Source organism: Nematolebias whitei, chromosome 2 (assembly GCF_014905685.2).
Source record: "Nematolebias whitei isolate Nwh7 chromosome 2, NemWhi1, whole genome shotgun sequence".
In the NCBI taxonomy this organism is placed as follows: Eukaryota; Metazoa; Chordata; class Actinopteri; order Cyprinodontiformes; family Rivulidae; genus Nematolebias; species Nematolebias whitei.
This window is the reverse complement of record NC_056499.1, coordinates 9,446-72,400: the sequence shown is the minus strand read 5'-3', so window position 1 is coordinate 72,400 and position 62,955 is coordinate 9,446. Positions and strand designations below refer to the sequence as shown.

Below are 62,955 nucleotides of genomic sequence, written 5' to 3'. Positions count from 1 at the left end.
AAGAGTTGATGTGGTCAGTAAAATGTTGGACTTCCTGAGATTTAATTTTAACCCAGGTGTCATCAACATACCTGAACCAATGACATGGTGGTGTCCCTGAAAAGGATGTCAAGGCTCTCTTTTCTACCTCCTCCATGTACAGGTTGGCAACAATAGGAGCAACTGGAGACCCCATAGCACACCCATGTTTCTGCCTATAATATTGCTCCCCATATGTGAAGTAGGTTGACTACACAGAACAGTGTTTGCAGTTTCACTCCCATCACCCTTTGGAGCACAAGTTAGGAGTCATCAGGACTCTGTATCACAGAGCAGACAGCGTCCCCACTAGCTCAGGAGCCAGGCTGAAGGAGAATCCCACACAAGACAGGCTCTAGAGCAATGTGGATATCCTAACTGGGCCTTCCTGAAAGCAGAGAAGAAACCCAAACAAGACTCCAGTCAGCCATCAGGTGAAAAGGAGGAACCCAGACCCAGACCAGTGGTCATTCCATATGTTGAGGGAGTATCAGAGAAACTGAGACATTTATTTTCTAAACATAACGTCCCAGTGGCTTTTAAACCCCAAAATACATTAAAGACTGGTTCATCCCAAAGATCCAGTCCCCCGGCACAAACAGAGTAATATTGTGTATGTTGTTCAGTGTCAGGAGGGTGATCAGTCTTACATCGGGGAAACTAAACAGCCACTGGCCAAAAGGATGGCCCAGCACAGAAGATCAACATCATCAGGCCAGGACTCTGCGGTCTACACTCATCTCCAGGCCAGCGGTCACTCTTTTAGGGATGAAGATGTTCACATCCTGGATAGAGAGGAACGATGGCTTGAGAGAGGAGTAAAGGAGGCCATCTTTGTGAAAATAAATCGTCCATCATTAAACAGGGGTGGAGGCCTCCGGGTTCAACTGTCCCCCTCTTACAATGCTGTGATTGCTAGTATCACTCAGCCCTCTGTGAATAGTAAACAGCCATCAGTGTGCTAATGATCCATTGTTAGGCTGATGGTCCTTCTTGAGCATGTGATCAGCTGGTTTTGGTTGTCAGCATCAAACTGGTTGATCCACTCTGAGAAGGTGCTATTTAAGAGACTGAGCTGAATACAGCACCTCAGACTGGAAGAAGTCTTTCACAAGAAAGACGAAACATATCTAGATTTTTTTTTGGCTTTGTTTTGTTTTTTTGAATGTCCAGAGGACCAGATTGAACTTTTTTGGATTTTTCTACCTGGATTATTGAGCATGCATCAGGATAGTTAGAAAGATAGATTACCGATGCATGAGTTAAATCGTGTTTTGTGAGTCACCAGCTTCTGTGACCTGTTGCAGTGGAACATGTTTAACCTTCAAATAATAAGTGTAACGCATATCTTTTTTGTTTAGTGGCAAAGCAAAATTCATTGTTTTTCTCTCGAGTTCTTACCTTGCAGCTCAAGGAAAATCAAGTTCAGTGACAATAAATGTAATAAAAGTCCATTGGCTTCCTCATCTTAAGAGTTTTAATGATTAGACTATGAACTATGGGCTCAGGGACCCCTCATGTTTACTCTGCTCATGTATGATTGTGCAGCTACCCATTAAGGCTGTCACATTGTAAAGTTTGCAGATGATACAGCGGTGGTGGGCTGCATCACAAACAATGATGAGTCCAGCTACAGGCAGGAGGTGGAACACCTGGAGAGCTGGTGCAAAGAGAATAACCTTCACATCAATGTGAAGAAGATGAAGGAGACAATTGTGGACTTCAGAAGGAACAAAAATATCTACACCCCCTGAATGTAGGAGGATCTGTGGTGGAGGAAGTGGTCTCCAGCTACAAGTACTTGGGTGTGCACCTGAACAACAACCTCAGCTGGAGCAACAACACCACCAGCCTGATGAAGAAAGATCATCAGAGACTCTACTTCCTCAGGCGGCTGAGGCGAGCTGGTCTGGGAAGCTCAGTCCTCACCTCCTTCTACAGGTGTGCAGTGGAGAGCATCCTGTGCTCCAGCATCAACGTGTGGCATGGAGGCTGCACAGCTGCAGAAAGAAAAGCTTTGCAGAGCGTGGTGAAGGCTGCACAGAAGATGTTGGAGTCAGTCTCCCCACCATCACAGACATCTACACCTCCAGATGCAGAAAGAGGGCCACCTGCATCATGAAGGACCCCACTCACCCAGCACACACACTTTTTGCCCCATTCCCCTCAGGAAGGAGGTTGAGGAGCATTAAGTGTAGAACCACTAGACTGAGGAACAGCTTCTACCCTGAGGCTGTTAGACTCATGAATCTCTAACCAGGATAATCACTGTGAAAAATCACATCATGTTGCTGCTGATCTGTTTCATGTTGCTGCTGATCTGTTTCAATGTTTGTGTTCATGCGTGCTCATCTGCTTACACGGACTCGTGTTCATGTTTGTGCTGACGTTCGACACATTGTTTTTATGCTATTAGTGCTTAGTATATTTAGTTGATGTTTTTCTTAGTTCATATCTTAGATGTGATCATTGTTTTTCTTATACATTTTATTGTTGGATGTAACTGGGACCCTGTGTACATCATTTCGCTCCACCACATGTACCACATGAGGTGCGAATGGCAATAAAGAATCTCAGACTCTGAATTCTGATTTAAATATAAAATATTTCCTAATTTTCTATCAAGAAAGCAAACAAGATTGATAAGCAGATTAATGTGAGTCACTTTATGAAACAGATCTTTTATTATGATGGTCTCCTTTTCACCCATTTCTTTATTTTTATTATCAGGTAAAATTCTCAAGTCTTAAGATCTTTCAGCACATTTTGTTGAGCTCATTCTGCCTCAACTGACGCTCATAAATTCTGCTCAGGTGTTAAAGGAACGTGATGCCCTACAGGGACACAAACCTCCAGTCCTAGTGAAGATCGCTCCTGACCTCACAGACCAGGACAAACAAGACATCGCAGATGTTGTCACTGAGGTTTGGAGGTTACTTGCATTTTATTCAATCTGAAATTTCATCCAGTTATATATAATTTAGATTATTTTGTATTATTTTTTTGTTAAACAAAAAAGTAAAAACAAAATGCATTTAAAATTGTTTGGGTTCATCCTCCTTGGATGCTACAATGCTAATATCCAGAGTCTTTTTACATCACATGTTCTCATGCAAACTGCACACACCCTGTACATAGAGGCAGCTGCCTACATTGTTGATGGAAAGTTTGCAGTTCCTTTGAAGCTTTTTGCGTGTTGTTTCACACTCTTCTTTATCTGGATTTGATTATTTCATCACTAATCGACATGGATTAAATGTGTTTCTGATGTTTTTTGGTTTTAATTTAAGAGTAAAATCCAATAAAACTCATTTACACACGCTTTCAAAATCTTTATGAACCAATGGAGCTCCATTATGAAAGTAAAACTGGGTTTCTTTTTCAGAAACAGACCCTGTCTAACTCTGAATGCTAGGAAACGCCTTGTAACTGTGACTTTCCTTCCCTCCATTGATTACAGTGACATTATTTACAAACCAGATTCCAAAAAAGTTGGGACACTAAGCAAATAGTGAATAAAAACTGAATGCAATGATGTGGAGACGGCAAATGTCAGTATTTTATTCGTAATATAACATAGATGACAGATCAAAAGTTTTAATCTGAGTAAATGTAACATTTTAAAGGAAAAATATGTTGATTCAAAATTTCACAGTGTCAACAAATCCCAAAAAAGTTGGGACAAGTAGCAATAAGTGGCTGGAAAAAGGAAATTGAGCATATAACGAACAGCTGGAAGACCAATTAACACTAATTAGGTCAATTGACAACATGATTGGGTATAAAAAGAGCTTCTCAGAGTGTCAGTGTCTCTACGAAGCCAAGATGGTAAGAGGATCACCAATTCCACCATTGTTGTGCAGAAAGATAGTGCAGCAATACCAGAATGGTGTTACCCAGCGTAAAATATCAAAGACTTTTAAGTTATCATCATCAACCGTGCATAACATCATCAAAAGATTCAGAGAATCTGGAACAATCGCTGTGCGTAAGGGTCAAGGCCGTAAAACTCTACTGGATGCTCGTGATCTCCGGGCCCTTAAACGTCACTGCACCTCAAACAGGAATGCCACTGTAAAGGAAATAACAGAATGGGGTCAGGAATACTTCCAGAAAGCATTGTCAGGGAACACAATCCACCGTGCCATCTGCCGTTGCCAGCTGAAACTCTACAGTGCAAAGAGGAGGTCATTTCTAAGCAAGCTCCACAAGCTCAGATGTTTGCACTGGGCCAGGGGTCATTTAAAATGGAGTGTGGCAAAATGGAAGACTGTTCTGTGGTCAGATGAGTCACGATTTGAAGTTCTTTATGGAACACTGGGACGCCATGTCATCCGGACCAGAGAGGACAAGGATAGCCCAAGTTGTTATCAACGCTCCGTTCAGAAGCCTGCATCACTGATGGTATGGGGTTGCATGAGCGCTTGTGGCATGGGCAGCTTGCATGTCTGGAAAGGCACCATTAATGCAGAGAACTATGTTCAGGTTCTAGAACAACATATGCTCCCATCTAGACGTCATCTCTTTCAGGGAAGACCCTGCATTTTTCAACACGATAATGCCAGACCACATTCTGCAGCAATCACAACATCATGGCTACGTAGGAGAAGGATCCGGGTACTGAAATGGCCAGCCTGCAGTCCACATCTTTCACCTATAGAGAACATTTGGTGCATCATAAAGAGGAAGGTGCGACAAAGAAGGCCCAAGACGTTTGAACAGTTAGAGGCCTGTATTAGACATGAATGGGAGAGCATTCCTATTTCTAAACTGGAGAAACTGGTCTCCTCTGTCCCCAGACGTCTGTTGAGTGTTGGAAGAAGAAGGGGGGATGCCACACAGTGGTAAAAATGGACTTGTCCCAACTTCTTTGGGATTTGTTGACGCCATGAAATTTGGAAACAACAGATTTTTCCCTTAAAATGATACATTCTCTCAGTTTAAACTTTTGATCTGTGATTTGTGTTCTATTCTGAATAAAATATTAGATGTTGGCACCTCCACATCATTGCATTCAGTTTTTATTCACAATTTGTTTAGTGTCCCAACTTTTTTGGAATCCGGTTTGTACATTAACGCTCCTACAAGCACCCTGCAGATGTTGGATGCTGTCTATCACGGTGCACTAAGATTCATTAGTGCACTAAGATTCATGTTTTATGTTATGGGTGCTTAGTGTATATTTGGTTGATGTTTTTCTTAGTTCATATCTTGGATGTTGTTACTGTTTTTCTTGTACATTTTATTGTTGGATGTAACTGGGACCCTGTGTACATAATTTCGCTCCACCACATGTACCACATGAGGTGCGAATGACAATAAAGAAACTCTGACTCTGACTCTGACTGACTCTGACTCTGACTCTGACTCTGATAACTGGCTGTAACTACCGTACCCACCACTGCACCCAGTATTCACTGGTTAACTGGTCACCATTAACTTCACACAGACTCTCCCACTGGTACATTTTCATCTTTAAATCACTTCTTGGTCTGCTGCCTTCATACATCTCCTCCTACATGTCTCTGTGTGAGTGCAGCTACATCGTGCGCTCTCAGGACATTATTACCTGCAGTGTTCCCTCAGTGAGGACTGAACTAGACAAAAGGACCTTCTCCGCTCCTGTTTCCTGGAATATCTTGTAAAAAGATCTGAAGCTTGCTACCTTGACCTCTCTAAGTGGATTCAAACATCTGTTAAGTTCCTACAGACGTGCTCCTGTTTTTAGTTTTCTACACCGCCTTATCATCTAGCTGATTTTGCTACTTTTTTCTTTTTTGCCATCTTACTTTAATTTGAAAAAAAAAAAATCTGTATGCCTCTTTTATGATTGTCTCTTGTTGTCTTTGTTGTCCACTGTTGTCATCATTCTTTGTTAAAATCATGTCTCTCTTGTAAATTAGTCCCCGAGGCTCAATGAGTCTAACCTGTAGAAATAAAGGTTGAATGAATATTCAAGCGTCTAGTATAATACTATGATCAGCTGTATCAATTGCAGCACTGAGGTCTAACAGGACCAGTGCAGACACCTGCCCAGTGTCAGAGGCTAAGAGAATATCATTAATAACTTTTACCAGTGCAGATTTAGTGCTGTGGTGAGCTCTAAACTCTGACTGAAACTCTTCAAACAGATTATTTATTTGCAGATGATCACGTAACTGACCAGCAACTATTTTCTCTAGAATTTATGAGATGAGAGTTAGATTAGATATACGTCTATAATTGTTTAGGATTCCTGAGTCAAGGTTGTGTTTCTTAATTAAAGGTTACAGCAATCTTAAAGCTCTATGGTACATTTATTAGCGACACATTAAGCAGATACAAGACGTGCTTATTAATTAAGGGAAATACCTCTTTAAACAGTCTGGTTGGAATGGGATCTAGCAGACGTTTGGATGGTTTGGATGAAGCTATTTTTGACAGTTCAGAGATCTCATCAGGACAAAACAGATGAGTCACCTTTAGGCACTTTCGGTAAGATTGCGCTTGTGTTTGGCCTCGCTGCTGTCGGTTGTCTCACTGCTGCAAGCTGCCGTTATTTTTCTGCATTTTTTATTTTTTCTTCTGTTTTTATTTTGTATTGGGGATGTTCTACCTACTGTATGCTGGTCTATGATTGGCAAACACTGCTGTCCATTTGGGGGTCCATGCAGAGGAGCTGCGCCCCACCCTCAGGTGCTGGCTTATTCTCACCAGTGTAGTATTTAAAGGACAGCTTTGCTGTGGACACACGAGCCACCATTTATGTTAATTAAAACACGTACGGTCCCACCAAATGTAGTGAAATGTGGGGGACAGCTTACACTCAGTTCACTACTAAAAATTTATTCTTAAAGCTAGTTTAAGCCCAAAGAATACTAATTACTTAAATACAACAGGTTCTTTTTTTTTTAGTTAAATTAATGCCATGTAACGAGATAACTGTGTTCATTGTTTAATCAGTGACACAAGACGTTATTTTGTTTGACCCATCAGAATAAATGCGGTCATTTATTTAACAGAATCAAAATTTAACATCAAAACATGTACACAAGGATTTGTTGATCTGGCACTGATTAATAAAACTTGGCACGCTTTACTAATAAGACAACAGAACATTTCTGAAGGCATCTAGATTGATTTACTGGCAAAAAGATTTACAAGAGGAGAGATTTAGAGGAAGATGGATGAAGGAAAGATGTAGGTTTTTGTTTACCAGAATTAGCATGCTTCTTTCAACACCAGCTCAAACCTCCGGTACACTTAGCGCGCGACGACTCGTTACTTTCGCAGAAGATGAATCAGCTCCGGTACCGGGTCCATTTCAACGCTACCTTTCCAGCATCTTCGGTTAAAGCGGCTTGTCATTGTCAGAAGTCGTGTGGTTTACTCCGGTAAACAGACAAGCTTCCTTAAAAGTTGTAGGGCGTTACGCCCGGGTGAGTTCACAGCGAGGCGCCGTGACTCAGACAGAGATTCCACTCAGAAGTGGAAGACTCCAGAAGGCTTGAGAAGACTCCATCAAAGACTGAGTTCGACTCAGATCAAAGAATGAAGAGTCGAGAAGACTCCATGAAAGACTGGTCCCAGACTCCATAGTTCCAGGAAGTGTTGACTTTTTAAAGAGTCCTCACTTCCGGTCAATTAGTACTTCCTGATTGGTTGAAACAACCAACAGGGGGTGGTTCTAGTGATGTCAGAGGGTTATTAAAAGTCAAGAGAGGGTGCAAGAATGTTTAGGAACGTTTAGTACAGACAAGAGAAATGTTATGGCGAAGTGAGACAAACGCAGATGCCAGTGGAAATTATTTACCGTCTGCTAGGTTTAAAAACAATACAGTTCGTTCTAATAACTTTTCTGACTGTCTCTGACTTTCGACCGACATCACTGACTTCTCATTCAGACAGAAGATCAAAATGCATAATTACTTTGTAAATAGACATTTAACTTGATTTCTAATTTAAATGAGGTTTAAAAAATCATTAATTCTGTTTCACAGTTGATTTAAATGAGTGGTTTACTTTCAACATTAGAAATGATATGAACTAAACACACTTTTGATTATCAAGATATTGTAAAATAGTAATGATAATAAAAAAGAAGAGTGTTCTTTCAATTGATTGATTCAGGATACAATTAGACAGTCTCTGGATGAGCTAATTTGTATTTCTGGATTCAAATCAATAAAATAACAGTTCCTGTCCCATGAAGGTCTTCAGAGACAGGTTTTGATCGGAGGCCTAGTTCACTACACCAGCGAGCAGCTTCCCTTGTGGCATTTTTTGTGATCCTTTGCTAGGTTTTTGCGGATCTCGGAGGAGGAGAGGTAGGAGAGCCAGTGTCCAGGCGAAGCGCAGGCTTTTTTTGGAAGCGTGGAGTTATTGGTAAACAACTCCATAAAACTCTTACCACCTGTTGCTCTGGCTTTGGACCGATTGGGATTTTACTAACACATCCCAACCTGCCTATGTTCTACCTGGACCTCTGTGCTACTGCTACCGCCGGTCTGTTTATCCAGGAGCTCTGGACTCATCGCTGTTTCTTCCTTCCGTTGATGGACTACGTGATGTTTGTGGATCTAACCCTCAGTTTCTCCGTCTTCTGAAACGGGCTGCTGCGGCAAGTACCCCGCCTTCTGCCCCGCTGCATATGACATTGCTCAATGTTTGTTCAATAACTAACAAATCGCTCTTGCTGAATGACTTCATAAAATCCCGAAAACTGGATTTTATATTTTTAACTGAGACCTCGCAGTGAGATTCAGATTTTGTTTCTCTTATTGAACTGTGTCCTAGTGGCTATAGACCTTTTTCACGCTTCTACGTTTTAAAGCGAATCTAGTGTTAGACAACTTCCAGTGGCTACATCGTTAGCATTAGACTGTGACAAAAATGGCTCAGTCTTGGTGCGGTTGCTTTTGTTCAATTCCTGGTTGTTCTTATGGGGCAAGAAAACAACCATATCTGTCCTACCATGCTTTTCATGACGTACCCAGACCAAAAGAGGCAGTGGATCCAAGCGATCAGAAGAGATGAGGGTCACAACTTCTGCATAAAGCCTGGGAGCACTTGTATGTAACCTGCATTTCACTCAGGAGGATTTTGTCTGCGGATCCACCACCATCTGCTTTAAACGTTGAGCTGTTTCTTTCTCTTCACCTGGAATAATTTCATCACACCAGCTAAGAGAGCGTCTGTTTATAGAGAGCTCAGAAACAGCAGCTTGTCCTCTCACAGAAAGCTAGCCAGGCTGAAGCTGCTACTGGAGTCCACGTGAAACTCACTTCACCTGGTGGCACATCCACCCTCAGGTAAATATCACATTAAGATGGTACATTATAAACTTGTCATGTAAGTCATGGAGAGATCAAGTTACATGCACTGACTCACAAAATGTATTGATCTTCACAGAAATAATGTCAACAATAATAATAATGTCAACAATAATAATAATAATAATAATGTCATTTAGCTCAATAATTGAAACAATCTTGTTAATCGTATTTTATTTAGTGGTTTTACTGGTGCACTCCCAGCTGTCCTCATTCTGCTCAGTCCTGTGTTGGTGGACTCTCACTCCTGCTTGAGTCACCATAATTAGGCAGTGTTGTGCTTCCCCGAGTGAAGTAGGCACAGGGCACGTGCCACGCCCTCACCGCAGCCTCTCCTCCAACTGGTCTTAAAACTAATCCTATGGCTCAGGTATTACCCGCAGCCATTTCCTAGGACAGTTCTAATTTTAAGGCTGTGTTGAGATGATTCACCCAGACTGTTAACTACCTCCGATCCTTGCACCACACCCAACTTTCACCTCGTGTCTCGCCCGACCTAGCAGCCGGAGTGGGGACATTTGGCAGACGAGGGAGTGCAAGTTAACGGTAGCTCATCTCCTAATTTAGCGTTGCAATTGTTAACCGATCTGGCGATTTTTAGAGCCTAGGCAAAAGACTCTTGAGTGTTGTTTTATAATCAAAAGCTAATAAAACCGTTTAAAACCTCCCACATGCTTCTGTTGTTTCATTGAACCAAGTTTTCCACTTCCAAGAACAAAAGGTGTGTTTGGAATAAGAATCCAGAATTTTACGTTTTGCTTTGCTTTTAATCAATAACTTTTGCAGGGGAACAGCGGTATAGCACAATAATGATTACACTGGATTACACAGAGATTATATGATGAATGATTCTCACTCCTTAGTTCCTTTTTTAGTTGTTGACCTTCCCTGGGCGACGTAGGTCTCAGTCCCTGTGGATGGGTTTGAAACAGGCGCTTGGACTCCTCTCTGCCCGGCGTCGGACTTCCCTCAGTCCAGCCGGCCACACCCGGTCTCCCTCAGGAACACAAGTACCCACACAGTTTACCTACTCTTTCTACCTGCCCCAACAGATTATTCCTCACCACAAAGAAGAACCTTCTACAACTCTGAGCAACCAGGTTTTTAATATAATTAATTTTTCTGCTTGTCAATTCATACACCACTGCTAAAATTTGGGATAAGGTTTAGTAAGGATCAATTTTGAGGAGCGTCCCCTTACCATGTTTTCTGAATCCGGTAAGGAGCAGATTTCCCAATCCCATTTTGTCGGATTTGGGCCACTCCCTGGTCCTTGTTCTGGTTCAATTTGAAGAAAAAGGGTTTCAGGTTTAATCCGGGCTGTTGAGTTTTGAAGAAATAGTTCCAAAAAAGAAACGTATTCCATCGGATTCCACCCCAGTTCTTCTCCAGCAAAAACCGTTCAAAATTGCCCTATTAATCCACAATTCGTCCAAAGGTTCTTCGGATCTTGTCCTGAGGTCCTTCGCGTTGTGAAGTGGATCCCCAAACAGCAGAGCTTTCTCTGAAACCCTCTTGTTTATAAAGCCTGGAATTTTGACTGACACCTCTCGGCCAGTCACCCCATCAGGCTTAACCCACCCTTTTAGGTGGGACCTTGGTCCGACTTCACTGGCTTCTTATGAGATTTTGCCAGTCATTCATAATACATATTAAATTCTGGGTGTATTTTGTTCAATAATGCAAAGTCATTCTGTGCCGTCTTATGCTGATTGGCTCAGAGCTGTATTTTAGGGTTTTTCCCCTTGCGTAACACTCTTACTCATAACGTTCTTTCCAGAACATTCACGAAGCTACAGGTTTCTTCCATTCAACATTCATCATGAACCAGCTTAAACACAGATTACATTGTAAAATCATAAGATTACATTCTAAAATCACAGAGTTTATAATATTACTTGATTATCTACTTGTTTATTGACTTTATTATAACCACATATCTCTCATTCGTCTGAAACTGGTATTTTTTATTGAAAAGAACATTCTTTGCTCTGCTTTTCTCCCTTCTGCGTGTGTGTGCCTCAGACAGGCCTGTGTGTGTGTGTGAGCTTGCGTGTGTGTGTGTTTCTTCAAGTGGGCCTGTATGTGTGTGTGCTCATGCTGTTTTACACATGGCCCCGACCTTTCAAGGCATTGAGGCCTACAAACCATGACTTAGCAGATTAATAACATAACACATAATAACATGTTCTGACCTGTTCTTTCCCATAAGATCAGTCTGAGCTCCGTACATTTTTGACAGCAGTGTCTTACCCGAGAGAAGATTGGCTGACTGAACTAAAGGCTGGGGCCAATTTCAACTATTTTTATATGTGAATGTGAGGCCCATGTTTGTTTGTTTTGTAATTCTTAAATATTATTCATATTTATTTTTGTTTACTTAATTTCATATTTATGTTCCAGGTTGAAGGTGCAGTCCAGTCTCGTGTAGGTTCTGTTCCACTCGTGTCTCGTGCATCACAGCTTGTGGGTGAATTTCTGCTCATGTGTTACCTTGAACCATCCTTTTGTCTTTTAGTTGACTGAATACTGGAAAGCCTCGGCCTTGGCTCAATATTTATTTTACAAATCACTATTGCCTCCATTAGAATAGGTTTTTAACTTAGTGTTAATAAAATTTATATTGTATCTTGGAACAGTCTCCTGCTTACTTGTAGACAAACCCAAGAGTCTTTTTTGTGTATAAATTATGTCCTTAGATGAAAGTCCTAAGGTCGTGTTGCAGTAAGTTTATAAAATAAAAATAACATCCGTACCCAAGCTTTTACATATTGTTCTAGTGTTATGGAATTAGTTATTCAAAGCTTTTGAATTATTTTAAACTTTCTTCAATTTTTTTTTTCCTTCTATTCTCCGGTGGAACAGACATGCCCCCCCCCCCCCCAACACACTTCCCTGCTGCGCTCTTTTGTCTTGTGAACCCTTAAAAAGCCTCTTTTTTTTCTGCATACCTCTTAATTCAGAGTGTCCGCGGGGTCTTGAAAGTTATTAAAAGTTGATAAATCAAAATTGGGAAAATTAAGGGTCTTGAAAAGTATTAAAAAGTCTTGAAAGCGATTTGATGAGGTATTATTTTTTTTGCTGTTATTCTAGCTTTAAATAATTTGACAGCAAAAAGTATGTATGACTAATATTTGTTTTCCTCACCGCGGAGGATTCGGAAACTGCTTCGCACAAATTTAGAGTGTCAGGTTACAACAGCCTTAACGGCTAGGCCTATCTTGTGCGCATGCGTGGCTGCTTTGAGTCTGTGTGTTCGAGTAAGTTGCCGCGAGACCGTGAGAACAATGGGTAAATGCAAGTTTTTGGACTCCTGGTTGGAGATGCCTGATTTTCAAGAATGGCTGAGGCCTGTCGCCGAGAATAACCGCGAGGCTTATTGTACATTTTGTAAAAAAAAGATGAGCGTAGCCTCGATGGGCATAAACGCCTTGAAGTCCCATATGACTGGAGCTAGCCACAAAAGTGCAGCTAGCCGCAAAACGCAGATGTCTATCAGCAGTTTCTGTGCTCCACCAGCGACAGCGCTTCCAGCTAACCGTGTGCCTGAACCAACCAAAGCTCCCTTGACACTGTCTTCTGCCTCTCCGTCTGCCGACATCATGGTGACCATGGGCAGCACACCAACACTGCGTGCAGAGGTGATCTGGTGTCTCCACACTGCGGTGAATCACCATTCTCTAAATTCCAACGAAGGCATATCGGACATTTTTAAATCAATGTTTCCAGATTCGGATATAGCCAGAACATTCACTTGTGGCAAGGACAAAACGGGTTACATCTTGCGATTCGGGCTTGCACATTTTTTTAAGCAGGAGCTCGTTGACAGTATTAACAAAGCTGGCCCATTTGTGTTGTTTGACGAGTCTCTGAACCAGTCAACTAAAAAGAAACAGCTGATGGTGGCTCTGAGGTTGATCTGCGACAAGGTCAGTGTCTGTGGGGGTGTTCTGCAGGTACCTCTGACCAAGGAGCTGCTGGCTTCTGTTGCCTCTGCAAGGTCAATGTACAGGATTTACCTGGAACAGCAACGAAAGAAGAAAGAAACTTCCACACAGAGCCTTAAGAGGAAAGCAGCTGGAGCTGAGTTAGAAGAGCTGAAAAAAAAGAGAAAACTTCTACAAGAGGTGTGCGATTCTCTGCAAAAAGATGCAGATCAGTTGGCAGAGCAGGCAGAGGGAAAGTCAGGTTCTTTAATGGCCCAACTGATCACCAAGTCCAATGTCTTGAGAAGGAGACGTAAAGAAAAACTCAGTGAGCTGGTGCAAACTGAAGCTGGAATGCAAAGCAACTGCACTGAGGCACATGTAATGATTACTGTGTTTATTTCTTATTCGCCATTGTTCAACCAAGTTACTTTAAAATAACTACGAGTCTTGTTGTAACCTAAGCTATATTTTCTTAAACCTAGTCGTGGTTCAGTTTCTTCTTTTGAATTTTTTTCTATCCACTGTATCTCAGTTCTGTTGTAGGTTTGAGATTCACGGATTTAATTGAAAACAACAGCAGTTTTGTAAATCAAAGATTTGTTGCTTAATAAAACAAAGTGACGATAAGGTCTTGAATTTATTTTGAAAGGTCTTGGAAAAAGTCTTGAAAAGGTATTGAAATTAACTTCATTATTCCTGCATATACCCTGTAATTCGAAGGATCAGCTGGTCTCTCAACAAAATCGATCAACTTCTCCCGACAGGAGTCAGGGTAAGGAGGACACTCTTATCTCGACGGAAACAATTGGATTCATGGTGACAACTGGTTTTTGCTGTTTGGGTTGGCAAAATCTGGTTGTCTACAAATTCGTGTGGAGGTGTTGAAGCTTGACAGTGCTCGGACTGAATCTGGAGCTGTGACAGGGAATTGGAGCAGCTGTTATCAGGACTGTGATCTCCCTGGCAGCACTCATGAATGGTGGAATAATCTGGAGAAGCTGTGAGCTCGACTTTTGCAGTAAAGGATCAATTCAGCTGTTTTGGAGTTTCCATCAGAGAATATGTACCAGCAAGACTTTAAAAGGCAGAAACAACAATTCACGAGTTCTGTCTGACCCAAACTGTGGCCTTGATGCCGGACTTATCTCAACTCCTCCTGGAATGTTTGGAAAACAACAAAGATGCTTTGACTGTTTCCTCACCCCTCCCTTCCCCAAGGCCGTGGACATGCAACAGAACCTCAACTGAGCTGAAGATGAACGTCACCTCTTATCTGGACAATGGCTGAGGGGGGGCTCTGGACTCTGCTACGACTTTCCCTTAAAAATTCAATGTCTTCACGGCCTATATGTTCATGTATAACGTCTGTTTATGTTGCTTTGCTGTGGTAGGTTTTTTTGATGCCTCAAATTGTGCCCCATCTAGGACACGGTGTGGGAGATCTTTTTTTTATACCGTCTCTCCTCATGTTTTCTTTCCTTTTCTTATCTAAGCAAAATATTATTCTGAATAAGAATAAGAGGGCCGCGCTAATTATTTATAGCCGCAGCTTCGTGCACTCCGCCCATCTTCGTGCACTCTGCCCATCTTCGTGCACTCCGCCCATCTTCGGACGACTGTACGTACATATTTGCGTTGTATCTCGGTGCAATGCCAATAAAGTTTATTCTGATTCTGATTATTATTTTTATAATAAAATACATAAAATCAACTGAATTTGTGATTTATTTTAGCATATCTGTGTGTATTAACTGATGTGATGCCCTTTAAATACGAGAAAGAACTCACGTTTCAGTTTACGTTAATTTGGGGTTAAATGAGAGACTGATTTTTCCTCTCTAAAAGAGAGGTGGTGCCCACACAATGAGGTTATTTGCATAATAAATGCATATATTATGAGCTTAACTCATAATTGATAATTTACAATATATATCCAGCCCCATATCCCTCTACAGTCTCCATGATGACATCCCTTACCTTATCAAACATTTCTGATGAGCACAGGTATTCAAGATGGCGCCTTTGTTGATGGCACGCAGTCTCCCTCTCCTGGGTTTGTTAAAGTTACTCGTGTTTTGCCTTCTCTTCATCCATGATGTATCCTCACTTCTAGCGTACGACCGCTCAACTCTGCTAAAGATCCAGGATTTGCTAAACAACGCACCGGTTTTTAGTAAAATTGGACATTTTAGAACACCGCCGCCCTTCCTGGCATCTGTGCCAGCCTATCTATGCCGCACTACCCGGACGTTAATAATAAATAATAATACATTTTATTTCAAAGGCGCCTTTCTGGCACTCAAGGACACCGTACAAAGAATAAAATCAGCAGTAACAGAAACTAAGAGATGAAAAGAAAAGAAAAGAAAAAGAAAGGAAGAAAAAAAGACAATGTATAAAATCAATATAAAATCAATATAAAATCAGGCAAAACCAATTGTGTCAGGTGGAAAAAGCAGATCTAAAAAGGTGTGTTTTGAGTTCTGATTTGTATTGTGAGATTGACTTTATGTTTCTAATGTGAGGTGGTAACGAGTTCCAAAGTCGGGGAGCAGAGCGACTGAAGGCTCTGCTCCCCATGGTGGTGAGACGGGCGGAGGGGACAGTCAAAAGGATGGAGGAGGATGATCTGAGGGAGCGAGAGGGAATGGCAATATGAATAAGATTTGAAAGATATGGTGGGGAGAGATTGTAGAGGGCCTTGAAAGTGAACAGGAGAATTTTGTAATCTATGCGGAACTTGGTTGGCAGCCAGTGGAGTTTTTGCAGGACTGGAGTGATGTGATGAATGGATGGGGTTTTGGTGATGATGCGGGCAGCTGAGTTCTGGACCAGTTGGAGCTTATGAAGAGATTTGTGGGTGAGACCGAACAGAAGGGAGTTGCAATAGTCCAGGCGCGATGTAACCAGACAGTGAACAAGGATGGCAGTGGAATGGGGAGTAAGGGAGGGGCGGAGGCGGTTGATGTTGCGTAGGTGAAAATAAGCCGAACGGATGGTGTTGTTGATATGAGACTGGAAAGAAAGAGTGCTGTCGAGGATGACACCTAGACTCTTTACCTGAGGGGAGGGAGAAATGGAACGGTTATCAATGTCAATACTGAAATTTTTGGTTTTAGCCAGGGTGGATTTTGTACCAATGAGAAGAACCTCTGTTTTGTCACTGTTAAGTTTAAGAAAATTTGAGGTGAACCAGGATTTTATTTCAGTCAAGCAGTCGGTAAGCGAGGATGGCGGGAGGTTGGAGGCGGGCTTACTGGAAACATAGAGCTGGGTGTCATCCGCATAACAGTGGAAATCGATATTGTGCTTGTGGAAAATAGTGCAGAGGGGAAGAAGATAAATAATGAAGAGGAGGGGTCCCAGGACAGAGCCCTGGGGAACTCCTGATGAGACAGATGAAGGCTCAGAAGTGAAGGTTTTGATCCGGATGAACTGAATGCGGCCGGAGAGATATGATTTAAACCAGTTTAGAGGAGTCTGAGTGATACCGATAGAGGAAAGTCTATTGAGTAGGGTGGCATGGCAAATGGTGTCAAACGCTGCACTCAGGTCAAGGAGGATGAGGATGGACAGCAAGCCGGAGTCAGCTGCCAAGAGGAGGTCATTGGTGATTTTTATAAGAGCTGTTTCTGTACTATGGAGGGGACGAAAACCAGACTGAAACAGTTCATACAGGTTATTGTTGGATAAGTAAGTATGGAGTTGAGATGCAACTGTCTTTTCAAGAATCTTGGAGATAAAAGGCAAGTTGGAGATAGGACGGAAATTGTGATTACGGTAATCAGCGCCAGGTTTTTTCAGGATAGGGGTTATGGCAGCAATTTTAAAAGATGCAGGAACTGTTCTGGTGGAGAAAGAGGAGTGAATAATGGCAGAAATGAGAGGGAGTATAGATGGGGCACAGGCTTTAACCAGAACTGTTGGAAGAGGGTCAAGCAAACAGGTGGACAACTTGGACTTGTTGATGAGGCTTATGATTTCTGAAGTTGTCGGGAGTTCGAAGGAAGAGAAGGATTGGGCTGGAGGAGAAAGTTCACGAGTAGGACAAGGGGTCGGTTGTGAGCTGAGATACTGATGGATCTTAACAACAAACGCTGCAGAAGACGTGGAAAAAGAGCAGGAGTCCTCGTCAAATTCAAATTCTACCTCTCCTCTAACAGTACGGTTGATCATCGGCTTCTACTGCAGGACTTACCTTCGGAGTTTGGCATCTTCGACCTCCGTCGTTCCCTAGTTTATCATCATTGATGCCTCGTTCCTGTTAATCCTGGCGTCAACTTTCAGTTTACACCTTGTCGCTCTGTGGAGACCAGGAGGGGGGGCTGCGTGCAACAGAACCTCCGCCCGCTTGCCCAAGCAGCTGATGACGTAATCGGCTGTGTAGCAGCACATGCAGCCCTGTTTATTGCCCGATCGCTCTCAAATAAAACCTTTATGCTAAACCATCTGATCTCTACTCATTGTTCAGATTTATTTCTGATCAGAATCAGTTTATTATCCCCATGTCAATGAACGGGGTTCACAAACTAGGAATTTGCTTCGACATAAGGTGCGAATAGTAATAAAGTAAAATAAAGTAAAAATAAAGTAAATATTAAGTAAAAATGAGAACATTACATAAGACATGACTGAGAACTGAGACCTGGCTGAAACCAGGGGACAACAGTGCATTTTCTGAGCTCCTCCCACCTGGATACTCCTACCTGAGTACACCGCGTGTGTCTGGCCTTGGAGGCAGTCTCGCTGCTGTGTTCAGTGATAAACTCACCTGCCGCCCACTGCCTCCTAAACACTACAGCAGCTTTGAGCTTCAGCTGTTTGTAATGGAATCTGCACACCCCCTACTGTGTGGTGTTTTATATCGCCCACCAAAATATATTAAGTATTTCATTAATGAATTCTCAGAACTGTTAGCTGAACTGTTGCCAAAATTTGACAGTTTGCTTTTATGTGGTGATTTTAACGTTCATGTTTGCTGTCCCTGTAACCAATTCGCTGCTGACTTTCAAAGCCTTCTGGATTCTTTTAACCTGTCACAATCTGTGTCAGGGTCCGCACAGTCATGGTCATACTTTGGACTTAATCATCTCTCACGGCCTTCGTGTATCTTTTATAGAAATTTTGGACACTTGTTTCAGACCACTTTCCTATTATATTTGAATTTTCCACTCCTCCCCCGGTAAAGACTATGCTTCCAGCACGTCTCTGCCGCTTCATCACTCCCTCCACTCCAGGTCAGTTTGCTGCTGCGTTTAGAAGCACTGACTTATACTCTGCTGAAAGTCTGGACTCATCTCTACATCCAGAAGAATTTATCACCTCCTTTCAGTACACTTCTACAAAGATCTTGGACGCCATCACTCCTTTAAGACAGACTTCTACAAAAATCAAGCCAGATCCCTGGCTTAATGGTACCACTTGGACTTTTAGACAACACTGCAGGAAAGCAGAACGCAGATGTAAGAAAGACAGACTTCATGTGTCCCAGGACATACTGAGAGACTGTCTTCATAAATATCAAAAAGCTGTTCAGCAGGCCAAATCACAATATCTTTCCAATTTAATTTCTACCAGTTGTAACCGGCCAAGGGTTTTATTTAATACCATTCAGTCTGTCATTAATCCCTCCATCAATGTTCTGAAAACTGCTACACAGTCTACCTGTGATGGTTTTCTTGATTACTTTGTGAACAAAATGGGCTCTATCAAGAAGAACATTGTCAGTACCTATAATGCTGTTCAGTTATGTGCTCCCTCAATAACCTCTGCTGTGTTTGATCAGTTCCACCTGGTCTCACTACCTCACCTCGTTAAGGTGGTTCAGCAGATGAAACCTACAAACTGTACCCTGGACATCATTCCCTCTAAGATGTTCAAGCAGTCCTTGGATGTTATTGGTCCTTGTCTTCTGACATTTATTAATAGCTGTCTAAGTTCAGGTTTTGTCCCGTCTGTTTTCAAACATGCTGTGGTCAGGCCTCTTCTTAAAAACCGAGTTTAGATCCTACATCTTTTTCTAATTTTAGGCCAATTTCACACTTATCATTTTTATCCAAAGTTCTGGAAAAGGTTGTTTTCATTCAGTTGCAATCTTTTTTAGAACACAACAACTTGTTTGAAAAATTTCAATCTGGCTTCAGACCCCATCAGAGCACTGAATCTGCGCTATTCAAAGTACAGAATGATATTCTTTTGTCCCTTGATGCCCAAAAACCTGTTCTGCTGGTGATGTTGGACCTCTCAGCAGCTTTTGATACTGTAGACCATCAGGTCCTAATCACTCGTTTGGCTCAGCAGGTTGGCCTTCAGGGAGTTGTGCTCGAGTGGTTTAAGTCCTATTTAACAGACAGAACTTTCTCTATTATGATTGGTGATCTGTCCTCCAGTCTTTTTGACCTCTGGCGTACCGCAGGGATCCATTCTGGGGCCTGTTCACTTCTCACTTTACATGCTACCGTTAGGACCCATCATTGCACGCCATAATCTGTCTTTTCATCTGTATGCAGATGATCTACAAATCATCTGCCAGTCACTCCCAGTTCCTCACTCAGTTTAAACTCTGTTGCCAGCTGCTTAAACGACATTAAGCACTGGCTGTCTCAGAATTTTCTCCACCTCAATAACGATAAAACTGAATGGATTTTATTTGGTGCTTCCAGTAATTCATGCAACATCTCTCCCAGTCTAGGTTTTCCGCTCCCCCACGCCAACCAGGTGGTAAAAAATCTAGGAGTGGAGCTTGACTGTAACTTAAAGTTAGATAAACAGATCAGTTCTGTTGTGAAAACCAGCTTCTTTCAGCTCCGTCTGCTTTCTAAAGTAAAGTCACTCCTTTGCCGTAGTGATCTGGAGAAGGCCATCCATGCCTTTGTGAGCTCTAGGCTTGATTACTGTAACGCCTTATATGTCGGTATTAATCAATCTTCTATCTCCCATTTACAGCTTGTACAAAATTCTGCTGCTCGCCTGTTGACTAACACACGTAAATATGAACACATCACTCCTGTCCTTTCTTCTTTGCACTGGCTCCCGGTTCAGTTTAGGACACAGTTCAAGCTGCTGCTGTTTGTTTTTAAAGCTTTGAATGGCCTTGCACCACCTTATATTTCAGAACTTTTGAAAGTCCACCAGGCCAGCAGAGCTTTACTGTCTGCTGGTCAAAATCTGCTGGTGGTGCCATGCTCAAGGTGCAAACATTGGGGGGACCGGTCCTTTTCTGTTGCAGGCCCAACAGCCTGGAATACTCTTCCCTATGAGCTGCGTGCCATTTCTGATCTGGTTCTGTTCAAAGCCAAACTGAAAACATACTTATTTAAAAGGGCTTTTAATGTTTAACTATTAGTATTTTAGTATTTAGTATTTATTTATTATTATTATTATTATTTGTCGCTGTTGTCCATTGTTGTCATCTTTCTTTGTTGAAATCAGGTCTCTCTTGTAAATGAGTCCTCGAGGCTCAATGGGATTTACCTGTCTAAATAAAGGTTGATTGATTTATTTATTTTATCTCTTTTACCTTCTTTTATTCTGGCTGTGTTTTAATTTGCACTGATTTATTGTGTCCTGTTTTTAATCTTGTTTTATCTCGTAAAGCAACTTGCAAGGCATTGATGGAAGGTGCTATAGAAATAAAGTTTATTATTATTATTGTGATTATCCACAAAGTCCATGGTGTTCTATGTGTGGTGTTCTGAGCTGCCAACTAAAGGGATGAGTACAGACGCCAGATATTTTTCATTCATTCAACCTTTATGTAGACAGGTAATCCCATTGAGCCTGGAGGACTCATTTATAAGAGAGACATGATCTCAACAAAGAAATATGACAACAATGGACAACAGCAACAACAATAAACAATTATAAAAAGTCATACTGCAGTTTTTTTATATTTGGAAACATTGTAAGTGGCAGAGTTACTGTTACAGAGTTACTACAGAGTGGCAGACCCAAACGTATTGTGAGGGTCTGCTGGGAACGTCTGGCAGAGTCTCTTGTGAGACGGAGCTTTAACTCCTACCTCCGGGAGAGCTTGGAACACGTTCCAGGGGAGGCAGGGGACATTGAGTCCGAGTGAGCCATGCTCTGTGCCTCTATTGTTGAGGCGGCTTATCGGAGCTGTGGCCGCAAGGTTGTCGGTGCCTGTCGTGGCGGTAACCCTCGAACCCGGTGGTGGACACCGGCGGTTAGGGATGCTGTCAGGCTGAAGAAGGAGTCCTATTGAGCCTTTTTGGCCTGTGGGACCCCGGAAGCAACTGTTGGGTACTGGCAGTCCAAGCAGCTTGCGGCTCGTGTGGTCGCTGAGGCAAAAACTTGGGCGTGGGAGGAGTTCGGACTGGTTATGGAAAATGACTTCCGTACGGCTTCGGGGCGATTCTGGTCCACCATCTGGCGACTTGGGGTGGGGGAGCGGTACAACACCAACACTGTTTATAGTGGAGGTGGTGTGCTGCTGACCTCAACTCGGGATGTCGTGGGTCGGTGGGCAGAATACTTTGAAGACTTCCTCAATTCCACTGGCATGTCTTCCACTGAGGAAGCGGAGTCTGGGGACTTTGGGTCGGGCAGCTGTGGCTGAGTGGTTGGAGCAGTCGTCCTCCAATGCAAGAGTTGGGGGTTCGAATCCAACTGCAGTAACATGCCGAAGTGTCCCTGGGCAAGACTGAACCCCTCGTTGCCTCTGATGTGTGTCCCATCGGTGTATGAATGTGATAAAAGCTCTGATTAGTCTGTTTAGAATGATTTGTTCAATTAGCTTTGTAGAGATCTAGTAAAGTGCTGTGTGGATGGGTAAATGAGGACACAGATTGTAGTGTAAAGTTCTTTGAGTATCTTGATAAGATAGAAAGGCGCTATTTAAGTACAGTCCATTTGCCATTAATCTCTGGTGCTGAGGTCACTGAGGTGGTTAAAAAGCTCCTTGGTGGCAGGGCACCAGGAATGGATGAGATTTGCCTGGATTTCCTTAAGGCTCTGGATGTTGTGGGGTTGTGTTGGCTTACACGACTCTGCAATATTTCGTGGACATTGAGGGAAGTTCCCCTGGATTGGCAGACTAGGGTGGTGGTCCCCCTATTCAAAAAGGGGGACCGTAGAGTGTGTTCCAACTACAGGGGGTTAACGCTCTTAAGCCTCCCTGGTAAGGTCTATTCGGGGGTTCTGGAGAGGAGGGTCCGTCGGATAGTCAAACCTCTGATTCAGGAGGAGCAGTGCGGTTTTCGTCCTGGTTGTGGAACACTGGACCAGCTCTACACCCGCATCAGGGTCCTGGAGGGTGCGTGGAATTTGCCCAACCAGTCTACATGTGCTTTGCGGACTTGGAGAAGGTGTTAGACCGTGTCCCTCGGGGAGCCCTGTGGGGGGTACTCTGGGAGTATGGGGTACCAGGCCCTTTGATACAGGCTGTTAGGTCCCTGTACGACCGGTGTCAGAGCTTGGTCCGCATTGCCGGCAGTAAGTCAGGCTCGTTCCCGGTGAGAGTTGGACTCCCCCAAGGTTGCCCTTTGTCACCGATTCTGTTCATAACTTTTATGGACAGAATTTCTAGGTGTAGCCAAGGTGTTGAGGGGATCTGTTTTGGTGGCCTTAGGATCGCTTCTCTGTTTTTTGCAAATGATGTGGTCCTATTGGCTTCATCAGGTCGTGATCTACAGCTTTCGCTGGTGCGGTGTGCAGCTGAGTGTGACATGGCTGGGATGAGTATCAGTTCCATCAGTTCCTCCAAATCCGAGGCCATGGTCTTGATTCAGAAAATGGTAGAGTGCCCTCTCCTGGTCGGGGAGGGGTCCTGCCCCAAGTGGAGGAGTTCAAGTATTTCGGGGTCTTGTTCACTAAAAATGGAGCGTGAAATCGATAGGCGGATAGGTGCAGCATCAGCAGTAAAGCGGGTGCTGTACCGGTCTCTCGTGGTGAAGAGAGAGCTGAGTCAAAAGGCAAGGCTCTCAATTTACCCATCGATCTACGTTCCTACCCTCATCTATGGTCACGAGCTTTGGGTTGTGACTGAAAGAATGAGATCTCGGATACAAGCGACCGAAATGAGTTTTCTCTGCAGCGTGTCTGGGCTCTCCCTTAGAGATAGGGTGAGAAGCTCGATCATCTGGGAGGGACTCAGAGTAGAGCCGTTGCTTCTCCACATCGAGAGGAGCCAGTTGAGGTGGCTTGGGCATCTGTTTAGGATGCCTTCTGGACACCTCCCTGGTGAGGTGTTCCGGACACGTCCCGCCGGAAGGAGGCCCAGAGGAAGACCCAGGACATGCTGGAGGGACTATGTTTCTCGGCTGGCCTGGGAACGCCTTGGGATTCCCCCAGAAGAGCTGGCCCAAGTGGCTAGGGAGAGGGAAGTCTGGGCCTCCCTACTTAGGCTGCTACCCCCCGCGACCCGACCCCGGATAAGCGGAAGAAAATGGATGGATGGATTTGTACTTTAATGTGTAACGTAATTTTATTTTTCTTAGAATTAATATTAATTATAAAATTGGTACCCAAAAAGACCATTCAGAAACCGATACTGAAGTGAAGGTATCTGTACCGATACCACATTTTTTTGAAAGGTACCCAGCCCTAAACCTGGGGTTATTTTTATTCTCATCAATTAAAGACAAATAATATAAAGGTCTAGTTTTACAGAGCACTTTTTTATACGTTAGCAGGCTATCTCTCCAAGATAAGTAAAATTCTTCAGCGTTAGTGTAGTGCCATTTTCTTTCCAGCTTTCCAGATTTCTGTTTTAAAGTTTGAATTAATGAAGATTGAGTTTGTAAAAATTCATACTTGGTTTAAATTAAATAAATTATCACTTAATCTAGAAAAAACAAATTATATGATATTTAGTAAAAAAAAGCCATCTATAGAATTTCCTTTTGAAATTGATGGTGTTGTGATAGAAAGAGTGAGTGAAGTAAAGTTTCTGGGAGTGATTATAGATGATACATTGACATGGAAAAAACATATTAATTTTGTAAGAACTAAAATTTCCAGGTCCATAGCAACGCTACATAAAGTACGAGAATGTCTGACTGATAAAGCATCGTGTCACTGTACCATACAATTGTAGTGCCACATTTGATTTATTGTGTTGCTATCTGGGGTACAGCTTGTAAAACTGCAACCAAGTCTATTTTTATTTTACAAAAAAGAGTTAGAAGAGTTATCGCAAAAAAGCATTATCGCCATCCTTCAAGTATTTTGTTTTATCAACTGATATTCTTAAGTTTTATGATTTGGTGGATTACAATATTCTATTATTTATGTACAAGGCTCAGAACCAAAATTTACCATCAAACATACAAGTGTATTTCGTTAAAAGGAATAGTTGTTATAATTTAAAGGGAACAGATATTTTTGTAAAGATGAAATATAGAACAAGTTTTAAGGGTAGATCCATTTTGATCAAGGGAATTAGTTTATGGAATGGTTTGGATAATGATATCAAAAAGGAGACTTCATTAGCTGTATTAAAAAAAAAGATTAAGAATGTATTGATGATGAAATATATTTAAGTTGGATAATGATATGGAATTATAATGAATTGGATAAGTTTTTTGGTTGGTTGTATTATGTATTGTTTGAATAGATTGTTTTGAATTGATATTGTTTAGAAGGGGCAGAAATGATAAGAATTCGTTCTTCTTCTGCTGCCTTTCATTTTATATGTATCTTATTTTATTTGTATGGAATAAGTCTTGTTTTAACTGAAATGAAATTAATGAATGAATAAATAAATAAATAAAGTACATAACTCAGAATTGAACCAAGGAGCCAGTCTCCTCTGATTGATTACTTTCTTTTTCAGTGGAGCAGCTTTTTTGAGTGAAGTTTGCAAAATAGTTATAAAATTATCAACTAGACTATCTAAGTCACTGCTCTTTGATGCATTACTCTGCAAGACAGAGAAAAATGATGGAAGATAAAACTTGGTTACAGCATTTTGAGATAAGCACCTGCTATGGTGAAATTTACTCTGTGACTATGTAGTCATTCAATTTAAACTCAAAGGTTATTAAAAATGGTCGGACAGAACTTGTTAACTTGACAGTCAGACAGTAACTTATTTGTCATAGAATACCACACATTAGTGGACATAGGAAGTTATTTTCAAAGTCACACACATCAGTGTATTTTACTTCCTGTTCTTCCTTCATCTGTTTGCAGTTAGGAGTGGATGGTTTAATGGTTACTAACACCACCATTTCCAGACCAGAAACTCTTCAAGACCCTCATAAGTCTGAGACTGGTGGGCTAAGTGGCCAACCTCTGAAAGACCTTTCCACTAAGACTGTCAGAGAAATGTACAGCCTCACCAAAGGTTCTTAGCTGTTTTTTAATCATCAAAGAAAATTTCTTTTTTTTTTCTTGTTATTCTGTACAAAGGAAAGAACCATGTTGCACTTTTGTTTTATTCGTAGGTAAAGTGCCAATTGTTGGGATTGGAGGTGTGGCAAGTGGACAGGATGCGATGGATAAGATCCGTGCTGGTGCTTCGTTGGTTCAACTCTACACAGCTTTGACCTATCAAGGTCCACCGGTGGTGACGAAGGTCAAAAGAGAACTGGAGCAACTTCTTAGGTGAGTATGATCAAAAGTAGGGCTGCAACTAACGATTATTTCAATAATCGATTCATTGGTTGATTATTTTTTTGATTAATCGATGAATCTGCAAAAAAAATAAAATAAATGTTTTAATTTCCACCCCTTTATTCCAAAATTGAAAATTTGACTGACATAGCAATTCACACAAAAAACAGGTTGCTATTTGACTATTCTGTTAGTAAAATATTGAATAATAAAAATAAAAGTTAGTCAACTAGCTTAAAAAAAAATAAATGTACACAAAATATATACAAATGTATCTTTATACCTGCACAATATGTAGCTACTTTGTAAAATGTGTCCTTGAGGGAAAAGTGTAACCTGGATTAAAAGTGTGGATTATTGTAGTGAAGCCTTCGTCTTCAACCATGGACAGAGGCCTCATGTCAGTGACGATCATGTTCAGGATGTTTCAGTGAAGACAGCTGCTGCTGTGGTGTCCATGATGTCTGTCCATCATGAAGCTGTCATTGTTTGTTGTTATTTTCTGGAATGAGACAGTAAATATGTATTATATCATAATTTACAGCAACTCAAGAAATGCCTTGTTTCACTTACAGTGTTAGGTTCAGGCAAAAGTAGCTAAAAGAGCAATTAAACACACACACACACACATAATACTTAATTACACACATTTGAGTAGATGTAATAAATTACTTTAATTCCTGTTTAAATGCAATTCATCCTGCCATACCTGCAGTGTCTTCAGACTTTGCCAACAAATTAAAAGTTGAAGCTTAATCATTAAATTATTATCTTTGTGTTAGATTTATTTATAAATCACATTTAAACACTGCTTGTACCAATTAAATTAAATAAAAAGTAACGCACACGTTCTCTATCACGTCATTAATCAGATAAACAAACAAACAAACAAACAAACAAGCAGCTTCATCTACCAGACAGACTGACGTTACGTTTTCTCTCTTGAAACAGAACAATGTGTTAAACTATAGAGACTCACCTGCAACATGAGTTGGGAGTGAGACAAGTTGTATCTGCTGCAGCTCCTTCCTCCTCCTCGTGACTCCGACATGTTTACGTTTCATCTCCGTGGTTCTCTCGTGTCGTGTCGTCAATTTTCAAAGCGGCATGCTTCTCATCTTTTATCTTTGTGAAGAGCTCCCACACTTTGGAGGACTTGGGTTGAACAGTTTTTGCTGCATTGGTAAAATTTCCTTAATTTCCTTTGAAAACAGCCTCTGCTCTGCTTCCACCTCCCCCCTCGCTCTGTTCAACTCGTGCTGCAGAGTTGTTGTTGTTGTTTTTTTTTTTTCCCAAACTTTATTCAGTCAGTCAGCATTGACAATGAACTGCCCGTGAACAAAACGGCTCTGCAGCGCAATGAAAGACGCACAATCGCGCGACACAACAAATCGATAATGAAATTCGTTGCCAACGCTTTTAATCATCGATTTTTATCGATTTTTATCGATTTTATCGATTCGTTGTTGCAGCCCTAATCAAAAGTGAAGATTATCATATAGTGCTGATATGTGATCATGACACAGACATGATCATGAACTGGTCATGACCCACATCAAAACAACCATCTACGTCAACGAGGACCCTCACCAGTACGCATACCGCAAGAATTGATCAACAGAGGATGCCATCTCCTCTGTGGTCCACACTGCTCTCACCCACCTGGAGCAGAAGGACTCTTACGTCCGTATGTTCTTTATGGACTTCACGTCTGCCTTCAACACCATTATCCCCCAGACCCTGATGGACAAACTACTCACACTAGGACTAAGCCCCTCCATTTGCAACTGGGTCCTGGACTTCTTAAAAAATCTACCACAATCAGTGAGGATCCACAACTTCTCCTCTTCCACCATAACCCTCAGCACTAGCTCCCCTCAGGGATGTGTGCTGAGCCCTCTCCTGTTCACTCTGCTAACGTATGATTGTGCAGCTACCCATCCAGGCTGTCACATTGTAAAGTTTGCAGATGATACAGCGGTGGTGGGATGCATCACAAACAATGATGAGTCCAGCTACAGGCAGGAGGTGGAACACCTGGAGAGCTGGTGCATGAAGAACAACCTTCACATCAATGTGAAGAAGCCAAAGGGGATGATTGTAGACTTCAGAAGGAACAAACACACCTACACCCCCCCAACATAAGAGGATCTGTGGTGGAAGTGGTCTCCAGCTACAAGTACTTGGGTGTACACCTGAACAACAACCTCAGCTGGAGCAACAACACCACCAGCCTGATCAAGAGAGCCTCATCAGAAACTCTACTTCCTCAGACGGCTGAGACGAGCTGGTCTGGGAAGCTCAGTCCTCACCTCCTTCTACAGGTGTGCAGTGGAGAGCATCCTGTGCTCCAGCATCAACGTGTGGCATGGAGGCTGCACAGCTGCAGAAAGAAAAGCTTTGCAGAGAGTGGTGAAGGCTGCACAGAAGATGTTGGAGTCAGTCTCCCCACCATCACAGACATCTACACCTCCAGATGCAGGAAGAGGGCCACCTGCATCATGAAGGACCCCACTCACCCAGCACACACACTTTTTTGCCCCGCTCCCCTCAGGAAGGAGGTTGAGGAGCATTAAGTGTAGAACCACTAGACTGAGGAACAGCTTCTACCCTGAGGCTGTTAGACTCATGAATCTCTAACCAGGACAATCACTGTGAAAAATCACATCATGTTGCTGCTGATCTGTATCATGTTGCTGCTGATCTGTTTCATGCTGCTGCTGATCTGTTTCATGCTGCTGCTGATCTGTTTTATGTTGCTGCTGATCTGTTTCATGCTGCTGCTGATCTGTTTCATGTTGCTGCTGATCTGTTTCATGCTGCTGTGTTCATGCTTGACTTCCGGTAAGGTGGCGCCCGTGTACCTGGCTTGCAATCCACCTCTGCTGATGGTGTTCGGATTATTTTTGTTTTTTGCATTTCACATCTGTGACATCAACTCTCTGCTGGTGTATGACAGACAACAACTTTTGGATCTTTGTTTTTCTGGCACTCAAGTCGCTTATTTGGACCATTATCAGCGTACCTCTGGACCCCCCCCCCCTGCTGGCGGACGTGCCAGCTTACCTTCGCTGTGTTCCTCACCTCCCTGCCCGGAGATCTCGCTTCAGACGCCGGGGAAAACGTGCTGGTCAGCTGTTGAAGCTGAAAGCTCTGCGCGCTACATCTTCCTCAACTGTGTGCCCGGACCAGGTAACCAGCGGGAGTTGTCAGCCGGTGCACAGCTCGGACTGACCTGGAGGGGCTGCTATTGAAAACCTGCGGCCATTAGCGCGCGCTAACTCCACCGCTGCTGGCTCCACTTTGGACAATATCCGGATGTGTTTGGTCAACGCAAGATCTGTTACCAACAAAACTTTTATCCTCAGGGATTACTTTCAAGAGCACGATTTGGACTTTCTGTGTATCACAGAGACTTGGATGTCTCCGGGTGAGTCCAGCGCCTTGACGGAATTACTGCCACCGAACTGTCTGTGTTTTAACGCCCCGCGGCCATCAGGCCGGCGCGGTGGTGGATTATTAACAATATTCAAAACAACTTTTGACTGTAAACAACTGCCCAGCCCAGTTTCCCGTGCCAGCTTTGAGCTGAGCATCTTTGAACTCGGACATTCACCTCAGACTTTATTTGCACTTGTCTACCGTCCACCTCGATCTAAGGATTTCATAAATGAGTTTTCTGACTTCTTGGCTGAAATCACACCAAAATATGAGCATGTTTTCATTATTGGGGACTTTAATTTGCACGTGTGCTGTCCTGAGAAGCCCTTGGTTAAGGACTTTTTAGATATATTGGACTCATTTAATTTAACTCAGCATGTAAACGGTCCCACCCAAGAGTGTGGACATACACTGGACCTTGTTTTAACTCGTGATGTGACTGTTAATAATCTTGTTATTGGTGATAATGTTTTTTCAGACCACATGCCAGTCCGGTTTGAGTTCACCCTCCCCCATCTAACTCCTAAGCCGTGCATTCCTGAACATAGGACCCAGACCATTAACCACTTCACTGCCGCACGTTTCACAGATGTTTATAACTCTGAAATGATCATTCATCCCCCAGTGTTTCTCACCACCACTGAGGAGCTGACATCCCAGTTCAACTCTGTCTGCTTAAAGACTCTGGATCATGTCGCACCTGTTAAAACCAAAAAATCAAAACTCAGAGCAGAACCGTGGCTGAGTGACGTCACCAAGGTCGTTAGGCAGCAATGTAGGAGGGTGGAGCGAAAGTGGAGGAAAGACAGGCTGCAGGTCTCTTTTCAAATACTTAAAGAGAGTTGGCGCCGTTATCAGAAAGCAGTAAAAGCTGCTAAATCCAAATACTTCTCTGATATAATTACCTCAAACTCTCACAACCCACGTGTCCTCTTCTCCACCCTAAACTCTGTTCTCCACCTCACTGAACCATCACCTCTGGAAGCCTCGACTGAGCTGTGCGAGAACTTCTTACTTTTCTTTTTGGAAAAAATTGCGACCACCAGGGCTCCCGTTTCCCCTCCAGCTCATGACCCATCCATCCCACCTCAATCTGTAGCTCCTTTTGACCATTTTGAACCCATCACTCTATCTTCTCTAGTGCAGGTCATGTGCAACTTGAAACCTTCTGGCTCCCCCTTTGATGTGGTCCCCCCTCGACTTCTAAATGAGGTGTTTCCTACTCTAGGTCCGTCCATTCTTGCCATAGTAAACAGTAGTTTATCCACTGGCGTGGTGCCAAAATCCTTTAAACATGCTGCTGTCCAGCTTCTCCTGAAAAAATTAAACCTTGACCCCTCAGTCGTTTCCAACTACCGGCCTGTCTCCAAACTCCCATTTGTTTCTAAAGTACTGGAAAAAATAGTTGAGTCCCAGTTGAAGTGCTTCCTGGAGGATCACGCCATCTTAGAGCTTTTCCAATCTGGCATAAAACATCTCCATAGCATTGAAACTGCTCTGCTGAAGGTCTTCAATGACATTTTCTTAACCACTGATACCAGTGATTCTGTGCTGCTTGTCATATTGGACCTCACAGCCGCCTTTGACACTATCAACCATAAGATCCTCATTGCTAGGTTAGAGCAGTGGGTGGGCATCACAGGGTCAGCCCTCAATTGGTTCAGATCTTACCTGGCTCCATCAAGGATTTTAGTTCTGCAGCGACAGAGCTTAAATGGTGGGTTCCGCAGGGGTCCATCCTGGGTCCCCTCCTATTCTCTTTATACCTGCTGCCGCTTGGTGCTATTTTCCGGAAACACAACATGCCCTTCCACTTCTATGCCGATGACTGTCAAATTTACTTCCCCCTAAGACACAATGGTACATGCTCTATTCAAACGCTGCTCAACTGCCTCGTTGACATCAGGGACTGGATGGCTTTAAACTTCTTACGTTTCAATGAAAAGAAGTCTGAAGTCATGTTGTTCCCTCCCAACGACACGATCACAAACCACTGCATCGACCTTTCCGCTCTAACCCTGTCAGAAAAACAAAGAGTCAGTAATCTGGGCAATGATAATGGACCCTTCCCTGAAACTTAACAATCATGTAAACATGATCGTTAAATCATGTTTCTTCCAACTGAGGCGGCTGTCTAAACTGAAGCCCATATTGTCCAAAAAGAACCTGGAGACAGTAATACATGCATTCATTACATCTAGGCTTGATTACTGCAATTCACTCCTGTTTGGTATCAGTCAGACCTCCATTGCACGGCTACAACTGGTCCAGAATGCAGCAGCCCGATTTTTAACCAGTACAGGCAAAAGAGAGCACATTACACCAGTTTTAGCCTCACTGCACTGGTTACCGGTTCCATTTCGAATCCAGTTCAAAATACTCATGTATGTCTACAAATCACTGAACAGTGTCCCCCCCCACTATCTCTGATTTGCTACAATCGTATGTCCTACCACGCTCCCTGAGGTCAGCGGACCAGTTGCTCCTCACAGTTCCAGGAACTCGTCTTAAGCGCAGAGGTGACAGGACCTTCTCTGTAGCAGGACCAAGACTCTGGAACGCGTTTCCTCTGCTTGTCAGACAGGCCTCCTCCCTCTCGGTTTTCAAGTCCCGTTTAAAAACTCACTACTATTCAGTAGCTTTCAACACAAGATGATCTGTGTTTTGATCCTGTATGCTCCACACTGGTTAGTCGTCATTATCTGCATCGTTTTTATGTCTATATTCTGATTTACCTCATTTTGTATTTTGCTTTGTTTGTTACCTGTTGTTCTGTCTGTACAGCACTTTGGTTGGCTTTGTAGCTGTTTTAAGTGCTTTATAAATAAAGTGGTATGGTATGCATGCTCATCTGCTCACACAAGCTATGTTTACATGCGCAACATTTTTTGACCGGATTGAAATGTTTTCAGATTAAATCATTCACATGTTGTTTACAATCACAATCTGTTCATGACGAGCGTTTAGTCAAGTCATATTTATTTATAGAGCACATTTAAAACAGAAACTGTTAACAAAGTGCTTAACAAAAATATCACAACATCAAATAAAAAATAGCAAGATATATTTACAGCACATGCAATAAAAATATTAAACCAAAAACAATTAGAAACGAAATACTAAATCAGATCTGATGACCTTGTGTTGAATAGGAATAATAACAAAAGCATAAACAGAATCAGCATCAATGAAAAACTAGATCTAAATCTGATCACCCTGTGTTAAATGTCAGTGAGTACAGATGTGTTTTTAGGAGAAGTTTAAAAGCAGAGACTGAGGTGGCCTGTCGAATGTTGATGGGCAGATTGTTCCAAAGTTTAGGGCCCACGACTGAAAATGCTCAATCTCCTCTGAGCTTCAGCTGGTTTTTGGTACGGCCAAAAGCAGCTGGTCTGATGATCTCTAAGCCCGAGAAGGAGTATAAGGATGAAGAAGGTTGGAGAGGTATGATGGTGTAAGGCCATTAATGCACTTGAATGTCAGCAGGAGAATTTTAAAATCAACTCTGACACATACAGGAAGCCAGTGAAGGGAGGACAGAACTGGAGTAATGTGCTCAAACCTGTGAGTTCCTGTTAGTAGCTGAGCTGCAGCATTTTGTACGAGCTGGAGACGTGAAAGTGAAGCCTGACTAACCCCAACATAAAGCGAGTTACAGTAGTCCAGCCGGGTTGTAATAAATGCATGGACTAGTTTTTCAAGGTCGGATCTGGACAGAACGGACTTAAGCTTTGCTATCTGCCTTATCTGAAAGAAGCTTTTTTGTAGAACAGAGTTTATCTGTTTAGGGCTGCAACTAACGATTATTTCAATAATCGATTCATCGGGCGATTATTTTTTCGATTAATCGATGAATCGGCAAAAAAAACCACAACGTTTTAATTTCCACCCCTTTATTCCAAAATTGAACATTTGACTGACATAGCAATTCACACAAAAAACAGGTTGCTATTTTACTATTCTGTTAGTAAAATATTGAATAATAAAAAATAAAAGTTAGTCAAATAGCTTAAAAAATAAATGTACACAAAAATATATACAAATGTGTCTTTATACCTGCACAATATGTAGCTACTTTGTAAAATGTGTTATTGAGGGAAGAGTGTAACCTGGATTAAAAGTGTGGATTATTGTAACCTGGATTAAAAGTGTGGATTATTGTAACCTGGATTAAAAGTGTGGATTATTGTAACCTGGATTAAAAGTGTGGATTATTGTAGTGAAGCTTTCGTCTTCAACCATGGACAGAGGCCTCATGTCAGTGACGATCATGTTCAGGATGTTTCAGTGAAGACAGCTGCTGCTGTGGTTTCCATGATGTCTGTCCATCATGAAGCTGTCATTGTTTGTTGTTATTTTCTGGAATGAGACAGTAAATATGTATTATATCATAATTTACAGCAACTCAAGAAATGCCTTGTTTCACTTACAGTGTTAGGTTCAGGCAAAAGTAGCTAAAAGAGCAATTAAACACACACACACACACACACAGACATATATAAAATACTTAATTACACACATTTGAGTAGATGTAATAAATTACTTTAATTCCTGTTTAAATGCAATTCATCCTGCCATACCTGCAGTGTCTTCAGACTTTGCCAGCAAATTAAAAGTTGAAGCTTAATCATTAAATTATTATCTTTGTGTTAGATTTATTTATAAATCACATTTAAACACTGCTTGTTCCAATTAAATAAAATAAAAAGTAACACACGTTCTCTATCACCGTCATTAATCAGATAAACAAACAAACAAACAAACAGCAGCTTCAGCTAAAGACAGACTGACGTTACGTTTTCTCTCTTGAAACAGAACAATGTGTTAAATTGTAGAGACTCACCTGCAACACGAGTTGGGAGTGAAACATGTTGTATCAGCTGCAGCTCCTTCCTCCTCCTCGTGACTCCAACGTGTTTACGTTTTATCTCCGTGGTTCTCTCGTGTCGTGTCGGTGATTTTCAAAGCGTCATGCTTCTCATGTTTTATCTTTGTGAAGTTCTCCCACACTTTGGAGGACTTGGGTCGAACAGTTTTCGCTGCGTCGGTCATTTGTAAAATTTACTTAATTTCCTTTAAAAACACCGCCTCTGCTCTGCTCCCCCATCGCTCTGTTCAACTCGCAATGCAGTTTTTTTTTTTTTTTTTTAAACTTTATTCAGTCAGGCAGCATTGACAATGAACTGCCCGTGAACAAAACGAAACGGCTCCGCAGCGCCGTGAAAGATGCATAATCGTGCGACACAACGAATCGATAACGAAATTCGTTGCCAACGCTTTTAATCATTGATTTTTATCGATTTTATCGATTCATTGTTGCAGCCCTAGATCTGTTTATTAAACTTAAAGTCCGACTCTAACACTACCCCGAGATTGGTAACCGACTGCTTTAAATGTGGCTGAAGGGAGTGCAGGTTTACAGGATCAGTGACAGTGGTAGAGCTTGGGTTAAACACAATGACCTCTGTCTTCTGATCATTAAAACTCAAGAAGTTCGCAGCCATCCAAGTCATGATGTCATCAAGGCATTTTAGCAAAGGCTGGATGGAGCAGGAACTGTTTGGTTTTAAAGGCAGATAAATCTGAGAATCTTCGGCCTAACAATGAAACAAAATACCATGCTTCATCAGGATTGACCCCAAGGGGAGCAGATACAATGAGAACAGAAGGGGTCCAAGAATGGAGCCTTGTGGGACCCCACAGGAAAGAGGGACAGAAGCAGATAAATGATTGTCAAAGCTAACACAAAAACTCCTGTCACCCAGATACGAACGGAACCATTCTAGCACCACCCCTGTAATCCCAACCCAGTGTTCTAGCTGTGACATAAGGATACTGTGATCAACAGTGTCAAATGCAGCGGTAAGGTCAAGGAGTACCAGGATCACAGACTGACCAGAGTCATTTGCTAGCAGAATGTCATTACAGACCCTTACTAAAGCTGTCTCGGTGCTGTGCAGTTGTTTAAATCCTGACTGAAAAATCTCAAAAATTCCATTTACATTCAAAAACTTGGTTAGTTGACTAAAAACTATTTGCTCCAAGATTTTAGAAAGAAATGGAAGTTTTGAGATTGGCCTGAAGTTTGAACAAGCTGCAGGGTCAAGTCCGGGTTTTTTAATTAATGGAGTTACCACTGCATGTTTTAAAACATCAGGGACCACACCTGTAGCCAAACTGCTGTTAATAATGGCAAGAACAGAGGGTCCAGTTGACGGTAGAACCTGTTTAAAAAATGCAGCAGGGATGGGATCAGCAGGGGAGCCTGAGGGTTTCATGTGACCAACGACCTCATTTAAAAATGAGAGTGAGATGGGGTCAAAGTGACTGAAGACTGCTGAGCAGGGGACAAGAACTGAAGGGTCAGCTGTGGAGTGTGGAATTGATGACCTAATAGACTCAACCTTTTCAACAAAATGCCTGACAAACTTATTACAGGTGTCAACAGAGGCCTCAATGGTGGCAGACTGAGGCACGTTTAGAATGGTGTTAATGGTGTTTAAAAGAACGCGGGGGTTGTGACTGCAGCGGGCTTTGTTCTGAACAGCAATACTGACATGCGCAGAGCAGTAAACTCTCCTAAAAAAAAAACAAAGAAGAAGTTCTACTTCTGGTTTACTTCCGGGATGAACGTAAACAAACCTGAGCACCCAAAATGGACCCGCAACAGGTTTTAATGATGGTGGAGACGTTACTGCACTCCCTGTCTGAGCTACAGGTGATACAGATCATTTTGAGCTCTTTCAAAGTTTCTAGTAAAAATGTTGTCGCCCACCGACCAGTTTTACTTCCCCGACATGCTAATATTATTAGCATTAGCCAGGCGGAAATGGCAAAGTCGCACATGTGCAGTCAGGTCAGTTTTTCACCATCAGATAAAAACGAACAGATCAAGCGTTCACATGCGCACCGTTCAGGTTATGAATCGGCGTAAACCACCCGTTTCGTTCTGATCACAAATCATTTCGGATCACGCTGAATAAACAAAGAATAACCCGAACAGGGTGTTTACATGATGTGTTTTTGTTCAGAACGGCCATTTGATCCAGTTACTTATGGCCATGTAAACATACCCACAGACTCATGTTCGTGCTGCTGTTCCGTGTTTTGTTTTTAATGTTTTTATGCTATTAGTGTATTTGTACTTTATGTTTATCTTAGTTCATATCTTAGATCTTATTGCAGTTTATTATTATTATTTTTTTACATTTTATTGTTGTATGTAACTTGGACCCTGTGTACATACTTTCTTTTGCACCACATGTACCACATGTGGTGTGTTTGACAATAAAGAAACTCTGACTCTGATGCAGCAATAACATGATGGTATAAGCCAAAACTAAGGTGGCATGTTGCTGTCTTAAAACAACTTTCAAAGCATTTTATGTAAATGCCATTTTATAAACATTTACATGTATGTAAATTTAGTTTTATACATTTGTTTACATCGACTTCTGTGGTTATTTGCAAGTTCACTTTCAGCAGAATAGCTTAAGATTTTGGTCAAATAAACTGTAGTGTGTAAATGACATTGATGCAAGGTCATAAAATGGCATTAATAGTGGGATCAATAAACATCAAACATTTTAAATTGGATTTGGTTTAGATTTATTGCCATTTTCCAGGTCAACACAAGGTCAACAATGCAATGAAGTGCTCAGGATGAGAAGAACCATCTCAACTCACCAAAAAAACAAGAAATACCAAATTATGCAACAAAAATACAAAACAAAGCACCAAAAGTGGAAAAGAAATACATCTACAGCAGCATGGTTCTATTAGCAGTGTGGTCCTGTTGGCATGGCAGTTGATTGTCACTGCCAACTGTGAGAACCAACTGTTGACAGTGAGTTTTACGATGCCAGTAAACCACTTTGGTCTGGACTCCAATCAGACTAAATGTGTATCGATCTGGTCAAAATTAACATTTGTTTTTTGTTTTGTTTTTTCAAAATGAAATTGTCCAAAGCGCTGTCTGCAACAGGTAAGATATTATTAGTTCATATACCCTTCCAAAGCACCCCACTTTAAAAGTTCTGAACTATTGCTTTAAGGTATAGTACTGTCTATACTGTATTTTCCTGCCTATAAGTTACACCTTTTTGCCTAATTTGCATACCCTGCAACTTATACGCCGAATCCACATTTATGGATTTTTTTTTTTACCATATTTATAACCCAATTTTTAACTGAGATATGACCGTTTTCATTCATTCTGACATTGAAAATATTGAGCACTACCAATTTCAGCTGCTAGATGGCACTCGAGTAGTATGGCATGCTGTTTTGTCATGTAATAGGTAAAAGTGACTATTAATGACAAAATCAGCTATGCATAGACTGCCACCTTCGTCCAAATCTGGGATCATGCTTTTATTTGATTTCGCTGCACCATCCGGTGAAATGCAGCTAATTTGACAATTGAAGTGCATTTATTAAGTAAAAGTTAAACTGAGACACACTTTTACTATAAAGTCGAGCAAACAAATAATTCATAATTCATAACATAATAATTCATAACTGGCTGAGATTATCGTACCCACCACTGCGCCCAGTATTCATTGGTTAACTGGTCATCATTTTCATCTTTAAATCGCCCCTATGATGAGAAAAAGAAATGGACTTGATGTTCCCTCGCCTGGACGTGGGTCACCGGGGCCCCACTCTGAAGCCAGGCCTGGAGGTGGGGCACATGGGCGAGCGCCTGGTGGCCGGGCTTTTATCCATGGAGCTTGGCCGGGCACAGCCCAAAGAGGAGATGTGGGTCCCCCTTTCCATGGGCTCACCACCTGTAGGAGGGGCATGGACCAGTTTTTCTGCATCATTTTTACATTAGATGTTTCTAAAATTAGTGATATTATGCAGGTGGAAGAAGGCAGTTCTAGTAACGTTTTTAATGTGGGGGATAAAAGACATGTCCTGATCAAAAATAACACCAAGATTTTTAACATTAGAGCTGGAGGACAGATTAATGCATCTAAGGAGGGAGAAAGACTCAAAAATTAATTCCTAAGGTGCTCAGGTCCAAAAACCAAAACCTCAGTTTTGTCTGTTCAACAGGAGAAAATTAAGGGTCATCAAGGTTTTTATGTCTTTAAGACATGCTTGTAGTCTAAGTAGCTGATTGGATTCATTGGGTTTAATGGACAAATATAACTGTGTGTCATCAGCATAACAATGGAAATTTATCCCATGCTGTTTAATAACTTTACCTAATGGAAGCATATATAAAGTAAAGAGTATTGGCCCAAGCACTGAGCCCTGAGGAACTCCATGACTAACTTTGGTGTATGAAGAAGATTTATTATTTACATTTACAAAATGGAATCTATCAGATAGATATGATTTAAATCATTTTAGAGCTGTTCCTGTAATCCCAATATCATATTCAAGCCTCTGTAGTAAAACATTGTGATCAACTGTATCAAATGCAGCACTGAGGTCTAACAGGACCAGTAGAGACACAAGTCCATTGTCTGAGGCCGTGAGAACATCATTAGTGACTTTTACTAGTGCTGTTTCTGTGCTATGATGAGCTCTAAACCCTGACTGAAACTCTTCAAACAGATTATTTCTTTGTAGATGTTCACACAACTGACCTGCAACTATTTTCTCTAGAATTTTTTAGATGAAAGTTAGATTAGATATAGATCTATAGTTGGCCAGAGTTTCTGAATCAAGGTCAGACTTCTTAAGTAAAGGTTTAATTACAGCAAGCTTAAAGCTCTGTGGTACATAATCATCCATTAAAGACAAATTAAGTAGATCCAAAATGTGGACATTAATTAGGGGAAATACCTCTTCAAACAGTCTGGTTGGGATGGGATCTAGGAGGCATGTGGATGGTTTGGATGAGGTTATTATTTTTGACAATTCAGAGCTCAACAGGACAAAAACTGTCCAAACATAAATCAGGCTCTAGTGAAATTTTTAAAGTTGTCTCATTTGACAGGGGACTAGAGATAGTAGAAGGAAGGATGGTTTGAATTTTCTCTCTAATTGAAATAATTTTATTTATAAAGAATCTCATGAAGTCATCACTACTTATAGTTGTAGGGATACAAGGTTCAACAGAAATGGGACTTTTAATTAGTCTAGCAATAGTACTAAACAGAAACCTAGGGTTATTTTTATTCTCCTCTATTAAAGATGAGTAATATAAAGTTCTAGCTTTACGGAGAGCTTTTTTATATGTTAGCAGACTATCTTTCCAAGTTAAATAAAATTCTTCAACATTAGTAGAGCGCCATTTTCTCTCCTGGTTTCTAGATGCTGCTTTAAAGTAAGTAACTCAGAATTGAACCAAGGAGCCAGTTTCCTCTGATTGATTACTTTCTTTTTCAGTGGAGCAATTTTATCAAGTGAAGTTTGCATTGAAGTTGTAAGATGATCAACTAGATGATCTAAGTCTCTGTTCTCTGATACATTACTCTGCAAGACAGAGGAAAACATTGATGGAAGAGATTGTTTCAATTTGGTTACAACATTTTCTGATAAGCTCCTGCTGAGATGAAATTTACTCTCAGTGACTGTGTAGTCATTTAATGTAAACTCAAAGTTATTAAAAAATGGTCGGACAGAACAGGATTTTGAGGAACTATTACCAAGTCCTTAATCTCTACACCATAGGTCAGAACTAAATCAAGAGTGTGATGATAAGAGTGAGTAGATGTGCAGACGTTTTGGGTAAAACCAAATGACTCTATTAAATTATTAAAGGCTATGCTTAAACTATCACTTTCAACATCTACATGAATATTGAAATCACCCATTATGATGATTTTATCAGTATTTAATAATAAGTCAGTTAATAATTCTGAGAATTCAGACAAAAACTGAGAGTAAGCTCCTGGTGGACGATGTATAACAACTAGTAAAAGTGGCTTTTCTGAATTCCATTTTGGATGAGAAAGACTGAGGGACAGCGATTCAAAAGAATCATAACTAATAACTGGTTTAGCATTAATCAATAATCCTGACTGAAAAATAGAAGCTACTCCTCCACCTCAGCCAGTTGTTCTAGGAACATGAACATTTAAATAATTAACAGGAGTGGATTCATTTATACTAACAAAATCCTCCTGTTGTAGCCAAGTTTCTGTCAGACACAATAAATCAATATGATGATCAGTTATCAGTTCATTAACTAACAGGGATTTAGAGGAAAGAGATCTGATGTTCAATAATCCACATTTAATGATTTTATGATTTTGCTCTGGTAAAGTAACTGAGTTTATTTTAATCAGATTTTTTTTATGGTTTATATTTTTAGAGTTGATTTTTGGTTTATTTAATTTGAGCCGTGGGCGAGTTGACACTGTTTCAATGTGGGTGTGGGTGGTGTACAGAGGAGAAGCAGCAGAGAGGTGGAGGACTACAACTCTGCTTCCTGGACTGGACCCTGGGTTGTCAATAATTTGGGGGATAAACAAAATCAGCCATATTTCTAGAAAGAAGAGCGGCTCTGTCCAAAGTGGGATGGATGCCATCTCTCCACATCAGACCAGGTTTTCCCCAGAAAGAACTCCAGTTATCTATGTAGCCCACGTCGTTGTCAGAACACCACCTGGACACCCAGCAGTTAAACCACGACATGCGGCTAAACATGTCATCGCTGGTCAGGTTGGGGAGGGGGCCGGAGAAAACTACGGAGTCCGACATGGTTTTTGCAAAGTCACACACTGAAGCAACATTATTTTAGTGACCTTTGATTGGCGTAACCGGGTGCCATTACCAGAAAACCGGAGCGGAGTAGGAGAAGGTCCTTTTGTCTAGTTCAGTCCTCAGTGAGGGAACACTGCAGGTAATGATGTCCTGAGAGCGCACGTTGTAGCTTCTTTCACAGAGACATGTAGGAGGAGATGTATGAAGGCAGCAGACCAGGAAGTAATTTAAAGATGAAAATGTACCAGTGAGAGAGTCTGTGAAGGTATTAATGACCAGTTAACCAGTGAATACAGGGTGCAGTGGTGGTTACGGTAGTTACAGCCATTTATGAATCTTAGTGCACCATGATAGACACCATCCAACATCTGCAGCATCCAACATCTGCAGGATGCTTGTTAGAGCGTTCATGTAAATAATGTCACCGTAATCAATGGAGGGAAGGAAAGTCGTTAGTTTGAAGCCACTTAGTGATCAAGATGGCCATCGCAGCTAATTGATGCAAACAAACACAAAAATTGTTACACCTTGGCCAGTTTTAAACATATTCAGCTCAAATTTGGTGTGGTAGTACCTGAGGGTCATTCCAGCCCACACTCTGACTCAGCAGGTACAGATGTGTGTAAAACTTGGAATAAAAGGTGGTAAACTTTCTTTATAAGATGGTTGTCTGTAGCAACTTAAGTCAGTTTAAACACAATTTATAGAAGACCTGCAACAAATGTGCTAATGATCTGTTCCTTTTTGTGTTTGCGCAGGGATCAAGGTTTCAGCTGTGTGTCTGAGGCAGTCGGAGCCGATCACAGGGCAACGGGCGGGAAATGTTGACACAAATCGTCAGGGATTCACAAAAACTAGACCAAACCTGAACAAAACGCAGAGATATTTGAACTCCTCCACTTGAGGCTGTGCATGTGTGTATGTACCGTATATGTGTATAAATTACATTGTTCTGTATTGTGCTTCTTTATTTAAAGTAGTAGTTGTAGTTAAGACCTGTATGTCCAGATCTTAGTCTTGTCATTAACTTTAAAGCTATCCAGGGCTTGACATTTTATTTCTACAGGAAGTGTATGTCTTTTTCATGTCATAAAACATTACTTGTACACTCGTTTTACACATTTTATCAAAATACGTGCAACACCTTTTCTTAGTTGGAATGTTAGCCTACTTCCAACTCAAATTATGATTGGATGAATGTAGTGATGTGTTTAACTGTATCAAAAATTTAAAAGAGTAAATGCACAAAGGTTTTTCAAGCAGGCCTACACAAATCCCACTTTAGAGGACGTCCAGCTTGTATTTCTGATTTATAAACATCTTTGGTTAGGAAACCTGCGTGTTTTCAAGGAATAATTGTTTTTTTATTGTCAGCGTACACAGCAACGTTATCACAGCCTTCAGATTTCAGCAGATGATCCAGTTTTTGTGTTTTTCTGGAGAGCATCGCTTGATGAGAATAATTTACAATTATGCAAGAAAATAACACTTTAAGAAACACTGGTTTCTATGTATTTTTCCAAGGACAAAGTTTCTGAAGTCAGATCAGTTTATTTTTGTAGCTCCAAGTCACAACAGAAGTCATCTCAGGGTTCTGAACAGGAACATTCATATATAAAATAAGTTAACAGAAACATTCATATGTAAAATAATAAGTTGACAGAAACATTTTTATATAAAATAATAAGTTAACAGAAACATTCATATATAAAACAAGTTAAACATTTATATATAAAATAATAACAGAAACATTCATATGTAAAATAATAAGGTAACAGAACATTTATATATAAACTAAGTTAACAGAAACATTCACATGTAAATATCCTGATGCATGCTCAATAATCCAGGTAGAAAAATCTAAAAAAGTTAAATCTGGTCCTCTGGACATTCAAAAAAAAAAAATCCTGGACAGAGAGGAACGATGGTTTGAGAGAGGAGTAAAGGAGGCCATCTTTGTGAAAAGAAATTGTCCATCATTAAACAGGGGTGGAGGCCTCCTGGTTCAACTGTCCCCCTCTTACAATGCTGTGATTGCTAGTATCACTCAGCCCTCTGTGAACAGTAAACAGCCATCAGGTGCTAATGATCCATTGTTAGGCTGATGGTCCTTCTTGAGCATGTGAGCAGCTGGTTCTGGTTGTCAGCAGCAAAACTGGTTGATCCACTCTGAGAAGGTGATATTTAAGAGACTGAGCTGAATACAGCACCTCAGACTGAGGAAGTCCTCAGGATGAGAGACGAAACGTTTCTACATTTTTTTGTTGATTTGCTTTGTTTTGTTTTTTTGAATGTCCAGAGGACCAGATTTAACTTTTTTAGATTCACATGTAAAATAATTAGGTAACAGAAACATTCATATATAAAATAATAAGGTAATACTATTTATAAGTCCTGAAGGATAAATCACGTCTGCCTTCATGTGGCTGTAAACACGAGGTCTGACGGTTTCTGAGGTTTCAAAGCTCAATATGACAGCTAGTCAGAAATCTTTTCAACACATCTGAGTGGCATCATGGCCTCCCGTTGAAACACATGACTGCTTTTCCAGATATTCTTAGCATTTCATCACTTATTGACATGTTGAGATGCCATTTTAGCCCATCACAAAACAAGCCCAGAATAGACTGTTAATCATTGCCGGTGAAGGATCAGCTGCAAGCTGCCGAAGACTTCCTGTTTCCTGAGGCCAAGAACAGCCTGGATCATATCCCATATGTGGTGTCAAGAAGTGTGGAGGAAAGGCTTCCAGATAAGTGAAACTTTCTAAACTGATGACCACTTGGATTTACGTTTTCCTAAAAACAACTTCTGTCGAGGCTGGAAGGAAGCAGCTGCAGTCACACAGCCGGCTTTTCCATAGGGGGTTATTTTTAATTTCAATCTGACCACAAGCAGAAAAAATAAGATTCACTCACTTTTTTTTCCTCCCTGGCTCTCATTGAGGTGGCTGCTTCTGTCATTCCTCCCCCGTTTTTCCTTCCTCCTGCTCTGCTCTCTGTGTGTCTGAAGTGCCTGGTTCACATCTCCCGAACATAAATTAAGAAGATTATGGATTTGGTATTGTGGGCGTTCAACTCTATTGATAAGATATTTTCATCAAAGTGACAAGGTCCTGGAGAACCAGAACCTGTATGTCCAACTGAGACTCACACTCTGGGGTACGTCATGGATCCGTGGGGAGCATGGCAGCTGATGTGCCTCAGTTCTGTCTCAGGAGGATGTTGAAGACGTTTATATATTTGGAATTATGATAGCAGGGACTCTGCTTTTTGGCATCGGCGGTGCTCTGTTTTATCGACTTTTGAAGAAGACATTGGTTGCAGTTTTGGCCATGGAAAAGCTTCCGAGTCAGTGTGAAGGTCTGGTCCACGCTGTGGGAACTTTAAATCGTCTGGTTAATGAGCTTAACCGTAAGGTGGAGGCGATTTATGAGAATCGCAGGCCACCTGCGGCTTCTGGGACTCGTCAGCGTGGTGGGTTCGACCTTGAAGGAGACTCATAGCATGGATCAGTGGAATTGAATCCCACAATTAGGCATTTTTGGAACCAGAACGCCCAAATAACTCGAGGCTGGAAAAAAGTAATCTCTGCCTGAAGAAAAACAAGAATCATGCTTATCTGAATATGACTCCCCAACGGCCTCGGAGACAGGCCGACTATCAAATTTTTCCTGGGACATGGGTAACCAAGGACAAAAGCTTCATCTATCGCACCCACCCAAGAACTGTCTGTGCAAGCTTATCAGAACTGCTGGCTGGAACAACATCTTCAGAAACTGTGGCTGATCTGAAAAAATGCTCATGGACAAATCGCAACACCTTGATGTCAAATGCAAATGTAATCATGTTTTAACGGAGCTGCTGGTAGAGTTTTTTGATGTCTCAAATTGTGTCCTGATGGACAAGATGTGAAAGATCTTTTTTTGTAATACCAGAATCAGAATCAGTTTATTATTACCATGTCAATGAACGAGGTTCGCAAACAAGGAATTTGCTTCGACATAAAGGTGCGAATAGTAATAAAGTAAAATAAAGTAAAAATGAAAACATTACATGAAAACATACCACCATCTACCCTCATGTTTCTATCCCTTTTCCTATCTAAGATTATTATTCTGAAAAAGGATAAGAAAAGGCCGCGCTTTCTATAGTTGTAGCTTCGTGCACTCCGCCCATCTTTTGGATGACTGTACGTACATGTTTGTGTTGTATCTCGGTGCAATGCCAATAAAGTTTATTCTAATTCTGATTCTGAAACAACTGTTACACACATGCATGTTTTACTGACAAGGTCAATAATAAAATATTTACTGCTCAATCATTGTTTTTTTGTCGCTAAACAAATGATCACAAACTTAAGTGAAACTTTGTCTAACTCTGAATGCTAGGAAACACCTTGTATCTGTGACTTTCCTTCCCTCCATTGATTACGGTGACATTATTTACATGAACGTTCCTACAAGCACCCTGCAGATGTTGGATGCTGTCTATCATGGTGCACTAAGATTCATAACTGGCTGTAACTACCGTACCCACCACTGCACCCAGTATCCACTGGTTAACTGGACATCATTAACTTCACACAGACTCTCCCACTGGTACATTTTCATCTTTAAATCACATCTTGGTCTGTTGCCTTCATACAGTGCCTTGCGAAAATATTCTGTCCCCTTGAACTTTTCAACCTTTTGCCACATTTCAGGCTTCAAACATAAAGATATAAAATTTTATTTTTTTGTGAAGAATCAGCAACAAGTAGGACACAATCGTAAAGTGGAATGAAATTTATTGGATGTGTCAAACTTTTTTTAACAAATAAACTGAAAAGTGGGGCGTGCAGTATTATTCGGCCCCCTTGCGTTAATACTTTGTAGCACCACCTTTTGCTGCAGTTCCAGCTGCAAGTCTCTCGGGGTTTGTCTCTGTCAGTTTTGCACATGGAGACACTGAAGTTCTGCCCATTCTTCCTGCAAAACAGCTCAAACTCAGTGAGGTTGGATGGAGAGCGTTTGTGAACAGCAGTCTTCAGCTCTTTCCACAGATTCTCGATTGGATTCAGGTCTGGACTTTGACTTGGCCATTCCAACACCTGGATACGTTTATTTGTGAACCATTCCATTGTAGATGTGTCTTTATGTTTTGGATCATTGTCTTGTTGGAAGATAAATCTCCGTCCCAGTCTCAGGTCTCTTGCAGCCTCAAACTGGTTTTCTTCCAGAATGGTCCTGTATTTGGCTCCATCCATCTTCCATCAATTCTGACCATCTTCCCTGTCCCTGCTGACAAAAAGCAGGCCCAAACCATGATGCTGCCACCACCATGTTTGACAGTGGGGATGGTGTGTTCAGGGTGAGGAGCTGCGTTGCTTTTACGCCAAACATATCGTTTTGCATTGTGGCCAAACAGTTGGATTTTGGTTTCATGTGACCAGAGCACCTTCTTCCACATGTTTGGTGTCTCCCAGGTGCTTGTGGCAAACTTTAAACAACACTTTTTATGGATATCTTTGAGAAATGTCTTTCTTCTTGCCACTCTTCCATAAAGGCCAGATTTGTGCAGTGTACGACTGATTGTTGTCCTATGGACAGTGTAGTATGCTAAAAGGCTAGGTTAGCTTCAGAGCTCCACTACAGTCATATTTTAATAACGGGTTCTCTCTTTTTCGAGCTACTTGACAGATATGTGACAGAGGTACTGTGCGTAGATGGTTTAATCAGTGACATGAGACGTTAATTTTCTTTGACCCATCAAAATAAATGTGGTCATTTATTAACAGAATCAAAATTTAACATCAAAACATTGTACACTTGATTAGACTGATCTGGTTCTGATTAATAAAACTTGGCACGTTTTACTTAATTAAAACAACAGACATTTCTGAAGGCATCTGGATTAATTACTGGCAAGATAGAAGTTTAAAGATGGGAAATGGAGTTTAAATGTAGAGAAAATGTGGAGGAAGATGTAAGTCTGTAGACCAGAACAACATGCTCCTTTCAAACGCAGCTCGCCGTGGTACACTTGTAGTGAAGCCAGTGACGACTCTTTACCTTTGCGGAGAATGGGTCAGCTGCGGTCAAGAGGTCCCTGGCACGCTACCTTTCAGCGTCTCCTCAGAGCGGCTGCGACTCGGCAGAAGCCGTGAGATAATCCGTTCCACAGAACAAACTTCCTCAGCAGTTATAGGACATTCGCCGGGTGGAGCCACAGTGAGGCGTCGTGGCTCCTGCAGAGATGGATGACTCCATCAGCCTGGAAAACTGAGTCCGAAGTTCCACTCAGCAGTGGAAAAACTCCAGAACTACTCCACAGTACTCCAAGAGACTCAGAAGAACTCTGAGGAACTCCAGCCGAACTCGATCAGAACCAGAAGAACTAACGGAACCCACGGAACTAATGGAACTAGGAAGTGTCGACTTTCAAAGAGTTCTGCTTCTGGTCACTTTTAGGAAGTCCTGATTGGTTGAAGGAACCAACAGGGGTGTGGTTTTAGTGACGTCAGAGGGTCATTACAAGTCGAGAAAACATCAGAAATGTTTAGGAACGGTTAGTTACAGACGAGAAAATATTTTGGAGAAATGACAGACTTTCAGGTGCCAGTTTTCTTATTTACTGTCTGAGAGGTTTAAAAACACGACAGCTCGTTCCAATAACTTGTTTTCGACTGTCTCCATCTTTTGAACAACATCACTCTTCTCATTTCAGACAGAAGATCAAAAATGCATAATTACTTTGTAAAGTAGACATTTAACTTGATTTCTACTTTGAATGAGGATTAAAAAATCATTAATACTGTTTCACATTTGATTTAAAATGAGTGGTTCACTTCAACATTTAAAAATGGTATGAAGTAAACACACTTTGATTATCAAGATATTGTAAAATAGTAATGATAATATAAAAAGAGAGTGTTCTTTCAATTGATTAGTTCAGGATACAATTAGAAAGTCTCTGGATGAGCTAATTTGTATTTCTGGATTCAAATCAATGAAATATCAGTTCCTGTCCCATGAAGGTCCTCAGAGGCAGGTTTTTGATCGGAGGCCTAGTTCACTACAACAGACTCTCCCACCTCAGCTGTAGATCTCTGCAGTTCATCCAGAGTGATCATGGGCCTCTTGGCTGCATCTCTGATCAGTCTTCTCCTTGTTCGAGATGAAAGTTTAGAGGGACGGCCGGGTCTTGGTAGATTTGCAGTGGTCTCATACTCCTTCCATTTCAATATGATTGCTTGCACAGTGCTCCTTGGGATGTTTAAAGCTTGGAAAATCTTTTTGTATCCAAATCCTGCTTTAAACTTCTCCACAACTGTATCTCGGACCTGCCTGGTGTGTTCCTTGGTCTTCATGATGATCTCTGCGCTTTGAACAGAACCCTGAGACTATCACAGAGCAGGTGCATTTATACGGAGACTTGATTACACACAGATGGATTCTATTTATCATCATCAGTCATTTGGGACAACATTGGATCATTCATAGATCCTCACTGAACTTCTGGAGTGAGCTTGCTTCACTGAAAGTAAAGGGGCCCAATAATATTGCACGCCCCACTTTTCAGTTTTTTATTTGTTAAACAAGTTTGACCCATCCAATAAATTTCATTCCATTTCACCATTGTGTCCCACTTGTTGTTGATTCTTCACAAAAAATTAAAATGTTATATCTTTATGTTTGAAGCCTGAAATGTGGCAAAAGTTTGAAAAGTTCAAAGGGGCCGAATACTTTCGCAAGGCACTGTACATCTCCTCCTACGTGTCTCTGTGTGAGTGCAGCTACAGCGTGCGCTCTCAGGACATCATTACCTGCAGTGTTCCCTCAGTGAGGACTGAACTAGACAAAAGGACCTTCTCCTACTCCGCTTCTGTTTCCTGGAATATCTTGTAAAAAGATCTGAAGCTCTCCACCTTGACCTCTCTAAGTGGCTTCAAACATCTTTTAAGTTTCTACAGACATGTTCCTGTTTTTAGTTTTCTACACCGCCTTATAATCTAGCTGTTTTTGTTTCGTTTATTTCATTTTTGCTATTTTTTTTGTTTCATTTTTTTTTCCATCTATTTACTTTTCATTTTATGTTTTTTTATATGTCTGTCTGTCGTTGTCTGGACCACATCTGTGTTCTTTGTTAAAATCATGTCTCTCTCGTAAAGGAGTCCTCGAGGCTCAGTGAGACTAACCTGTAGAAATAAAGGTTGAATGAACAAACTTACTGTATATCTGGAGAACATAGTTTGGTAATTTTTAGCATGGTGCAAAAAAAAAAAGAAAAAAAAGTTAAGAGGTATGGACAAATCAACAGTGACTGCACAAAACATAAAATAATTGTGGTATTGTAAGATCCATTTTAAATTATATAAATATTCATGAAAATTAGTGAAAAAATATTTAAAAGTGCCCAAAATTCCAATACAGCATACTGGTGACTACAAACCGGATTCCAAAAAAGTTGGGTCACTAAACACATTGTGAATAAAAACTGAATGCAATGATGTGGAGATGGCAAATGTCAATATTTTATTCGTAATGTAACATAGATGACAGATCAAAAGTTTAATCTGAGTAAATGTAACATTTTAAAGGAAATTTATGTTGATTCAAAATTTCACAGTGTCAACAAATCCCAAAAAAGTTGGGACAAGTAGCAATAAGTGGCTGGAAAAAGGAAATTGAGCATATAACGAACAGCTGGAAGACCAATTAACACTAATTAGGTCAATTGACAACATGATTGGGTATAAAAAGAGCTTCTCAGAGTGTCAGTGTCTCTCAGAAGCCAAGATGGTAAGAGGATCACCAATTCCACCACTGTTGTGCAGAAAGATAGTGCAGCAATACCAGGATGGTGTTACCCAGCGTAAAATAGCAAAGACTTTTAAGTTATCATCATCAACCGTGCATAACATCATCAAAAGATTCAGAGAATCTGGAACAATCATTGTGCGTAAGGGTCAAGGCCGTAAAACTCTACTGGATGCTCGTGATCTCCGGGCCCTTAAATGTCACTGCACCTCAAACAGGAATGTCACTGTCAAGGAAATAACAGAATGGGCTCAGGAATACTTCCAGAAAGCATTGTCAGTGAACACAATCCACCGTGCCATCCGTCGTTGCCAGCTGAAACTCTACAGTGCAAAGAGGAAGCCATTTCTAAGCAAGCTCCACAAGCTCAGATGTTTGCACTGGGCCAAGGGTCATTTAAAATGGAGTGTGGCAAAATGGAAGACTGTTCTGTGGTCAGATGAGTCACGATTTGAAGTTCTTTATGGAACACTGGGACGCCATGTCATCCGGACCAGAGAGGACAAGGATAGCCCAAGTTGTTAACGCTACGTTCAGAAGCCTGCATCACTGATGGTATGGGGTTGCATGAGCACTTGTGGCATGGGAAGCTTGCATGTCAGGAAAGGCACCATTAATGCAGAGAACTATGTTCAGGTTCTAGAACAACATATGCTCCCATCTAGATGTCATCTCTTTCAGGGAAGACCCTGCATTTTTCAACACGTTAATGCCAGACCACATTCTGCAGCAATCACAACATCATGGCTACGTAGGAGAAGGATCCGGGTACTGAAATGGCCAGCCTGCAGTCCAGATCTTTCACCTATAGAGAACATTTGGAGCATCATAAAGAGGAAGGTGCCACAAAGAAGGCCCAAGACGACTGAACAGTTAGAGGCCTGTATTAGACATGAATGGGAGAGCATTCCTATTTCTAAACTGGAGAAACTGGTCTCCTCTGTCCCCAGATGTCTGTTGAGTGTTGTAAGAAGAAGGGGGGATGCCACACAGTGGTAAAAATGGACTTGTCCCAACTTTTTTGGGATTTGTTGACGCCATGAAATTTGGAAACAACAGATTTTTCCCTTAAAATGATACATTCTCTCAGTTTAAACTTTTGATCTGTGATTTGTGTTCTATTCTGAATAAAATATTAGATGTTGGCACCTCCACATCATTGCATTCAGTTTTTATACACAATTTGGTTAGCACTGAGGGAGTCTCTGGAGTTCAGCCAAGCTCAGGTGGCATCACTCGCTGCAGAGAACCAAACTCTGAGGGAAAATGTCAAACAACTCACAGAGGGGATGACGCAGCTGTCCAGAAAGAACAGAAAAATGAAGGAATCCATCTTCAACATTCAAGCTCGGAGCATGCGGGACAATCTTGCCTTCTCAGGGATCCCAGAACAAGCAGAGGAGGATGCCGAAGTTACGATTCGTGAGTTTATCCAACATCAGCTGAAACTCCCAAGTGAGATGGTAAAAAACAACTTTTCATCATGTTCACCGGCTCGGAGGTAAGAAGCCCGATAACAAGCGACCTCGGTAAACTTTGTCATGACATTTGCCAGGCTGTAATCACACTCACTCATCACCTGTTACTCCCAATCTCCCCCCTTAAATAAACAATTACAATTTAAATACTGTAACATTTTAAACAAACAATCAATGCATTGATTTTTTGTTTAAAATGTTACAGTATTTAAATTGTAGAGAAGAGCAGAAGTATGTCACACAGCTTCAGCTCTGCAGCTCGGAGCAGAAATGTACTTCATCAATTACACTTCAAGAACTGAACATAGAAGTTCTAAAAAATTAAGAATAACTTTTAACACTTTTGTGTTTTGTGATTTTTCAATGTGACATACTTTGAATTTTAAGTTGGAAGACAAAAGTCTATCGGTACATCTGGACAGCAAAGGGTTAACCTTCACAAAGCTGCAACAGGAGAAATGTGTGTGCATGGCAGAGGAGATCAGCTGCAGGAGGGAGCTTTCCCCTGCACTTGTGGGCTGCACACATGGTTCAAAATAATTTAAAATAATTTATTTTAAATAAACAATCCATCGCTCATACATCTATCAGCCAAATGTGTCATGTCCAATCTTGGATAATCAAACACACATTTTGGCTTTTCAAAAGATTCAATGTTTCAATTTTTTGATTAGGACATGACCTTTTAAAAAAAGAACAAAACATTCTTTTTGTTGATTCATGTCTGTAAAATGCAAAGTTAAAAAATGCACAAAAGAAGGGAAAAAGCTCCAGTTTATACAGGTAGTTGTTTGCTGCAGGTCATTTGTTTAAAAAGCCTTAAATTATCAGAGATCTGGACATCTGCAGTGTAGATTGACTGACGAGTACGAACCAGAGTCTGTCTACTGGCGTCTGACGCCTCGGGCTACAGGAAGTCACAGGTGTGATGGAGATGGGCAAAGTCGTCAAACACCCATTGATCTGCCAACACTGATTACCTGTGATGGGCCGCTGCAATCTAAAATACAAATCTACAAAAAGGCATATTTGCCAAAAAGTTACTTTCAAGTCCGGCTTGTGAAATCCACACAAATACATGTCTATTGCCACTTTTGATGCCAAAGTTTTAAACAAAAAAATATGTGACCTGTTGGAGTGTGTGTTGTTCATTCAACCTTTATTTAGACAGGTTTATCCCATTGAGCCTCGAGGACACATTTACAAGAGAGACCTGATTTCAACAAAGAATGACAACGGACAACAGCGACAACAATAGACAGTTATAAAAAGAGGCATACAGAATTTTTTTTTTTTTTTTTACAAATTAAAATAAGACGGCAAAAAGTAACAAAAACAGCTAGATTATAAGGCAAATGTAGAAAAATAAAAACAGGAACATGTCTGCATTGGTCCTTGCCAGGAGTCCAACAGATTCTTAAAGCCACTTAGAGAGGTCAAAGGTCGAGAGCTTCAGATCTTTTTACAAGATATTCCAGGAAACAGGAGCAGAGTAGGAGAAGGCCCTTTTGCCAAGTTCAGTCCTCACTGAGGGAACACTGCAGGTAATGATGTCCTGAGAGTGCATGCTGTTGTGGATGACACTCCGCAACAACCGCATCAAATTTTAACTCAGTATCTGTAAAAAAATACAAAATAATTTTGTGTGTTTTTCTTGCTATTGACAATAAAGTGTACCTTGAACCAGGTTGAATCCTGCAGTGTCTCGCTGAGTTGTGACTGTTGGAGACTAGTTGGACACACTTTTGCAGACTTTTTTATCTTTGAAAATCACACTGGTTGTGCATACATTTTTTGCATATTTATGTATATAATTGGAGTTAAATAATAATTGTTTGTGCAATATTCCTTGAAAAAACGAGAACAGTTATTTGTCACAATTCCTTTGCAAAGTTTCTCATTCATCTTGATTTCGGTTCTTTGTCTCCAATCACTCCCAGATTGGTTTCATAAGAAGCCCTTTCTAACTCATGGAAATTAAGTTGAGAAGTGTTCACGACGACAATGTGACTATTTCTTGGAGATAATTTGTTTCACAAAAATTTTGAACATCTGCAGTGAGGCCCTGCAAGTCACACACAGTAAAACTTAGGCCCTATTTACACAGACACGATGGGGGGAAACGTAGTTTTTTTCGTATGTTAATTAGAGGAAAAGATCCGCGTTGACACGGACGGATTTTGTGTTTACATGCATCCGGAGGAATCCCCAACCCCACCTTCCTGAATCCACTGTAGTTACCATGCCTTGTCATTAGATGGCGCTGTGATTTTTGTACCTTCACCTATTGCGCATGCGTGCTGCCTCGGCACACTCCTTTCCTCTGCGCTAAAAGTTCAGCTAACAACAACTTAACAACAAGTTAAAGCTGGATTCTGGCTGGATTTTGGATAAGAGTCGACAGATTGGACGCCAAGCGGGACCGCTTCATCCAACAGCTCCACACCGGTCGCTGAGTGGACCAGAACCGAGTCGATGATGTCAGACTTTACTCCGTGATAATCAGTAGCTGATTTACAGCAGGTAAATCAACGTTCTTAATAATGTTTTCTTGTGTTTACTTTGATCACACAACAATCAACTGAGTTTTTATTTTTTCCTGAAAGAAGAAGAAGCTGTCCTTCCACCAGGCGGACCAATTCTGAACGAGGCTCAGCCCAGGTGCACTGCAGGAGGACGTCGAAGAGAGATGTTGGATGAACTATTTATTTAAAATTCCCCTCAGTTCTTTTATTCAATCCATTCAATGTTTTAAGCTGCATTAATTAAAGGAGTGACAGCCTGAACCAGATGAACAATGTGGGACCAGATTCCAGGATGAAAACAAGAGTCCAGTTCATTAATGCAGTTTACAGTTAACTTGTTTTTAATAGTGTGTTCAGTTTAAGTATCAGTGTTTGTGACATTCAGTTTGTGGTGTTGAATAAATAAATAAAAATTAAACCTGATGTCTTCATTTTCAACTTTAGTAACACGCAATATGTTTAGCATCATTTTAAATTTGAATTACATAATGTCCAGATAGCTTCATTTAGCTCAGAGATTGATTATATCTCGCACACTAACATAAATACTGTTTATTATTATTAAACTGTTATTATTTAGAGGCAGGGCAGCCGGCTTGGGACCCGAAAGTCCCAGGTTCGATCCCCAGTCACTGCACATCACGTGGCGTCTCTGGGCAGCACGCCTCATCCCCAAAATGCCCCCCGGGCGCTTTCAATAGCTGCCCACTGCACCACCTGGTGGTGGATGGGTTAAATGCAGAGACTAATTTTGCCATTGTATGGAAACATACAGTGCTGACATTGTGATGACATTATTATTATTATTATTATTTAGCACATTTAGATGTTATAGTGTAACGCGACGTGTGCGCGTGCCTCGTTCATTAAACAGTGATATTAGAACTGGATCCGACTGTGCCTCTTCCAACACAGATGTCGGTCACAGCACCTGAATCTGACGTAGATTAACTACGAGATTAAAAATATATTCTATCAGTCATAGTTCAGAAAGCGCTGTGTCCGCCGCCATGTTGATAGAAAGATAGCTTCTGTCCGCGTGTGCTTGTGCGCATGTGGTTTAACACAAAGCCTCAGTGGGAGATGTTTACATTATCAGCGGGGGGTCAGCCAACAACCTCCACTCTGAGAGGTGGGTTGAGAAACCTCCAGATTCAAAGAGGGGGGCCAATGGTGTCGTGTAAATGAACAGCAGAACCGCAGAGAGAAAGCTGCAGATTCACTCAAAATATGCGCCGTGTAAACGGCCCCTTAGAACACCCTGCAAACTTTTCAAAACAGTTTGGAAACTCCTTCACATTTGCCATTCACCAAATTTCTGAGTTTCAATTCAATTCGGTTTATTAATACAGCGCCAAATCACAACAAAGTTGTCTCAGGGCACTTTACAGGAACATTCACATACATATCCTGATACATGCTCAATAATCCAGGTAGAAAAATCCAAAAAAAGTTCTATGTGGTCCTCTGGACATTCAAAAAACAAGAAAAACAAACAAACAAAAAAAACAAAGCAAAAGAAATGTTTTGTCTCTCATCCAAGAGACTTCCTCAGTCTGAGGTGCTGTATTCAGCTCAGTCTCTTAAATAGCACCTTCTCAGAGTGGATCAACCAGTTTTGCTGCTGACAACCAAAACCAGCTGCTCACATGGTCAAGAAGGACCATCAGCCTAACAATGGATCGGACTGAAACGGCTTTCCGGTCTGGTGTCACGGTGAGGGGCTTTTTACATCAATATCTGATTCGTACTGAATGTACTTGTGCTTTGCTGTATCTGTGGCGGTGTAATAAAATTACACATTATTATTCTAGCAGAAACAGCCTGTGAGTGTTTATTCATTGTTCCGACCATTCACCCGACCCTGTATTTTGTTTAAGATAATTTCATGGACACTTGTGTAGGATTTCTCCTTCTGCCTGGCTCCTGAGTTAGTGGGGAGGCTGTCTGCTCTGTGATACAGAGTCCTGATGACTCCTAACTTCCGCTTCAAAGGGTGATGGGAGTCAAACTGCAAATACTGGTCTGTGTGGGTGGGTTTGTGGTACACCTCAGTTTACAAAAGTCCTCTTATCAGAGACTGAGACCTCACAGTCCAAGACAGCCAACCTGACATTTTTTACATCTTCTCGTGTGAACTTGATGTATTTACCCACGGAGTTGATGTGGTCAGTAAAATGTTGGACTTCCTGAGATTTAATTTTAACCCAGGTGTCGTCAACATACCTGAACCATGGGCCCACTCCAGATCCTATATATGCATGTGTCGTGAGAGTGTTATAAGTGAGTGTCTAGGTTGTATATTAAAATTAGGGCCCAGGACCCCACCAGCCACGGAGATGGATGATTCTCCCCGTAGCTCAGTAGTGTACCTGAACCCCAAAACCCTGTTTGAGTGGTGGTGTGGTGGAGTGGGCGGAGGAGGACGTCGGGATGAGGAAGTGAATTGAGGTGGCAATGCCCCCCCAGGGGACCACCTCCCCCACTGACCCCAATAGGCACCCCCACTCTCCGAGATCCACCAGGGGAGAGAGGCTCTAACAGAGATACCTAGGAGGAGGTGGCAGCTGCACCACCAGGGATCAAGGCCACGGACCGGCACATAGCTCCCGAGGACCAACCAGAACCAGGGCCAGCAACCCAGCCCCATCCCGAAACCGTCCAGATGCCCCAACCCGATTCCCAGCCCAACACCCAGCCCCCCAACCAGAGAGGCCACCAAACCCCAACCGGGACAATCAGCCAGGAGTGCCCAAACAGTCAGAGATAGAGCACCACAGCAACCAAGAGCGCACCCCCATCCCAAAAAAGCAAGAGACCAGTCCACCCATAACACCCACAGCGAACACCATGGACTTTGTGGATAAGGTGAGGGATGTCATCATGGAGACTGATGAAACAATGGTCTCTTTTGATGTCACATCACTCTACATGCATTCCTGTTGATGATGCAGTAGAGGTGGTCAGTTTAAGATTAAAATCAGACACCACTCTGAGCAGCAGGACCACGCTTTCCACAGAACAACTGTGTCAACTCTTGAAACTGTGCCTGCAGTCAACCTACTTCACATATGGGGGAGCAATATTATAGGCAGAAACATGGGTGTTCTATGGGGTCTCCAGTTTCTCCTATTGTTGCCAACCTGTACATGGAGGAGGTAGAAAAGAGAGCCTTGACGTCCTTTTCAGGGACACCACCAAGTCATTGGTTCAGGTATGTTGACGACACCTGGGTTAAAATTAAATCTCAGGAAGTCCAACATTTTACTGACCACATCAACTCTGTGGATAAATACATCAAGTTCACACGAGAAGATGAAAAAAATGGCAAGTTGGCTTTCTTGGACTGTGAGGTCTCAGTCACTGATAGAGGACTTTTGCAAACCGAGGTGTACTGCAAACCCACCCACACAGACCAGTATTTGCAGTTTGACTCCCATCACCCTTTGGAGCACAAGTTAGGAGTCATCAGGACTCTGTACCACAGAGCAGACAGCGTCCCCACTAGCTCGGGAGCCAGGCAGAAGGAGAAATCCTACACAAGACACGCTCTAGAGCAATGTGGATATCCTAACTGGGCCTTCCTGAAAACAGAGAAGAAACCCAAACAGGACTCCAGTCAGCCATCAGGTGAAAAGGAGGAACCCAGACCCAGACCAGTGGTCATTCCGTATGTTGAGGGAGTATCAGAGAAACTGAGACGTTTATTTTCTAAACATAACGTCCCAGTGGCTTTTAAACCCCCAAAATACATTACGGCAAAGACTGGTTCATCCCAAAGATCCAGTCGCACGACACAAACAGAGTAATATTGTGTATGCTGTTCAGTGTCAGGAGGGCTGTGATCAGTCTAACATCGGGGAAACTAAACAGCCACTGGCCAAAAGGCTGGCCCAGCACAGAAGATCAACATCATCAGGCCAGGATTCTGCGGTCTACACTCATCTCCAGGCCAGCGGTCACTCTTTCAGGGATGAAGATGTTCACATCCTGGACAGAGAGGAACAATGGTTTGAGAGAGGAGTAAAGGAGGCCATCTTTGTGAAAAGAAATCGTCCATCATTAAATGGGGTGGAGGCCTCCGGGTTCAACTGTCCCCCTCTTACAATGCTGTGATTGCTAGTATCACTCAACCCCCTGTGAATAGTAAAAAGCCATCAGTGTGCTAATGATCCATTGTTAGGCTGATGGTTCTTATTGACCATGTGAGCAGCTGGTTTTGGTTGTCAGCAGCAAACTGGTTGATCCACTCTGAGAAGGTGCTATTTAAGAGACTGAGCTGAATACAGCACTTCAGACTCAGGAAGTCTCTTGGATGAGAGACAAAACTTTTCTTTTGCTTTGTTTTTTGTTTTTTGTTTTCTTGTTTTTTGAATGTCCAGAGGACCAGATTGAACTTTTTTGGATTTTCTACCTGGATTATTGAGCATGTATCAGGATAGTCTGCTAACATATAAAAAAGTTCTCCGTAAAGCTAGAACTTTATATTAGGCATCTTTAACAGAGGAGAATAAAAATAACCCTAGGCTTCTGTTTAGTACTATTGCTAGACTTATTAAAAGTCCCCTTTCTGTTGAACCATGTATCCCTACAACTATAAGTAGTGATGACTTCATGAGATTCTTCATAAATAAAATTATTTCATTTAGAGAGAAAATTCAAACCATTGTTCCTTCTACTATCTCTAGTCCCCTGTCAAATGAAGCAACTTAATTTTTTTCACTAGAGCCTGATTTATGTTTGGACAGTTTTTGTCCTGTTGAGCTCTCTGAATTTTTAAAAATAATAACCTCATCCAAACCATCCACATGCCTGCTAGTTCTTATCCCAACCAGACTGTTTAAAGAGGTATTTACCCTAATTAATGTCCACATTTTGGATCTACTTAATTTGTCTTTAATGGATGGCTATGTACCACAGAGCTTTAAGGTTGCTGTTTTTAAACCTTTACTTAAGAATTCTGACTTGGATTCAGAAAATCTAGACAACTGTATACCTATATCTAATCTTACTTTCATCTCAAAAATTCTAGAGAAAATAGTTGTAGGTCAGTTGCGTGAACATCTACAAAGAAATAATCTGTTTGAAGAGTTTTAGTCAGGGTTTAGAGCTTATCATAGCACAGAAGCAGCACTAGTAAAAGTAACTAATGATATTCTCATGGTCTCAGACAATGGACTTGTGTCTATACTTGTCCTGTTAGACCTCAGTGCTGCATTTGATCTGGTTGATGACAATATTTTACTACAGAGGCTTGAATATGATATTGGGATTACAGGAACGGCTCTAAAATGGTTTAAATCATATATATCTGATAGATTCCAGTTTGTAAATGTAAATAATAAATCTTCTTCATACACCAAAGTTAGTCATGGAGTTCCTCAGGGCTCAGTGCTTGGGCCAATACTCTTTACTTTATATATGCTTCCATTAGGTAAAGTTATTAAACAGCATGGGATAAATTTTCATTGTTATGCTGATGTTACACAGTTATATTTGTCCATTAAACCCAATTAATCCAATCAGCTACTTAGGGTGCATTCACACCAGCCCTGTTTATTCCGCTTTAATTGAACTCCAGCTCGTTTTCCTAGAAAGTCCGGTTCGTTTAGGGAGGTGTGAACGCACCATTGAACTCTGTCACGGAACAAAAAGGCGAACTCTGGCCCGGGCTAAAACCTAGGTCTCGGTCCAGTAGAAGCTAACTCCAGCGCGGTTTGAGTGCAGTGTGAATGTAAACAGACCGAGCCCCGCTCCACAGGGTAAACAAACACGCATTGCTCTTACTTTATATGGAGCCGTCAGCTGCCTTGTGTGGAAAAACAATATTCTCCATGGTATTCTGTCTCTTCTTCTGCTCATGCTAAGTCCATTTTTGAAAAATGACAAAATATAACTCCTAAAACTGCTAAAACTTGATGCCACTTTGTTTTTATTTTTATTTACAGAAGAAGAAGAAGACGTGTCTTCAGAGGTTTTTGTGTCGTTCCTTTCAGTAGTTCTTGGTGCAGCGCCCCCACAGGCGAGTGAGGGAACAGGTTGGTTCAACAGGTTGACTCGACTGCACAGTCCAGTGTGAATGCAAACGCACCAACTCAAATGTAAACAAAAGGTCATGAATATTGGTCCCGAACCGAGTCTACCGGACTATCTGGTGTGAAAACGACCTTAGACTACAAGCATGTCTTAAAGACATAAAAACCTGGATGACCCTTAATTTTCTCCTTTTGAACACAGACAAGACTGAGGTTTTGGTTTTTGGACCTGAGCACCTTAGGAATGGATTTTTCAGTCTTTCTCCCTCCTTAGATGGCATTAATCTGGCCTCCAGCTCTAATGTTAAAAATCTTGGTGTTATTTTTGATCAGGACATGTCTTTTATCCCCCACATTAAAAACGTTACTAGAACTGCCTTCTTCCATCTGCGTAATATCACTACAATTAGAAACATCATGTAAAAATGATGCAGAAAAACTGGTCCATGCATTTGCCACGTCTAGACTGGACTATTGCAATGGTTTATTATCTGGGTGTCCAAATACTTCCTTAAAACGTCTTCAGTTGATCCCAAATGCTGCTGCCAGAGTCTTAACTGGAGAATTTAGCAAAAAGGAAAGTCTTAACCCTTGTTTTAAAACTGGATAATGTGTTAGCCTCACGGACAGAGATTGGAAGTTGGTTCCACAAGAGAGGAGCCTGATAACTGAAAGATCTGCCTCCCATTTTGTTTTTGTAAATTCTAGGAACCACGAGTAAACCTGCAGTCTGAGAGCGAAGTCCTCTGTTAGGAAAATATGAAAAGATAAGATCTGTAATATAAGATGAAGCTAGGTTGTTGAGAGTTTTGTAGGTTAGAAGTAAGATTTTGAATTATATTCTAGATTTGATAGGGAGCCAATGGAGAGAAGATAAAACTGGAGAAATATGATCTCTCCTACTAACTACATGTTTGGGTCTCCTGGGTCTGTCCGGCATCTTCCCCCGCTATCTGATCCAACTCACTACCAGGTGGTGATCAGTTGACAGCTCAGCTCCTCTCTTTACCCGAGTGTCCAAAACATCCATCCATCCATCCATTATCTTTTACCCGCTTCTTCCATTTTGGGTCACGGGGGTCGCCGGTGCCCATGTCCAGCAATCACAGTGCGAGGGGCGGGTACACCCTGGACAGGTTACAAGTCCATCACAGGACCACATAGAGACAAACAAGACAAACAACCATTCACTCTCTCACTCACACCTAGGGACAATTTAGAGTTACCAATCAGCCTAACATGCATGTTTTTGGTCTGTGGGAGGAAACCCAAGTACCTGGAGAAAACCCACGCATGCACGGAGAGAACATGCAAACTCCACCCAGAAAGGCACCCGGACTGGGATTTGAACCAGGGACCTGCTCGCTGAGAGGCAGCAGCTCTACCAGTTTTGCCACTGTGCTGCCCGTGTCCAAAACAAACGGCCACAAATCAGATGACGTGACTATGAAGTCATTCATCGATCTACGACCTTGGGCATCCTGGTGCCAGTGCACTTATGTCTTTTATGTTCAAACATGGTGTTTGTGATGGACAAACTATGACTAGCACAGAAGTCCAAAAACAGAACACCGCTCGGGTCCAGATCAGAGAGGCCGTTTCTCCCAATCATGCCCCTCCAGGTCACACTGTCATTACACACGTGGGCATTGAAGTCCCCCAGCAGAATAAAGGAGTCCCTAGCTAGTGCACCTTCCAGCACCCCTGCCAAGGACTCTAATGCCCCCTTTCCATTAGTACCGGTACGGGCCGACTGGACCTACTTGGCCCGGTTCTGAGGCTTTTCCATTAGTACCGGTACTTAGCACCTGTTACTATTTTCAGTACCCTTGACTCTGTGGTTCTAACCAGAACGAAGAGGTACTAAAACGTGACGTCAGAACACTGCCGGTCACTGATTGGTCGGGGGCGGAGTCGGGGGCGGAGTCACTGGATCCTTCAGAAACTTTTCAAAACAATAATCCGCCATTTGCAATTTCTCGGACTGGAGCAGCGGCTGGACTTATTTTAAAGATTTTAAAAACAATACTGACAACATCTTGGTCTAATGCTGATGTGCTGGCATTTTTTGTGCTTGGTGGCCGACGACATAATTCAGAGCAAGCTGGATGGAGCTCTGCTGGTGTACCCCGGTCCTCCCTCCGGAGCCTCGGAGCGCCAGGCCGGGCAGGGCGTCATCTCTCCGGCTCCAAGTTCAGCTGGTCACCGCGGAAGATCCTTCGATGTGCCGACTCGGAGGCTCGGGTTCTGGATACCAGCCTTGTGTGATCAGAGCTCTACAGGTCACTGCGAAGCTGGAGATGGGGACGTGCAGATGGCCGTTGTGAGACCCCGGCCGCGCGTAATCATGAAGGCTGAATCCCGATCCCACCCGGCAGTCAGGCGGACTGGACAGTCTGGGACGGATGGTGGAAGCGATTTTTAAATAAAATAAAATTTTGTTTTTATACAAAAAAAGTTTTAAAAAATAGCTGAAGCGATTTAAAAATGATTATTATTTTTTTTACACGTAAAATGTTTTTTAAAATCGCTTCCACCGTTCGTCGCAGACCCGTCTCTGTCCGCCTGTCTGCGCGGGTCGGGCCTTCATGATTACGTGCGGCTGGAGTCTTGGAACGGCCTCTGTGAGTCACCAGCTGAGCTCGGAGCTGGGAAGATGAGCCTGCCCGTCCTGTCTCCGGAGGAGATGATCGAGACCAGCAGAGCTGGTCATAAAAAAATAATATATATATATATATATTTTAGCGTTGAAGATTAAAAAAATAAATAAATAAACGGTGCCAGCTTCATCATGAAATCCTGTTTTCACTTTAATGACTGTTAACTCAGATGAAAATCATAAAAAGACACAAAACTATTGGATCTCAGAAATATTTCCCTCAAACATGTTTAAAGAAAAGAGACGAACTTCAGTTCAACTTTATTTTAACCCACAAATGTACAAATCACAAAACAAGAACTTTAAAGCAAAGCTAAAAATAAAATGTATATATGTGAACAAGAAAGAAAACCACACATCTAAAATGAGCATTAAAAGTCGACACAATGAGTGCAAATACATCAAATGATGATGAAAACCTATAAAAATTTAAATCTAGATGTTTTTTGTAGAATGGTTCATCAGAGATTTAATTTATATATATATATATATATATATATATATATATATATATATATA

General features: G+C 41.6%; 1 protein-coding gene across 1 annotated transcript; it reads left to right on the top strand.

The window, feature by feature from the left end:
• The first annotated feature begins 25,425 nt into the window (after nt 1-25,425).
• Nucleotides 25,426-42,004, top strand: dhodh (dihydroorotate dehydrogenase). The gene is made up of 3 exons (XM_037689359.1): nt 25,426-25,565; nt 25,666-25,825; nt 41,698-42,004. The coding sequence occupies exons 1-3, from the start codon at nt 25,430-25,432 to the stop codon at nt 41,765-41,767; spliced, it is 366 nt and encodes a 121-aa protein (XP_037545287.1). The 5' UTR covers nt 25,426-25,429; the 3' UTR covers nt 41,768-42,004.
• The last annotated feature ends 20,951 nt before the right edge of the window (nt 42,005-62,955 follow it).

Bases quoted from the DNA above. Each gene is read 5' to 3' on its own strand.
- dhodh (XM_037689359.1), top strand. From the start codon at position 25,430: ATGGTTACTAACACCACCATTTCCAGACCAGAAACTCTTCAAGACCCT. The intron at 25,566-25,665 runs GTTCTTAGCTGT...TTTTATTCGTAG, and splicing joins AATGTACAGCCTCACCAAAG to GTAAAGTGCCAATTGTTGGG. The intron at 25,826-41,697 runs GTGAGTATGATC...GTGTTTGCGCAG, and splicing joins GAACTGGAGCAACTTCTTAG to GGATCAAGGTTTCAGCTGTG.